Source organism: Scleropages formosus, chromosome 8, assembly GCF_900964775.1.
Source record: "Scleropages formosus chromosome 8, fSclFor1.1, whole genome shotgun sequence".
In the NCBI taxonomy this organism is placed as follows: Eukaryota; Metazoa; Chordata; class Actinopteri; order Osteoglossiformes; family Osteoglossidae; genus Scleropages; species Scleropages formosus.
The window spans coordinates 9,274,531-9,345,920 of NC_041813.1; the positions used below are offsets into that span (position 1 = coordinate 9,274,531).

At 42.3% G+C, this 71,390-nt stretch overlaps 3 protein-coding genes and 1 non-coding gene across 7 annotated transcripts; 2 read left to right on the forward strand and 2 right to left on the reverse strand.

The window, feature by feature from the left end:
- Positions 1-9,041: 9,041 nt before the first annotated feature.
- Positions 9,042-19,397, reverse strand: adam8a (ADAM metallopeptidase domain 8a). Of its 3 annotated transcripts, none has more exons than XM_018766004.2 (25): positions 19,259-19,397; positions 18,454-18,560; positions 17,569-17,642; positions 17,348-17,426; positions 16,703-16,779; positions 15,834-16,011; positions 15,565-15,636; positions 15,087-15,158; positions 14,822-14,991; positions 14,389-14,470; positions 14,047-14,189; positions 13,686-13,863; positions 13,128-13,217; positions 12,616-12,811; positions 12,215-12,317; positions 11,834-12,002; positions 11,660-11,737; positions 11,490-11,574; positions 10,955-11,069; positions 10,682-10,856; positions 10,294-10,335; positions 10,135-10,191; positions 9,886-9,936; positions 9,688-9,768; positions 9,042-9,517 (listed from the first exon to the last, which is right to left on the reverse strand). In XM_018766004.2, the coding sequence occupies exons 1-25, from the start codon at positions 19,308-19,310 to the stop codon at positions 9,467-9,469; spliced, it is 2,577 nt and encodes an 858-aa protein (XP_018621520.2). In that variant the 5' UTR covers positions 19,311-19,397; the 3' UTR covers positions 9,042-9,466. The 3 variants fall into 3 exon arrangements, with proteins under 3 accessions (XP_018621520.2, XP_018621519.2, XP_018621522.2); XM_018766003.2 differs by having other exon boundaries at positions 10,682-10,877; XM_018766006.2 differs by lacking the exon at positions 17,569-17,642 and having other exon boundaries at positions 10,682-10,877.
- Positions 19,398-23,095: 3,698 nt separating this feature from the next.
- On the forward strand, positions 23,096-26,455 carry znf511 (zinc finger protein 511). 2 transcript variants are annotated; one of them, XM_018766009.2, is made up of 7 exons: positions 23,096-23,463; positions 23,594-23,667; positions 23,776-23,977; positions 24,288-24,412; positions 24,582-24,764; positions 25,429-25,491; positions 25,638-26,455. In XM_018766009.2, the coding sequence occupies exons 1-7, from the start codon at positions 23,254-23,256 to the stop codon at positions 25,639-25,641; spliced, it is 861 nt and encodes a 286-aa protein (XP_018621525.1). In that variant the 5' UTR covers positions 23,096-23,253; the 3' UTR covers positions 25,642-26,455. The 2 variants fall into 2 exon arrangements, with proteins under 2 accessions (XP_018621525.1, XP_018621523.1); XM_018766007.2 differs by having other exon boundaries at positions 23,098-23,463; positions 24,579-24,764.
- A 160-nt stretch (positions 26,456-26,615) lies between these two features.
- Positions 26,616-29,136, reverse strand: msx3 (muscle segment homeobox 3). The gene is made up of 2 exons (XM_018766173.1): positions 28,666-29,136; positions 26,616-28,201 (listed from the first exon to the last, which is right to left on the reverse strand). The coding sequence occupies exons 1-2, from the start codon at positions 29,057-29,059 to the stop codon at positions 27,786-27,788; spliced, it is 810 nt and encodes a 269-aa protein (XP_018621689.1). The 5' UTR covers positions 29,060-29,136; the 3' UTR covers positions 26,616-27,785.
- A 25,228-nt stretch (positions 29,137-54,364) lies between these two features.
- trnas-aga (transfer RNA serine (anticodon AGA)) lies at positions 54,365-54,446 on the forward strand. Its single transcript has one exon. It is a non-coding gene; the product is annotated as a tRNA-Ser (tRNA).
- Positions 54,447-71,390: the final 16,944 nt, after the last annotated feature.

Genomic DNA, 71,390 nt, shown 5'->3' on the forward strand with positions numbered 1-71,390 from the left:
TGCAGATGTTTCCACTCAGATGGTATACATGTTGTAGAGAAACTGGCAAGAGATTTAAGATAATTTGCATGAACTGTTACTGGATTTCTTGTCATTCTAGAGATACTCATTGTCTGACAAACATGAAACACACTGTCATTCATTTACATTTATTCAGCAAACACTTTTCTCCAAAGTGACTTACAATGGATACTATGTAGTGTTACCAGCCCACACACCTTATTTACCAAGGTGACTTACACTGGGTCACTCATCCATACATCAGTGGAACACACACACACACTATGGGGGAACCCAAACAGCAGGTCTTTAGACTGTGGGAGGAAACCAGAGCACTCAGAAGAAACCCATACAAAGAGAACATGCAAACTCCACATAGACCGAGTGGAGATTGAACCCACTTCCTCTCACACCACCCAGACACTGTGAGATAGCAGTGCTACTTACTGTGCCACCCTAACCCATTCACTTAGCAGCCTGAGCAAAATCTTTATAATATTATCTAATGAAGGTGCCAATCAGATGTGCCAGAAAAGGATGAATGTATTCCAGCATCTGGCAAAACCTTTAGTGGAAGAGTGTACGTAACACAGTTGATTAAGATAGTTTATAATGGCGCAGCTCTGGTCAAAGCTTTTCCCTGATCAGTAACCTTAGCAGGGGTGCGGTGGCGCAGTGGGTTGGCCCACAGTTCTGCTCTCCGGTGGGTCTGGGGTTCGAGTCCTGCTTGGGGTGCCTTGCGACGGACTGGCGTCCCGTCCTGGGTGTGTCCCCTCCCCCTCCGGCCTTACGCCCTGTGTTGCCGGGTAGGCTCCGGTTCCCTGTGACCCCGTATGGGACAAGCGGTTCTGAAAATGTGTGTGTGTGTAACCTTAGCAGAAGTCATCAGTCCTAACTAGACTGAATGGAGGAGGACAACGTCCAAATGCCATTTTTAGAAGCCGCCACCACCAAGAGCAGTAATTCTGCAGCCTTGTTAGGGGTGGTGCATCACAGGCCTGTTCTGGTTGGGGTTGCAGAAGGTCACTGTGGGCTAGACTGTCTCCTCCAGCTCCAGTTTCATGTTCTTCCCTGTCATCTGGAAGAGGTTGAGCCCGTGCCAGTGGGAAAACAAAAGCAGGAGCAGCATCACTCAAGACTGATTTTGAAAATTGCTCTATAATGCGACCCTCTGTCACCCGTTTCCTGCAGACCTCAAGCTCAAGCTGAAACTTGTGAGAATGTTACTGTTTAACAGCTTGCGGTTCCTGACCTGAGGTGGGGGTCCTTGAGCGTGGGGTAACGCCCTCAGCTAGATAGGTTCGCCCACAAGGCTGCTGGGACCAGAGGCCCCGGAACCCAAAGGAATCCCAAGAGCTGAGGAGAAGTATGTCATTCTATTGCATAGCAAGCTGCCATTCACAGGAAACTTGTTCCTTATAAATTCAAAAGGTTCCCTAAAAATATATACTGATCAATTCCAGACGATCAAATACACTCAGAACAGACTACATGCATATCAGTTTTTGTCTGTTTTTAGCGGACAACAGTGTCTAACCCACATATTATCTGTCTGCAGATGTGTTAAAATCCAACTAATTTCATTTAATCTCTATACAACATTCTCTGTACAGTATATATATTTATTAATACACATGGTGATGCCAGAGAAAGTTCTCCAAAGCAAATTTGTAGTGTTAGGTTTGTGTACTAAACTACTTACAATGAATTATTTATAGACTCATTTATACAGCTGCATATTTTTTATGGGTTCAATTCTGGGTAACAACCTTGGACAATGGTACTACAGCCAGAGCGGGGTTTGAACCCGGGGTATGTTGTAAGTATGTTGCCTTGGACAATGACAAGGGCTATTCCTGTGAAAAACCAATGTAGTGTGACAGGTCAAAGGCAAAATGTGACGAAAATGTGACTAAAATGTGACTAAAATGCGACTAAAGTTTAGTTTAAGTCTCAGAAGGAACAGCTGCTGTTATAGCCCAGAGCAGGGTATTTACCCTGAACTGCTGCGGTAAACCATTTACTGTATGTCTCTTGCAATGCAACCAGTGCGCAATGTCCAATAAAATAATAAATAAAAATTTATTAGAAAATAAATAGAAATTAATAAAAATGCATAATACAGCCAGCATAAAACATCAGTGCTGGCTCTCCTGTGTCTCGTATTTTTCCGCATGCCTTGTTAAGTCTTCGATGAGCAGACCCTTGCGATGCTCACCTTCATCTGCAGACTCTGCAATGAGTAAGTGAGAAATATCATGTAGCAAAGCAAGCGTCACTGCCGAGAACAGAAACACCTTTGTCATTGATATATTTAATGCAATAAGTAAATTGCATGACATCATCATTGTGTGGAGAAACAGTTCACCTAAAAAAAGTCCCCAGTGACTCATTATCAGTGCTGATGTGTGAGGTTTGCTTACTATGCAAACTTAAAAAGCTTTGCAAAACTTAGTTCCAGAGAAGCGAATGATGTGCATCTTCTCTTTCTTGCGCAGATCTCGAAAAGGAAGTCCGTCTTTTGCCTGCCTTTTTCATAAGAGAACATCTGGACTACCTGCTTTAAATACACTTTTCACTCTAATTCAGGTGGTTTACGCTGGAACAACATCATGCTATATTAACACATTGCTTTTCGGTCATTTTTAACTCATTGATTCCACCTGAACAAGAACAGCAGCAATAGCATATCCAGTATAGTAACTGAGGGGGGCATGGTGGCACAGCGGGTTTGGCTAGGTCCTGCTCTCTGGTGGGTCTGGGGTTCGAGTCCTGCTTGGGATGCCTTGCAATGGACTGGCATCCCATCCTGGGTGTGTCCCCTCCCCCTCCAACTGTACGCCCTGTGTTGCTGGGTTAGGCTCTGGTTTGCTGCAACCCTGGTTGGGACAACCGGTTTCAGACAACATGTGTGACTACAATAACTGCTTAAATGAAAACCAAGTGAGAGTTTTAATACCCAATGTAGTTTGAAAATCTTCCTTACGTTTGAAACCTGATAAACATCAGAAGCGGAGAAGAATGGATTTAGCACAGGATGACATTGGATCTTCTAACTGACCTCTGCAGTTTCCTGTAGGGCCAGCAGAGCCTGGTCTTTCTCTTCCATCAGCACTTGGAGGGCTGGATCCATGACCAAGCTCTGCTCTGTCACAGGGCCAGGGGTGAGACAAGGGTTAAAAAAGACAAACATGCTGAGCTGACCCGTTCCCCCTAGGGCACAAGAACAACCAGACCTCTCATTCCAATTTATTGACTATTGCACAAAGTCATGGCTGAAGAATCCTTGCAAAGGGTTTCCAATTGTCACACTCCTGTGGGATCAACTCAGAGGAGAGTACAATATTTTGGGGTACCTCACTCTTTGAAAGGACATCTGATCCTCTTTCTTCAGCCCAAGGGTTGGTTTTTCACCAGTCATCGGCAGTATCTGGACATTCAACACATTCAACTGCACGTTCAACAATCCATCGCAACTTATTTGGCTGCACAATGCAGAAGCTGCATAACAGAACTAGATAAAAACGTAGGCAATGGAAAAGCGGAGCAAATGGAAACAGCTGAAGAAACAGAAACAAATAAAACATTGTGATTGAACTTCCACTGAAATTTGAACACTTCTGTAACAAGTTTCAGTTCACTCCCAGACACTGGTCTTCCCCTCTGAGATCTCGGTAGCTCTTTGGAATGGCATGGCCCCAAGTGGCTAATGTCATTGGTCTGTTCAGGCTCATTTAGCACAGTAAGGTCGAAAGAGTAAACCTCAAGAGATCGCAACTGATTATACTGTTGTGAAAAAAGATGAACAACTTCTGAACCGTATGAATGTGCTATGGAAAAACACTAGAAAGAGTGTTGGGTAAATTTGTCTTTTCCCTTTTTCTATTAACTCCTGACACGGTACTCTCTTGTTGTGCCTCTACTGATCGATTATGGGTAGATGTTAAAAAGAGAATAAAGAGAAGAGGCTTTGGGCTGGTCAAATGGAGACTGATAAGAACCTGATGGACAAACACAGAGAGATAAAGGTCATTTCTCTTGGGGAGAAAGTCGTGTGGGAGTGAGAGTTGGCCCAGACCCTGGTGATGAACTCGAGAGAGGAAATGGGATGGTCTCATTCTCGTGCACAGCTTAGCGTGAGACCCTTGAAAACACTCCCACTCCCACGGCAGATTAGTCAAAATGGAGCTCACCTAAACTACAAAGGAAGGATTACGTCAAGCCGCTCAAAAAATGTGACCGGTAGACATGCATCTCCCTCTCAGTGGTCTATTTAAATGATGTGATAAAAACTCATTTTTTTGGACACCAAATCATTGTTCAATACGATCGAAATACCCTTACAGAGCAGAGTACGCTGGAAGTGACTCTAAGAATACCATTATAATTGGGTAGCAGAAATAGTAGTGGTTGAGGACATGGATCTTTATATTTTACATCTATTTATTTGACATTTTCAGGATCTGTATCCTGAATTTTGGCATGTTGCAGACTCTGCCACCCTCTACTGCTGTACTACCCTTTAATCTGAATAGCTCCAGTAAATATTTACTAAAAGGCTATTCCATTGTCCCCTGGAGCACCCCTAACACACTCCCGTATTGTGGCTCACAGCATTAATTATGCACAGCGGTGGGCAGTCATACCCCCTGGGGGTCATCCGGGCTCCGACCTGACCTTCTGAATGAAAGTGAGAGGAACACCGTGGTTTGGGTTTAGAGAGGAAATTACTTGTGTTACTGGGTTCGGACGGTTACTTGACTCTAACGTTCGGCGTGGGCAGAAGCGGCGAGAACCGAGATGTAGTAGCTGAGAACGCGTCGATACGCCGTTAACCGGCAGCTAGCCGCTGAAGGAGTTCTGGTCTTCATTTTCATGACGTCTCTAAATACTGTCCATATACTGATCCTGAAAAGGCTGTATGTGATTTTTGTGTCTTTTTACAATGTAATCTGTTAGCAAATGCGTTATTGTGGTCTGCAGCTAGGGGATGCAGTGGCGCAGTGGGTTGGACCGGGTCGGACCGGGTCGGAGCGGGTCCTGCTCTCGGGTGGGTCCTGGGTTCAAGTCCCGCTTGGGCAGCCTTGCACCCTGTGTTGCCGGGTTAGGCTCCGGCTCCCCGTGACCCCTTATGGGACAAGCGGTTCAGACAGTGTGTGTGTGTGTGTGTGTGTCTGGTCTGCAGAGCTGGGTTACCCCCATGTATGCCACTCTATTGTGCAGTAAGCAGGTGAATAATCAAGGGGCAAAGTGACCACGTAAGCTGGAAAAGTTGGAGCGGAGAGAAACTGTCATGTTTCATGCGACTTTGAAGAATCTGTGTTATTTCAGGGGCTGTAATTGGTTATTGCTGAGAATAGATTTTTTTTTTTTTTTTTTTACCGTGTGCTGTTTTGCGGGAAACGTTTCATCAGCAAAGCGAAGTCATGAGAGAGACCTCTGACAGATTCTTTCAAGAGGAGCATGGAGCAAAAAAATAAAAGGCCCGAGACTCAAACATACCCGAGCGCTACAGTCAATATCAGCAGTTAATGTGCATCCCAGCATACAGCTGTTGAGTGGCCTCTTCTACAGGCCTGAGCTGCAGTTGTTTACAGTATAACTGGTGGTTTTTAGCTCTTTACAGGATTTCTAACATCGTAGCATTCAATTCTGAAATGTTTATCGACATTTTGTACGTTGTCAATAAATGTCCCAATACAGCGTCACCCCGATCTAGAGCCTATTTTGGATGTAGGGGGGTGCTGGTCTTGGCAGAGTCCCCGCCGGACAGAATACCAGTTCATCACAGGGTAGCCACACACACATTCACACACTATAGACAATTCGCAGTGTTCAGTGTTCAACTCAGAAGCTCAACCTGCCGCAGGAGCTACTGATCCAGTTCCACACAGCAGTCATTGAGTCTGTGCTCAGCTCCTCCATCATAGTCTGGGTTGGATCAGCAACCAAACGAGAAGAACAGGCTGCACCGTATAATCAGGCCTGCAGAAAAGGTCATTGGTTCCAGACTGCCCTGCCTTCAGGACCTGTACTCCTCCAGAATCAGGAGATGGGCAAGGAAAATCGTGACAGGGCTACAGCCTTTTTGAACTTCTCCCATCCAGCTGGCGCTAGAGATCACTGTGCGGCAAAACAACCAGAGACAAAAAATTTCTTTCCCCATGATGTTATGTCCATGAACAGCTGATTGTTGTTAGTCTGTGGAATACTTTCTCCCTCTTACTTATTCCCTCTCTCATTATTTATTCACACACACATTGCCTGAAACCGCTTGTCCCATGCGGGATCGCGGGGAGCCGGAGCCTAACCCGACAACATAGGGCGTAAGGCTGGAGGGGGAGGGGACACACCCAGGATGGGATGCCAGTCCATCAAAAGGCAGTCCAGGCAGGACTCGAACCCCAAACCCACCAAAGAGCAGGACCTGGACAAACCCACTGCGCCATCATGCCCCCCCCTCATTATTCATTCCTCCCCCCAAAATGAATCCCTATATGTATGTTGTGTTTTTTTTGTCTATTCTACACTATGAGCCATTGGGAACCAAAGCCAAATTCCTTATATGTGTGTGCATACTTGGCGAAATAAATTTGATTCTGATTCTGGTTCAATCCACCTGAAAAACATGGACTGTGGGAGGAAACTGGAGCACCCAGAGGAAACACATGCAAACTCCACCCACACTGACTGGGGATCAAACCCATGCCCAGTCTCACAGTCTGGTTGTTGCGAGGACACACCTATAAGCATGTCAGCTCATCACTTTCACTTAAATAACATAGAGATGTGTATGGTGTGGGGGACTCACATTTATAGTGCTTGTCAAACTTGTAGAACTTAGCTGATCTATGATTTAAAATAAGAAAAAAAACACTAAAAACTATTTTTGCATCAACAGCTAGATAATTCTCTGGTTCATGGAACCCTGCACTCTTGTTATTTTGTCCACACAATGTGAGTCCTTTAAAGAACCTCATCCTGTCTGTTCCTTGGACATATACCTCCCTAGTAGTATTTATATATTATATTAATATAATAGATTATACATTATATTATATATTATTTATAATGTATTATATATTTACATTAGCTCATGTGTGGTGTAAATGTTCATGCACTGTAACTTCATGAACATCCCCAGATAAGCCTTTACACAGCTTATCTTATAAATAAAAAAAAAAAATTGGTAGGAGGTTATCAGGATTCATCTATCCTATGTTTTATGCACCTACTCGAGCGATGGACATCGGTGCATCAAGCGGAAAATAACAAACTAGGTTTACTTAAGAGTCACATGTCTGCAGCAATATTATTGTCTCCTTCTCTTGTTTTCGATCCTCTCTTGGAGAACAGAGGACGGTCTCAATGAGAGCTGGGGTGCTGGATACAATTTTCCTTTTCGAGTCCTCCGGCACATGGAAATTAAGCCTGGAAAACACCTTCCTAAAGTACAATCAGGAGAATTTTTTTTAAAAGAAATATTTCCTTAACTCCATATATCTCTAGATATTAGTTTAGACACCACACCAATTTAGGGTTAATCAGTTTGATGCCAAATGTTAATTATGATCCTTCTCTAATTTGTGTAAACCTGTGGACAGGTAATTCTTAGATTTATGAAAATTGTTTCAGGCCCTTGTATTACACAGAAACACATTACAGCTGAAAACAATGGTAAACTACATGAGTTACCATATACAGTTTCTGTAAAGATATTGATTGCATAAATTGTGATCATCTAAATGAAGTACAGGCACAATGCATGTCATTAGTATAATATAGTGTATATATATCTGCATACCTGTTTAGCATGCTCCAATTGCTCAGTTTCTGGTGGGCTGTACTTATACAGATCCACCAACTTTGGGAAGTAATGCTTCACCACTTCAGCAGCCGTCATTGGACTGATGAGACTAGTGACAGTTGATTCAGCAGTCAACACATGCAGAGCATAGGCTTGGCATCATTTCCTCCTGTTAAAATAATGTTTCAGTATTTCACAGTTACCATTTCACTGCACTGCCAGTATATTTAGCAATGTATCTGAGATGCTCTATAATACACTACTGAATTTACTTTAATAGGCCAACAGGTAGCATTTTGTTTAAGGACATTCACTTGCAATCTGAAGCTTCTTGTTTCAAATTCCACTCCTGCTGCAGTAGCATTGATGAAGGTACTTATTCTGAACTGATAACAGTAAAAATACCCTGTTGTATAAATGAGTCATTTATACAGCAGGGTATTTTTACTGTATCAGCACTTTATTTCTTGGGTCATCTTGGACAAAGACATCAGCTAAAAAGCTGATCTAGTGCTAAGAATTTGTGCGGAATAGGAGAATTGATGTCACACTAGCAGTGTTTGGCCATGGCAGCAGCAGGTGAACACTGCAGTAGACGAGAGCCCGTCTGACAGGTTACCTCTGTTGCTGCAGTCTCTTGCTATATTCTTTTCTTGTTTGGAAAGTGGTATTTTATCAAGCCAAGCATAAAGATTCTGAAGTGTTTTTTGGTTCAGTTCATTAGCCATCATTTTAACTGTATCAGTACATGTTCTAACTAGCTACTGGCCTGCTTCATTTCTTGTAACTATTTAACTGTTGCTAGGCAACCGTAAACATTTGGTGGTCAAAAGCCCCTGAACAGCCCCTCATACTGCCAATTTTCAAGCAGCAATATTTTGCAGGCAGCAGCTTTCCCTTTTGTACAACCTCTTTTTTAAAGCACTGCAGTAGGGTTGCAGTCAGTTTTAGAAGGGAAAGTGAAAAATCTTTATTGGTTTATGATATTTCAGAAGTTAAAAAATGCATTCATTAGAAAATCAGTTTAAATTACAGAACTGTTAAGGCACTAAATGAATACAACACTAAACCTGATTTAACATTTTCTTCAGTCCAGCTGAAATAAGATTCATGTAACACTTCTACCCTATAACTGTACACAAGTAGACATTTTAGACACTTCCTGCACAACTTATGAATCCTCTCATGACAATCATATCTCTTAAAATACTGTCAGACAAACATTCGTACAGAATGAAGATTGGCAGGCTACCCATTTTCTGAAACAGTCAGTTGAATGTAACTGCCTTCATATTTTAAGTAAAATATCTGATAAAAACACCTTCAGGTTTCTTGCACTTCCAGCACATGAAAAAAAGGAGCAGCCAAGGAGGTATAACAAAATACTCCTGTGTTTGTGAAACAGGGGTACCATAGGTAAATGGAACATAAGACGCTGTATTTGTAAACACACATTTGTAAAAACTGCACTTTTAAATTAAAAAGGTCCTTCTCATTAAAGACCACTATAGTGCTTGCATTCCATAAAAGGTACATGAAAATGCATTGGACTGGCATAACATGCCTCATCTTTACAGTCAATTTCCTAGGCAGGAAAAAAACCTTCAGGCCAACAAGGCCTACAATGTTCCAAACAGTTGCTGCAGCACCAAAAATTCTTCAGCGTGGCTTCAAAGGGGGGGTGGGTGCAGCCAGCCTCCCTCCTTGAATCTGGAGTACATGGAGCAAGAGACACTTCAGTCAGCAGAGTTCATCTGGGAATGAGCCATTTAATCCCTACTGCCTCCTTCATTCCAGCCATATATTTTTTAAAAGGCAGAGGAAGGCATACAACTGTACTACAGTCTAAACCAGAGTTGGTGTTTTGCAGGGGGAACTACCTGGGTGTGCTGCTTCCATTGAGATTGTGTTAAAGAAGGCTTCATGGGGGGCACTGGTGGGCTTGTGCTTAGCATGCCAACCTATAAAATACAATACAGAACATGCCTGTGTTTAACTGATGCCACACTACTAGTTAAAAGTACAGCATTATTCAAGAGAATTACACCAGCTGTTTTTGTGGAGAAGTTGTGGCTTACTGGTTTTAAATTCAGTGGTGGTAGCGGTCTTGAAGGAGGTAATGGTTTGGCCTGTAGCAAAAAAAGGGGGGGGGGGGGGGGGGGGAGAAAGAAAAGAAAAAAAAAAAAAAAAAAAAAAAAAAAAAAAAAATTGTGAACACAAAAAATATAAAAGCTGGGGAACTTCCAGCATGGTAGCAACATTACCATGCAGGAAAATTTATAAAAAAACCATGGGAGATAAAAATACATACACAAACTTATGCTTACCTGAGAAAGAGCAGGTTTTTCTGGGATGGCAGGAGGTGGAATAGTGGGTTTAGCCATCTGTTAGAAAGGAAACAATAGACTATAAATGATAAACAGCAGCAACATTTCTGTGTGTCTGCCAATATAAATTACAGTTAATTTTACATTTCCATAAGTTACCTGTCCTAATTGTGAATTAGACTGTGCTGGTTTTTGTGGTGGCTGTAATGACACAAAGCAAAAGACTATTAGCCAAAGGGAGATATGGCTGACAAGCAGCTGTCTTCCTATATTGCTCCACTATGTCAATCAATATGTTTACATTTATTCATTTAGCTGACACTTTTTTCCAAAGCAACTTAGTGTTAAGGTCACAATTACATGCTTACAATCATTTGCCCATTTATACAGCTGGGTAATTTTACTGGAGCAACTTAGGGTAGGTACCTTGCTCAAGGGTACTACAGTCAGGCATGGGGATAAAACCTGCAACCTTTGGGTCCAAAGGCAGTAGCTCTAATCACTGCGCTACCAGCTGTCCCAGTATGTTGGAAGGGTGTGCTCTTACCTCTGGGGCAGGTCGGGTTGGCACCACTGTGATGTGCAATGGACTGCACTTCTGTTTAACTGAAGACTCGATGAAGGTTGGCCTGCTAATCTGAGGGGTCCCACACGACGGGCTGCCCCTAGCACTGCTGTCATGGAACAGCGGGTTACACAGACCTGAGCTGTGTGGGGCTTTTCTGTGGAGAAAGAGCACAGATCTACAGTGGGTCAACAGACAGTGAGCTGGACTTGGTCTGTTTTGAAATCAAAACGACAAAGCAAAGCAAGCACTTACGTTTTTCTGGGGTACAAGTTCCTCTTCCTTTTCATGGAATATACTATAATTCCAGCAACCAGGACCAGAAACACAGCCACTGCAGTGGTCACATAGACCACCAGAATGTCAAAATCTGCAGTGACAATACCCAAAGTTAACTCAAACACATTCCTGGATCTTGCCATGAGACGTTAATAAAAGCAGTTCTCTGATGTGTTAATACCCCCTACACTTCATTTAGCTGATGCTTTTCTCCAAAGTGACTTAGTGTTAAGATACTTAACATTACCTACCCATTTATAGAGCCAGGTAATTTTACTGGAGCAATTTAGGAAGAGTACCTTGCTCAAGGGTACTATAGCTGGAGGTGAGGCTTAACCCTGCAACCTTTACATACAAAAGGCAGCAGTTCTAACCACTATAAGTACTGTAACCACAGCAAGCAATTCTAATAACTACACTACGTTGTCCCACACTTCCCTAAATACATCCTGTCAGGGTTCTTTTCGGCAATATAACGGCCAGCAGTGCATTAATGTACAGAGGGGCACACCTGTAGAGAATTCAGAAAGTTTTACGTTGCAGTAAGGAGTTGCCCAACCAGGGTCACAGTGACACTGATTCTCGTGGTTGCAGACCTGCCACAAAGGAATTAACAAGTTCAGACAAGTGATAAGTCTTGAAAAGGGACACTCATGACAAGAGGGACAAAAAAAAACTCACCCCATGGTTGTTGCATTTTGCAGAACAGCCCTCGGTGCCATAGATTTCAATGCCCTGGCAGGTGTTGTCATAACAGACCTGCAAAGATGACAACACATCCTCAGCACAAACACTGTCCAAGCACACAGACAAATAGGGGGGAGAGGGAGAAGAAAACAAAACAAAACAAACAACCTTGCCAAGTCCACACTTGGTTCCCGTTGGAACCATCCCCAGATCGTCAGCTTCAGACAGGTCTACAGCACTGTTGCACCGTGTTCTCCCCAGGGAGAGGGTGGCCTTGTGCCGAGTGATGGGGTATTCATTCCCTCCAGTGCAGAATATTTTTCCACATTTCACATCCCTAAAAATGTGATATCACAAAAGAAATATCAATTAATTGGGACAATGACCATAAAACAAAAAAATACCCAATGTTAAATACTGCTTAAATTCACATTAACTAAAGAATGTTTAACCAACTCAAAACTGATTAAATATGGCAGTTCTGAAGTTAGATGGACAGAAATACAGTGGGCTCCCAGACAAGACAGTGAATGAAAATTCACCACATACTTGAATGCACAGCTCTGATAGTCATTGTTGATCTTCTTGCAATATGCTTCCTTGGTACCACGAACATTCTGCTGAAAACATGCATCCACAGCCACTTGTGCACCTGCATTAAAACGTGACAATACGGTTCAGTGGGAGTGTTCAGGTCCCCCTTCTCTCAAGATCACCCAGTGTTTACATGCTCAATGGCTAAGGGGATTATTCTATTTTTCTCAACATGTTAAGTCAACAATGCCTTCACGCACACACAACCTTATTTTTCTAAAGCTAGTAAATTGAAGTTATACACAATGACACTGTTCTCATGAAAACAGAGAACTTAATGAGCACGAGTCTGTAGAGAGGGAGTGTATGTGTGTGTGCCCTATGCATGACTCTAGATTGTGTCAGCAGGCATGTACCTGCTCCCCACAGCCTCCTGCAGTGCTGCGTCAATGTGGGACATTGTCCGTTGTAGCAGTAGCCTTGATTAAAGTTGCAGGGAATCCCATTCATTTTGAAGGCATCCTTGGGACAGCGTGCCACCTGCCCTGTGCAGTACTCCACCAGGTCGCAGTCACCGGCGCTATTTCGGCAAAGGCTCCCAGCTGGTTTGAACTGATTGACAAGCCAAAGAACCAAAGACAACATGAAATTGTTTGCTTTGCGGCTCAGGATAATTCTAAAAATTGTGTTGCACATTAATGCAAAATGCTCTGTGTTGAACCACAGACATTTCACTGATGTTACTGTGGTTTCCTGTTTTTGGAAAAAGGCTCCAAGTAATATCAAAGTATGGTACATTGCCACCTCAGCAACTTGGCTTCAGCTTCCTGAAATTAATGTACAGCTGTGTTTCCTGACACCGCTTCTACTTAGAAGACTGCGATGCATGCAGGATAAACGACAGGAAGAGGGTGTTGCCTGCTGTTACCTGGCACTGAGAGCAGCACTCTCCCTCTGCGCACTCAGCTCCTTCTGCCAGCCGACAGGTACTGGCATTACAGCAGGGGTTCCTGCACTCCTACAACAGGCAAATTGAACAGCTGAACCACAGTACATTTATTTAGCAGATTCCTTCCAATAAACTCATCAGCCCACACACCTTATTCACCAAGGTGACTTACACTGCTCGATACACTACTTACAATGGGTCACTCATCCATACATCAGTGGAACACACTGTCACTCACACACTATAGGGAACCGAACATCTTTGGACTGTGGGAGGAAACCCATGCAGTCACAGGGAGAACATGCACACTCCACACAAACTGAACAGGGCTCGAACTCATGCCCTCTTACGCAACCCAGGCACTGTGAGACTGCAGCACTACTTGCTCTACCACCATGCCACCTGCACAGTAACAGGCAGCTGAACCCTAAGCTGGCCCACATCTAATGCACTACAGACAAAAATTAGAGCTGAATTTTACATATTGATAGCAGCATTTCTCCATGGTATTTAATCAGGCAGGCTACAGGCATTTACCTCAACGGTACCACAGTCACATTCCTCTCCTGGTTCCACAAAGGCATTGCCACATACGGGACCTCCAAACAGCTGATCTGTTTCTGGTACATTCAATAGGCATGATGGATTGGTGGTCTCCAAGAATGACTTCAGTTCTGCCTGACTGCAGGTACTGAAGAACTCTGGGTAGTCCAGTCTGAAGAATAGACAAACTGCCTTCAGCATCTTGCATTTCCCCTCATGGTGAACACTGACTGCATGAGATTATGATTACATTTTTTTGGACAAAGAGAGCATTACTAAAGTTATCTGTATTGCATTTAGTCTCATTTGTCTCTGACAAACCTCCTTTAGAGAGGCAAGTAATCAAGCTCCTCACCCAACAGTCTCTGACATGACACATTTCTTGGAAGACAATGACGGTCCACAAAGACAGGAAGCGGTATCGTGAGACATCCCCAGGTTGTGGCCCATCTCGTGAGCAATGGTAGATGCTACACCAATGGGATTCTTATTGTGATCCTGCACAGAGGAAGAAAACCATCACCTCTGATTTTGTACAGAAATTCATTCTGACACTTAAAGGACTGTTAAGCCTCTCAGAGATGCACTACATTTGTTTCTCATTTACTATGTAAAATGCATTCATTCCTTCTACAGTAAAACTACAGCACTGACAAGATCAAGAAGTACAGCCACACAAGGGGCCAAGAGGCCCTACCTCATTCACTGCACCAGAGCTTTCAGTACACATTGCAAATTTAGTTGCCAAGCCAACAGTAGGACCATCAAACTCTACACCACTGAGAAAAAAAAAAAAAAAAAAAAAAAAAAAAAAAAAAAAGCAAGTCAGTATTTTCATAATACTTCCATTTACTGTTAACAGCAGTTGGTATAATGTACTTATTGTATTTTTCTGTTACATACATTGCTTTAGAGAAAAGCATATGCTGAATGAATAAATGTGTCAAAATTCAACAGCTGTTTAACATAAATGCATGAGAGAAACAACCTTATGGTCAGAAGACCAAATGCATTTAAACTTTAGTAAGTACATGTTGTACTAATTATCCATTGCATGTCATAGCTACTGAATTAAGGACTGGGGTCAAAGTGCAACTGTTTTACATGGTGCTATGACCAGGTAAACTCACGTGACAAACTGTGCATTATCATGTTTCTTCTTTTTGAGGAGGCTTTCCCTGCGCCACTTGAGAAATCTTGTCAAGGTTTCATCTGGATCCGGGCTGACATCGATCTGGTCCCTGTCGGTCCAGATCTCCAGGCCCACAAGCATGACACGGATGTTCAGGGGCCGATACAACTGAAGAATAAAAATTAATGAGCCTTACATTAAGAAGCTTCATTCAAATGAGATAAAAGCAGGCAGGTAAGACAAATAAGCAATGCATCTGTTACCTTATCAACATGATTTGCAATTTCTAGCATCCTGGATTCAGTTGTTTGCATACTTCTCCCAAAATTCTTAAACTGGAACAAGAATGGAAAAACTAAGCCACAGTTCTGAATTTAAGTTAACACATTTAACTTAATGCCTCTACAATGTAAACCATTCAGAAGACAACAGAAAGAAGCAGCTGCAAGTTTAGAGGACAATTATAACCATCTGGCCACTAATTGAACTAGAATTAAATTTGATCAAACCTTACTGAGTATTTGCAACAAGCAGAGGGATTTGTGTGTGTGTGCAGCTCCCTCAGGAGGAATGTTTGTGAGGAAATGCAGAATGATAATGTGCAGATACATTTACACAAAATATTGTTCATAAAAATGATATTTCATGGACTGTTACAGTTAACTACACTAACATTCAAACCACAGCCCAAAATAACATTTCTAGATTTTATCTGCAGTTTAGATCCAATCCAGTTCTAACCTCTGAGTGGTCAACCACCAAGAACATCTCCACAAATCTTGTAACCTGGGGTCCTAAAAGATGCCTGGGTTTCTGAAAACAGAATTAAAAACCAGATTAACACTCTTCTGCAAAGATCTAAGCCACAATTTCCAAAAAAATTAATGTGCATGAGGAAAGTACTTTCTATTGGATCTTTTATTCCGATTGACACAATGAGATACAGATGAAAAGCATCCACATTAAAATCCAATTGCCCTTCATACATGTGTTGCTGGATGGATCTTTACCTCTTTAAAGAGTGCAGAGATGCGAGGGCTGAGGTCATATACGGTGCCATTGGAATGGCCGCATGCTGCCCTCCTCCTCCTCCTGAGATGCTCCTGTCTATAGAGGGCATGCTCCCCTTCTGTTGACCCCTCCAGGGGCTCAATGAGGTAGACCTGATGCTGTGCTCTTACAAAGCCCCTACAGGAAGTTGAGAGTGATCATCAGTGGCTGTAAGGGTGAGCGTTTAGTCCCTCAGACTGAGGCCAGCTGTGATGAAGACTAGAAGCAGCAGGTATTATAAGTAGATTTCATGATTAAGCAATCATTTTCAGGGATGCTCCTTCTTGTAGACAGCCTTAAACTAGACAGACTCATTTCTCATTAGGAAAAGCCATATGAAAAGGTGTGGTTGTTTGCCTTTGAACTGATGTTAATATGAATGCATCTGATCATAATCATTTAGAAAAGAATCAAAGGTTGCCCAATACTCAACTAGATTTTAAACTCTGTACTGTGATGTTAGGCGGTATTCATTCTACCAAAAGAAAACCAGACTGTTCACATAGCACTGCAGAATAAATGCAAGCAATCATGTCAGACCCAATACAATTCACCCTTAGCTAATGAGAAAATTGAAGAGCAATTTATATTAAACAGTAAGATATTGAAGCTAGCTAGTAGAGTAGGGAATAAATTAATCTCAGCACAGTAAATGAGGTGAAGAAAGGCAATTGATTTTGAAAGATAAGTCTTACACTGAATAAGAATGGATGTGGTCCCCCCCCAATTTTAACATATGGGGAGGGACTGCACTCCAATGGCAATGAAAGATGAATGCCAGGTGGCAACTTCATAAGCAGAATCACTCAAAAACAATCCACTTACTTACCGTATTCCACTACAGAGGCTGACACTGATAGCAGAATCTTCAACATCTTGGATGTGTCCATGATAATAACAGTGGTCCTACACAAAACAGGGAATTCAGCCTGTGTCCAATCCATGTACCCTTCCTCTATAGTTCCAGATTTGAGCCACAAGTTTCATTGCCACCAGTCACTGTTAAATAATGCAGTGGCAGAGAGAAACAGCCTCAGATCCCACCTCTAGCTGTAGTACCCTTGAGCAAGACACTGACCCTAAATTGCTACAGTAAAAATTATACAAGCTGTATAAATCTCCAAATAATTGGAAGTAGCTTAACATTGTAAGTTGCTCTGGAGGAAAGCATCAGCTAAATGGAAAAAAGTAAAAGCATGAGCCCATGTAGCACTACTCCAGCACCTCCCAGTTATCCCCAACTTTTCTCCTGGTGTCTATTCAGACTAACCCTCCTGGATGTAAAGCCACCATTTTCCCTTTCCGCATTCTCTGCGCACCCTCCCCAACGTCCCTACTGCTGGTCAGTATTCTGCATCTTGTGATGGAAAGCATGCATAATGACAGGGCTATATAGTTTTCCCTCAAGCTCTTTAATAAACTGCAGAGTTTTCTGTAGGCATAAAAACAGGTAATGGTTGATCATTTTACTTACCCTATAAGCTGGAGACACAGTCACCTCTGACCCATTTTCCAAGTAGCTTGTCAGAGTGTAATTGCTTCCCAAAAGAAGCCTAAAGAAATAATTTAAAAAAGTACCTATTCATAAACATATTAGATGGCTAAAAGATTTACACTTGTCTATTATCACTTCAGTCTGAAAAAAACATCTATTAGATAGACCAAATAGTTTTTGGTATTAAATTAATGTCTCACTTATTCTTTTCAAGATAGACAGTGTAGTTCTTTCCTTCTATTGTCAAACTGTACTGCTGCTCATCTGGATATGTCTACAGGAGAAAGAGGAACAATTAAGAGATAAATCAGACATTTTAGAACACTGTGTAGCTATATGTGTAAATCTACAGATTCATACCAATGCAGACTTTTAGTTAGTGATAATACACACATAAAATAAGTCAGCAGGTAAGATGCAATATGAAAATCCAGGGTTTGAGTCCTGCTTCTGCTGTAGATTCCCTGAGGAAGGTACAAGACACCCTGAATTTGTAAAGAAAGACTACAGTGATTTACTCTTAAACAGCAGGGTGAAGTTGTTGATTGTATGTCAGCTACATAAGGAACCATAAAATGACTGGTCAAATCAGTAAAATGAATCCCTAAATTGGGTCTGAATATTTGCAAGCATGAAGCAATGCAGTAAATATCACAATTTTATGATTAAATAGATCATATTTCCCCCAAAAAACTAATAAAGCAAGCCTTACGCCAAACAAAATCAAATTCGTAATTAAATAGTACTCCACTATGAATTATGGGGAGTAACTAAGGTTTTTGACGTGTGGTTCACATAGTAATGGAACATATGCAGTAACGGCCAATCTGGACATCAGGCGAGCGCGCGCGCGACAACTGAACTCGAGCGCCTCGCGGTACGAGTTCCGGTGTCATGCGACATCCGCTCGCGCGTACGGCAAGCAGAGGAGCCACGCTACGTGGGAAATCTGCGTAGGCAGAAGTCGTACTGGAGGAAGTAAGTTAGACAACTTGGGAAAACGGCTAAAATAGATTTCTGAAAATGTGATACTGACAAAGAGACCAAATAAGACTTAAATCACTTAACTCAAGTAGTAAACGCACCTGTGTTGCGGAGGAGCTCCGCTTAGTGTGAGAGCCCAGTTTCTGAGGTGTGACAACATCGTACTCCTTCACGTGAGGTAGTGAGAGGGAACTTCTGACACACAGTCCTGAAAAAGTTCTAAGTTACTTCAGTTCCCCTCATGATTAAAAAAAGGAAAAAAAAAATCTTGCTAAATAGTCGGGGGGGACAAGGCTTTAATTTTACACTTCCCCGAAACTGTAAATATAATTTGCGTTTGGCAGAGAGTTGAAAAACACACTATAGTAACTGATAACTTAGACTCCAAAGCTGCCGCCTTTGGACCCGAAGGTTGCAGGTTCGAGTCCCACCTCTGGCTAGTACCCAAGGCACTTGTCTAAATCACGCCCTTAAAAATTACCCAGCTGTATGAATGGGTAAATAATTACCTACTTTACACATTGTAAGTTGCGTTGAGGGAAAAAAAAAAAAAAAAAGTCAGTTAAATAAATCGTAAATAAAAATACCAAGTCGGAGAAAAACGTCAGCTGAATGAATAAGTACATCTCCAGGTAGTACAATATAACATATTAGGTTCAATTTAACCGAATTTGTGTCTGTAGTTTTAGGCAAGTAGGTAGCACAAAAGAAAAAAAAAAGCAGAGCTAACTGAGTGCGTCGCCTGGCAGAAATGCGTCGTGCTAAATTAAACGGGAAATTGTACTTTTGCTGAGATACGTCGCTTTGCGTCTGCTAAATCAATAAATGTAAATGAACGTTGCCAGTCCAAGCCGTGCATGATTATTTCCAAATAATAACGGCTTCCTTCAAAGCTCTGAAGCTTACCCCAGGAAGAAATGCTTAGGAAGAGCAACCAAAAAGGTGAGTTGTGCCGCATGATGTAGGAAGGCACCTCCTGAAAATCTTAAATAAAAGCTCCGCAAAGCTGCACAAACTTATTTAAAAGTTTACCCTAAGCCCCGCCCCTTCGCCATATCCTGTCAACCAACTGACCAATGAGCTGCCAGTGTGTTAAACAAAGTCATTCAGTGATTCATAGTTGGATCACAGCGTTTGTTCCAGGAACATCTGTATTACACATGAGCTGAGAGTGTCCGAGAAAGCTTGAATTCACCTTTATGTCTTATATTTTTAATATCTGTAATACGATTCGCGTATCAGCATCGTTGTTGTGAGCGAATTGGACCGCAAAGAGAGAAATGAGATTTTCTAATGTGTTTTATATACAAATCTCAGTGAGTTAAAAGGGAAATAATGTCTCAGGAAGGTGTGACAAAACTCCCAATATCATGTAGCATACTGTAGTGTATACCGAACACTAATGATTTTTTTTTGTGTTTAAGAAAGTTACTAAGATCTTAGTTAAATCAAAAAAAGTTGCAGCACTTTAACTACTAAAAGCTGCAACGCTCAATATATTCAGCAAAAGAAAAAAAGTACCTTCTTGGGACTGTCCGTCAATAAATCTGTAAATCTCCAGTGTACTGGCGACATTTAGAGGGTAGCATTATCTTATGAGTATACAAACAAGTTTACTGTCATGAGCTTCAATTTCATAGCCTACTATAAATGTCTGCAGTCCTACAGTTAAAGTATTTTTACATTTACATTTATTCATTTAGCAGATGCTTTTCTCCAAAGTGGCGCACGTGTCAGAGAGAAATACAAGCACATTACATCAACAGAAGAAGATACTTGGATGCAGAAACGTAATCCTAGCGTACAGTCAATTTGTCACCATATGAACCAGTATACATCATACGAGTAGCTGTATAAAGGGTTATCCATTATTCAACAATTTCTAATAAAAATTTATTAAACATAAACACATGTTTATCATGCACCGAAGAGATCAGAGGAGAAGTGAGTCTGAAAAAGGTGAGCTTTGAGACCCTTCTTAAATGTCAAGAGAGCAATTCCGAGTGAGAGGGGAAGGTCGTTTCTCCAAAATGGAGTCAGATTCGAAAAACTTTTGTGATTTGATTTTGGACTTTTTGTGTGTGAGACCACCAAGCGGGCAGAGGTGGAGGAGCATGGCAGTCTGGTTGGGGTGTAGTGAGTGATCAGGTCTTGAAAATATTGGGAGAAGATCCATTGATGGTTTTATAGGCCTTAGCCAGAGTCTTGAATTTGATCTGGCCAGCTATAGGAAGCCAATGCAGAGAGACAAGGATTTGTGACACATGGGAACGCTTTGGCAGGTCAAACATGACTTTTGCAGCAGCATTCTGTATTAGCTGGAGAGTTTTGATGGCAGAGGCCAGAAGGCCAAACAGGAGAGAGTTGCAGTAATCCTGGCAGGCTAACACCATGGCTGGAGCAGGAGTTGCATAGAGTTTGTTGCGAGATGTGGGCGGATCCTGCTTACGTTATGCAGGATGTATCTGCAGGACCGGGTTGTGGTTTCAATATGTTAAGAGAAAGGCAGACTTGAATCAGTCATTACTCCCAGGCTCTTAGGCGATGAGGCAGAGAAAATGAGCGAGTTGTCCGGTTAGTATTTATGTTAATCTATTTACGCATTTCAGAAATTTGATTCTGTTTGATTCTGCTCGTGGCCACCCTAACAAAATTAATGTTAAAGAGCAGATGTATTTTCTGTGTTTGCAAGAACATATGAATGAGGCCTACGTATAGTCTTTAAGGATGGGAAATGAATAATTTATGTTGGAGACTCCGCACTGCTTTGATCAGATTATGCAAGGCTGTCTGCATCATGTGTCAGTATCATAACTGCAAGCCTCACATCATCCTGCCTCAGGGGAAATGCTACCATGTGTAACATGAAACAAACAGCCTCTTTGTTCAGTCAGAGCCAGGAGTGAACTTTAATGACATGGCCAGCATACAGTCAGTGTTGTCTTGCTATTCTTACCGCTGATTGCCACAACAGTAAAACATGCAATTCATAACCCTTTTAAACCGTGTTTTAAAATGAGGAGTTGTACTCAGCCCTGCAAAAAAATCAGGAAACAAATTCTGGGCAATTTTCGCATTTGTGAAGATGTGGGTACCGCGGGGTGCGGTGGCGCAGTGGGTTGGACCACGGTCCTGCTGTCCGGTGGGTCTGGGGTTCGAGTCCCGCTTGGGGTGCCTTGCGACGGACTGGCGTCCCGTCCTGGGTGTGTCCCCTCCCCCTCCGGCCTTACGCCCTCAGTTGCCGGGTTAGGCTCCGGTTCCCCGTGACCCCGTATGGGACAAGCGGTTCTGAAAATGTGTGTGTGTGTGTGTGAAGATGTGGGTCTCGCTATAGTAGCTTTTGGGCGCCACCATGTGGAAGATTAAAAAAGTCCATCGTGGAGCACAATATATGAAGCGTAAACTGAGCGTCAATTGAGAGCGTTTAAAGTAATATTCGATGCTATAATAACAACTTACTCCGTAATAGTTTACACGTAACCTTTGAGTCATATTAAGATGGTCAGCCTTGAGAAATGTCTTCATTTAAATTCCAGTAAACTCTACCCTGGAAGGATGATATCACACTTGTTCACTCCCTGCAACTGGTCTAATACACATCATCGATCTCTATTACTATTTGCGGAGTAACATTCTAAATATGAAGAGAAAATCGACTAAAATACTTTGGTGTGATGTGTGGCATTTTCAGGTACGATCGAAAACGAGCGAGATATTAGTAAAGAAAGGTGCGAAAAGGTTTAAACGTGGATAATGGTGTTAAAAGCCTTCCTGGATGTAACAATAGGAACTATTGTTATATGCTGTTGCTGCAGGTGGTAGTTTTAGAGTGTGCACCGGAAAAAAACTAGCCCAGACAATGTGAGTGTGTAAGTGTAGTGTGTTAAGTATTAAACAGACATAGAACTGGGATTGTCTGTCTTTGAGAAGATTCAAGAGACAGAATAAAACACTGGAGGAGTGACTGCACAAACACAGTGTGCTAGTCGACGGGCTGTCGATCAGTATATTATAGAAGGAGCCTGTGTGCTTAGAAATTTAAGAGAAATGTGGCCTGGAGCACTGTGTGTTCATGCAAGAAGATACACTTTGGGTGCATGCAAAGAAGTGTTTTATATGGACTCTGAAATACTTGAAATAGTAGCTGTGTGAGCCAGCGAACATGTCAAATACTTGAGATTTTCTTTTAAAAGTAAACACAGAACTAGAGGTGAAACGATCTGAGAATTAAAATGTTCATATGCTGGTGTCATACAGTTTTCTTTCCAGTTAGCACACACCCGTTTATTATGTCGTACTGGAAACTAATTACGGAAATGTCGTTAGAAACAAATATTGACAATATTATTGTTTATCTTTGCATTATATGCAGCACAATTTTAACAGTAACAATACATTTTCCGCCAAGGAAATCAAAACAGAGCCTTCAGTCATCGGCGGGAACACGAGGTTATTTATATTTAAGTTTTTGTTCCGCCCTGCAATTGGTTAATAATATCATTCCAATATTTTGCTACACTGCAGTGATTCGATGATGCGTTTAGGCGTCTCAGTATTTTGCCTGATTGAACAGCAACTTTTCGTATTAATACACTCTGAAGTGTTTGCGGCAAAATTAAAACATTGTTTTTATAGCGTTAGTAAAATTCGCCTGAGCACATGCTCAGTTTATTAACGCTTTACTGTGAATTCCTTTTTACTCAGTTTTGGTAATTATCATGATTAAATTTGAGTGTATCGCTGGACGGGCTTTAGGACCTTGCGGAAATGTAGCTCGTATACAGTAGTTACGCCAATGGATACAGAAGCGGAAGGAAGTGAGGAAAACAAACTGTAAGGCGCTGAAACGCTGGCAGAGCACTGGTAATTTCAGATGTTCTGAAGAACTCTTGTGGGTTAGTATGTGGCATTCGGAGTTGGGACAATTTTTAACAAGCAGTAATTCGGAAGAAACGCGTCTTGAGGCAATTCCAGTGTTGAACGTGCAGCCCAAGGAGTTTAGTTCACAAAGGCGGCGGAGTGACACTGAGAGACGTGAAGAAGATCCCGAATCGCCGTTCAGTTTCGCTCCGCAGAGAATGAGAATAAATACTGACCACGACTTCTTTGAAGTAGGTTTCTGTGAACTGGCAGCTGCATGACACGTGGACCTTTTGTTTTCAAATTAATAGGTAAATTTATGTTCGCATTTTTGTTTGTGTTTCTTAGCGCTGACTGGATTCTCTTCATTTATTCCGATAGGACGGGGACATCCACAGACATTTATATTTACAGGATGTTGCCACCAGTGTGGCGGTCGCTTCTCAGGTTCCCACGTAAGTATGAGCGCAGCGCCGCGCGTGTGTCTCGCGTGCGCGTACGATGCCGTACAGTGTGGATTTAAACGCAACTGTGTCTGCGTGTTTGTGTGTGTTTGCTTACAGGGTGTCCGAGTTCAGGTGCCACATCTCCGGCTGTCACCAGCTCTTCAACACACTCGAAAGCTACGAGCAACACTACAGCTCCGTTCACAGGCACGTGTGTTCCAGCTGCAGACGTCACTTCCCGTCGAACCACCTGCTGGACATCCACATTCTGGAGTGGCACGACTCCTTGTTCCAGATCATGGCAGAGAAGCAAAACATGGTAACACGAGCAGACCCTGCAAGTGCTGAAGTGCTATGATTTGAGGATGCAGTGTAATTGATAGGCTGTTGAGTGTGTTTTTAATACATCATGCACACATCAAAGAGAATATTTTCTTAATAAATTGTCCTTCCTTTTAAAAAAGTCATGTTAATGTCAGATTTCTGTTAGAGATGTTCTCCAGCTGTGCCGTGTCTTGATACTGTTGAGGATATGCTGCTGTTGTGTGGTAACTTCTGGTACAGACTTTCCTCCATTGAGAGAAAGGATTGAGATGCTTGATTAAGACTTCTTTACTTTTCTTCCCTAGTATCAGTGCTTGGTTGAAGGGTGCAGTTCAAAATTTAAGACAAACAAGGAAAGGAAAGATCACCTTATTAAAGCGCACCGCTATCCTCCAGACTTCAGATTTGACAGATCAAAGAAGACAAAAAGGTAAAAAAAAAAAAACAAACTTAATGCCATTATTCTGTAGAATAACAGTTGAATTACACAAAACTATGTGTGGAGTGTTCTGTGATGCTCTGCAGCCCTGGGGTTGAGAATCACTCTGTGTGTTTTTGTTACCAAACGTGTCTGGCAGTGATTCTTTGTCCTACAGCAGGCTTCCACGGAAGGTAGAGCAGCAGCAGCAGAGCGATGTGAGCATGGATGTGGGCTGTGATGCTGGCATGGACTGCAGGGAGCCTGTTGCTCGGGAGTCAATGGAGCCCAGCCAGTCCCAAAACCCAAATAATTTGGAGGTCGTCATGTTGGAACACAAGCCAAAATCGAACTACTCCTCCAAGTCAGTATTCCCATGATTCATAATTTTTCAGTCATTTTTTGCCATTAGTTTTTTTTTCTATTTAAACTTATTTGGCAAACAGAATGTTCCCTTGGATTTGTTAACTGTGTAATGTGTTACAGTAAGTTCACCAGGAACAGGATGTAACCATACAGTGCCTGTGTATATACTGTACACAAAATATGTAGTAAAATGTGGTAACTCGCTCTAATGTTTTTCCCATAAAAACTGAAACATTAATTGTTAACCTTTATTTCTATTTGCTGATGTCCCAGTCAGGGCAATATTTTAAAAGTCTGGTTTCTTTGGAATCAATGAAGTGTTGACATGATCGGTAGACTCTCTTACATAGCTAACATGCTATGTAAGTCATTGGTGAAAGACACCATTCTTTGCCAGTCTAGATTTGTAGTTTACCGCAAATCAGTTTTAAGGCACATTTTAAAATTGTTGATCAATTAGAGGTGAAAATCAAACACACTTCATACAAACCAAGAAATAATTTTGACTTGTTTCATTAATACTTGTACTAAGTAATAACCATAAAAGGAGTGTCACAAAGGTTGAGTCAATTCCAAATGTATATAGACTTGAATGTCCTGTTTTCTGTTCATTTAACAAGCCTGAAATGTGAGATGGTACCTTTTCTTTGTTGCCTCTCCAGGGTACCCACGACAGTCTGCTTTGGGGCAGGCTCGGTCCGTGGATTCCGAGGAAGGAGAAAAAAGTAGGCAAATAATTCTTAGCAGAACAGTCAGTGGCAGTGCTACTTGTCTTGAGACTGTAAAGTTATGTTGAAAACACCAGTTTAAAATAAACTGAAATGCATAAATTATTGAAATGAAATTTTTTTTTTTTCTTTTTTTTTTGCAGGTGAGATATGAAATGCAAATCTCAGAGGTCTGTGTTTGTAGTGAGTTGAAATAATGTTGTAACATATAACATTTCCAACAATGGAAAAAAAAACATATAAAAACATTTCAGTGGGAAAATGAAGACATCCAAATTTCCCAGTTTCCCCCTAAAGTAGCAATATAATGATTCGGAAGTCATTTTTTTATTTAATTAAAATTAAAGTTAACCTGAAGTAGGTTTGTGTTCATTTTATGTTGGTGAAATGTTTTCCTGAATCAATTCGAGGTTTATGCCTGTAGTTAGTAATGTGCCCAGATGGTGGCGCACATGCATTCTGTACATGACTTTGGCCAGGCCCATACTCAGATACTGGACATTTTATGCCGTAATTATTTAGATAGTTGAATATTCTTTCCTGTGAACCGTGTAATGGCTGAGCTCCATCTGTAATTTAAATCTTAGATGACACCTCGAGTTTCTTTCCTGCTTCTCCTCCAGGAGGATGCTTTCAGCGAAACACTTCAGTAGGCCAAAGCACTTGGGACTAGTGCAACATACTGTTATAACTTTGTGAAGCACTATCTCATCTAAACAGAAATAATTGACTCATTTGAAAGTGGAGGTGACCGTGCTAAAGTAACCATTATTAAATTGAGACTATTGATTTTAATGCCTAGTTTAATTATTCCTTTAAGGCACTGCCCTTTTTCCATTGTCAGCAGTAGTAATTTAATTAAAGTCCCTTGCTGTACAAAATTGTAAAAACACAAGTATTTACAAACCACAATATTAAAAAAAAATGTATACATGCATGCAAATATTATGCAGAAACAAATATATCGGGACAACCCAAAGACGTCTGAAAAAGTACAGTAAATGAAGACTTTATTGAATACTTTGTACAAAATGTATCTAACTTATATGTACATGAAATATACATAGATGTACACACTATAAATGTCATCGCATTATATAAATATCAGTAATTCTTGCGCATTTAGCTCTACAAAACTTTTCTCAGTATTTTATTTACAGTCGTACATGATCATGCAGGTCTTATTACACAAAAAAACAGCAACTATTTACCATTAATTGTTCATATGGGCGAATCGTTTAATAATGTGTAATAGTGCTATTTAAATAAGAGCTCGATTTGAAATAGAAAACAGGCCTCCCTTGTGTTCAGTCCCACTGGGAGTAACAGGCAGCAAAACGCACAGTCTTCGCTTCAAATTGACGCAAAAGTCGAGGGGGAGAAAACGCGCTCGAACACAAGCTTCGGAATATATATATATAAAGGTGGCCCATGTGATTCAGAAAAACAGCCCAACATGTTTGAATCTTAATTGAAAAGGCTTCCGTTTTATAAATCAGTGACGCAGAAAATACTTTTTATATAAAAAAAAAAAAAATCAGGCACTCGGGGTTGTTATATTGCAGCAATAAAAATGGATTTGTAAGATCACTTTGTCTTTGTTCTAAGCTGATGAATATTTGGTATCTATAAGTACACATTCGTGAAATCAGTTGTTTGTCCAACCGCCCTGCTTTAAATTTGTGTTTTATTTAGTACCGTTTAGAGTCTTTATTGTAGCTGGCAGTGGAGTTTGACATGTCCTGTAATCGACCAGCAATAACATAAATCAGACGTTTCAAGACGCACATTAAGAGCAACTGGTATTTAAACGAGCACTCAAATTTAATTGAGACGTTTTATGCGTTTTCGAGTACGCATAAAGCCATCTTGGTCTTGGAATAAAAAGAAAGTGCAAACTGTCAGTCTCCAGTATTGTAACGCTCCGCGGTAAAATAAGTCTTTTTTTTTTTTTTTGTTAAACGCGACTTTGCGCTTTTGTTGTTCGGTAGAGAATTTAAGGCGCGTCTAAAACATTTGAAACAGCACGATGTAAGAATGACAAACTCGTCCCCGTTGGTTGAACATCTTGCGACGCACGGAAAAGAGAATGGATCAACAGTAAATTAAATGTAATTGAAACTATAGACAGTACGACTTAGAAACAATAATTAAAGGTGTTACTCAGTATGAAATACTTGTGAAGGGACAGAGGTGCCTTCTTCCGCGGGTGGGTCTCCTTTGGGTGAAGAAGTCCTCCACGTGAGCGTGGCCGTCCAGTCACCAGCGGGGACGCGACGATCACGGGACACTCAGGACAGGTAGTACATCCCGTAGGTGACGGGTCCAGCGAACAGTCCGGGCACCGGTAAGGTGGGCCTGGGGAACGCCTGCGAGGGTCCGTAGAGGGAGGGCGAGCCCACGGCCGTGCCCAGGGGGAACGGGAACGCGAAGGCGGGCACGAGCGGTTTACTGGCCAGTTTCAGTTTCTCCATCTCGGCCTCCTGCAGTCTCTTCGCTTTGGCCCTCCGGTTCTGGAACCAGATTTTGACCTGAGTCTCGGTGAGGTTCAGGGAGTTGGAGAACTCGGCTCTCTCGGCGATGGACAGGTACTGCTTCTGGCGGAACTTCCTCTCGAGCGCCAGCAGCTGGGATGTGGTAAAGGGCGTGCGCGGCTTTCTGTTGTTCTTGTGCTTCCGCAGCGTGCAGGGCGGCGGGCTGGACGGTCCTGCTCACGGGTCCGAACACAAACAACATGAGCGTGACGGCTAAATCAAATGAGCAACTCATTGGATTTAAAAGGCCTGCATTCTCCCGAAGCATGTGCGCAAATCTGCACTTTTTTTTTTTTTTCTTCATTAAATTCTCTCACGTCACAACTGACTCGGGTGTTTTCATTTGAAGCAGACTTTTATGAAAGTACGTGAGTACATGTTCAATATAAAACAGTACCTCTAACAAAAATGACTGACAGCTCAGCTGAAGGAAAGACTTTGCGAAGTGAACAAACTAGTAGTGTATAAATCATCATGGCGCTCAAAACTTAGGATAAACTTGGATCTAAGTTGACAATTCTTTGAACCAACACAACAAAAAAAAAATCCGGCATTATTAGTACTTAATATAATAATGGTGAAAAATAAGACATAATGGGCACAATGATTGTAATAGTTAAAGACGGCGATGACTTACGTGAAGAAGAGGAATAGGATGAAGTCTGAAACCAGGTCCTCTGGTCGCTGTCACGAAGATCTTCACTCTCCTTCTTCTTGCAGTCTGTTAAATGCGTGACCTTCTCCAGGGAAATGCCTTTCTCTGTGTACACTGTCCTGGCGGAAGGCTGTGTGAGCTGATCCGCAGTCAGAGTCGGGTCCGAGGTAGCGCACTGAGTCCGACATGCCGACCTGTCTGAAATGAGCGCCTCGACGCTGAAGGGAAGGCTGATCGTCTTCTCTTTACACCCCTTAGAGGTTGCCATGTCATTTGATTTTAAGTCTTCTCCTTCGGAATCCTCCCTTTCGTGCGGTTCTTTCTCGCGGGAATTACACCCTTGGACAGAATTCATAATAAGAGAATATGGGGCCATACACGTTAGAATGTCCCGCGCTGACAATTCCGAAGAGGATCCCGAACCGCTGCAACACAGCGGCACCGCGCTACTTCGAGTGTCAGAGCGCTCCGCTGCAACGTATAAAAGTTGCTCAAGTTCTCCGTCATGTCACCGCCGCCCAATCGGATTCTTCATTTGGCCCCGTGACGTGGATGAGAGTCCTTGGATTGGTCAGATGGTTTGCGAAGGGCCTCAAGAACGAGGTAGAAACAAATGAGTTTATTTAAAAGAGGAGCGTAGCTGATGGGCTAAGGGTTACATATACTGGAGACCAAAGCCAACAGATAAGCTTAACTAGAGTTATCCGAGAGACCCCGATAACATCTTACCTGAGCTGTACTGAGACTACACAGCAAATGAAGTATCTTCCACTTAAACAATGTAAACAAATTAATTGCACGCGGCTTAAACGCAAGACGTGTCTTAACGCAATCAAGCATTACTGTTAAGAAATAATGGCAAGAAGTTGAAAAGTGGGGGAAAAGTGTGTGTAGGAGTGAGTTTTAACCCATCCCCACCATTAAAAAAGATTTTTACGCACCCGAACAGCAGAAAACGTCTCCAACCTATACAACATACAAAGTTTTAAAAAGTGCAGTAGCGCGAACAAAAGATGTAGAATATAAAGTTCACGCTGTACCATTGAGATCTCGTCATATTGTTAAACATATTTTTTAAAACACAACAAAAAATGTTAAAACGTCTTTGGTTATAACTTTTGAAGATGAAATTTACTTTGTAAAAACTGTATTATGTTTTAAAGGCCGGTTTCTAATTATGCAATATTGGAGCAAATGACAGAGTGCTTTAGTGCGCTCAGGTGGCGGCTCACACTCGGCCCTTACGGTGACCCGCAGACCAGTCGGCCGCAGACGGACTGTGTTCCGCCAGGCGCCAGGCTCGCTGCGATCAAACAGGGCGCCCCCTCGGGCAGCGCGTAACACTTTTAACTCCACTAAGTGACTGTCCTTAAAAGACTTGAAAGAGCAGCGCGTAGGTGGGGGAGGGGCGGCCGCCTGCGAGCTGGTCACCGGGCGCGTCCCCGTGTTCTCGGGCCCCCGCGAGGTTTGCCACGACGGTGAACGTACCTGTGGAGATGCTGGAGTTTATAACGGATTTCTAAAGAAGATGCAAAACAGGCCGCGATGCTTTCAGCGGATGCTGACACTGGCCACTGAGCGTTTGGAAAAATAAATCCTTTTTATTTCCACGACCGACACGAAAACACGACTATTTTGTGAATAATATTCCAGTTTTACCAGACACAGTTGACCGAGCGTGTGGCAGTAGGTTTGCGTTCAATTCTGGTTGCAGTGACACTCAGTAGAGTCATAAAAAATATGAAATAACACCGAAGCGCTCATCTGACAAACTCGAGACAAACTCGTTTTACTGCGTATTTAATGTTTGTGATTCAAAACATACTCTGAAAAAGTGACAATTCTTCACCTAGTTTCTTCCATCAGGTAGCGCGCGTCTCAAGCGGGAGAGACGCGGGTCACGAGGACACGTGTCGCGAGGGAAGAGCGCGGAGAAGAAAGAGCGGCGGCTCGTCGCGCGCTGGCTGGACGGGGCCGCGAGGTGAGTGTCCGCTACAAGCGAGACACATGATATTAGACAGAAAAGTGCAGCATTCCGCTGCGATGAGACTCAGACCTTGACGAGGATATTTTCGACATATATCTCACTGTACGTCACTGCACGTTTTTCTCGTCTTTTCGCTTGACAGCAGTATCTGTTGTATGGAACACATGTAATTTATTTACACATTAACTGCTGCCGGATTTTTACGCACATACATGTCATTCCTTCAGCATTAAACAATTTTTAATCTCCTGTTAGTCTCAATACTAGTTGTTCTTCTCCGTTCCCGCCTGCCCCCCCAAAAGCCGCCCAGTAGTTTAATTTAACCGTGTATCTTTGAAGTAACTAATTTACATGATTAAATTTGCGTTCTCTGACTAATGGTGCAAAACTTTAACACAGGTAATGCATAAAGCATCGAATGCGAACACCACAATTTCTAATAAAACGTTTGTTTCTCACGGCCTCCACGTACTGATCTTAAATTCTGTGTGTGTGCTGCTGTCTCGTGCCATTTATTTCTTTACAATATAGTAAAGTTTAGGTCTATCTGTCTGTCTGTTTCCATTTCTCTCTGTCCATCTGTCTCTACCTTTAGAAATTTAATGCCCACAAAAGTAGCGACTGTTAGGAAAATACTGATGAATTACTCTTATATTTAATAGTTTATAAAATTAGAGAAATAATATATTCTCACCGCAGTTACTATAAAATTCCGCATCGGGTGCTGGAGCCTCTGGAGGTAACAGAGGAATTTAAACATGAAATTTAAACAGGAACACGTTTTGACCACTGGAACTTGTAATATATATGTGATAAAGACGTAATAGATTAATACACGTAGATGTGAATAATTTTAATTAATTTTCCAATTGTGTTTTTAATGGAAACTGAGGAGAAAAATGTAGAACAGAGAGAAAATAAAGTATGCAGGAAATTGCAATCTGTTGAATCAGTTAACAGCTTTATTTGCAGCAGTAATAACTGTGGAGGTGTAATAATCTGTGTTTGTGCTCACAATGTGCTCACGATGTACTCATGATGTGCTCACAGTCTCCAAGTCAGAGTCATCAGTTAAATGTGTGCTTTTAGTCCGGAGCCGAAACACAAAAGAGTTCTCAGTTCATCCAGAAAAATCCTTGTGTTTACCCTGCTGTCCCATGATAACCTTGAGCTCTCCTGTGGTCCCATTATGATGACCCCCCAGGAGGTCAAAGGAAGTACAGTAAATCCTGTCTGCCAGAGGGATGGACAAACCCCTGTTCCTTTGACTGGAACTTTTCTTTCCCAACTTTTAGTAAATTTCTCAAGTAGGATACATTAAATATTCTGTCCTTAAAAGAACTGAAGAATGATCAGTCGTCGTACACTTATCTAAATACATGTGAGGTGATTGGGATAAGCATAAATTCCTTTGATTGCTCAAATTGTTCAGAAAATTCATTAAACTTAGGAATTTTAAGAGGCAGAGAGAGAAACGAGTTTACACTTATTCTTAAGTGTGTTAAAGATGCTCTTCAAGAAATATTGTGATGGCACTGGATAGCTGGTAGCTGGATGCCGCCAAGTTACACACATGAGTACAATATGGTGTGTCCTTTAGTTTCACCTAAGAGAACGTTGAACTGCTGTATGACACTGAACATTTTATATGTCCTGAGGGATATACAGCAGTAGTCACCAAATGTTATCACCATGTATAAATACACTGAAATTTCACTTATTTTCGGGGACAAGTTAAATTGCAAATTCGTTCAATGAAAAATAACTTTTTCAAACAATGGAAACACACCATTTTAATCTAATTATGCACTCCTTGGACCCTAGTGACAGATGTAACTTGTAGTCAGTCTGCAGAAACCAGTGTAATGCTTAGGGATGAAAAGCCTTTGGTGGCATTTACATTTACCTGTGCATTTATTCATTTAGCAGACCCTTTTATTCAAAGTGATGTACATCTCATAGAAAATACAGTTTGTGCATTACATTAGCAGAAAGAGAGACTCAGATGCAGACGTGTGATTCTTAAGTGCAGTCAGTTTGTTTCTTTCCACCGTATGCACCAGTGTTCATCACACGAGTATCTGCATAAAACTTTCAGAATATCGACAATTTCTGATCACCTTCTTATTAATTTTTTTTTTCTTTTTGAGACACAAACATAAACATTTACGTACATTACAGGAGTAGCTGCGTAAAGGCTTATCCGGGCTTGATCTTAAAGTTATGGTGCATGAACATGTACACCTCACATGAACTTAAGGGATCATGGACGAAGTGAGTCTGGAAGAGGTGATTTTAGACTCTTTTTAATGTGGACAGAGTTGCAGCAGTTCTGAGTGAGAGGGGGAGGTTGTTCCACCACAATGGAGCCAGATCTGAGAACCTCTGTGCCTTACCTTTCGTGTGTGGGACCACCAAACGGGCAGATGTGGAAGAGCGTAGCGGTCCGGTTGGGGTGTAGCGAATGATGAAATCTTGTAGATAGCTAGGAGCAGTTCTATCGATGCATTTGTAGGCTATAACTAGGGTCTTAAATTTGATCCGGGCAGCAGGAGGGGAGATACATGCGAACGCTTCGGCAAGTCAAACACACCTCAGGCAGCAGCGTTCTGTATCAGCTGTAGAGGTTTGATGGCAGTAGCAGGAAGGCCACACGAGAGAGTTGCACTAATCCAGACGGGATGTCACCATGGCCTGGACAAGTAGTTGGGCAGAGTCCGTTGTGAGGTAAGTGGATGTGTACGTATGTATGTACGGACATGTACGGTATTGTAAAGAATATGTGCCTTTTATGATGGTGTTATTAATTTGTCAGTGAGTATGGCTACACCCACAGTTGGAGCTCTCCCTCCATGCGTCCAGTGTGTCCCACACATAATCGCGGAGCTGTGGGACAGCATCTGCAGTGTTCAGGGTTTTCACAAACCATCATCCCATTTGGCGTAACGCAATCCAGAAATGGAATCCAGCAATGATCTTATTGTATTTTTGTTTTACCAGATTCTCTGATCCGATAGACTGACTGCCGGGATTGACCTGAAACTTCACAGTGATGGTATCTGCTTTCTTTACAGCCATTAACTAATTTCCTTTCTCTCTTTGTGGGGCCTTCGTTATCCCTGTGGGAATTCAGTACCATTTTAAAATGCAAGCTTTGTTCCTCAGTCCACGGAATCCTTAACCTCTTTATTGAATAATTTATTTTTCCCCATGTTTCTTTCAGGTCATTGTAATTGCTTGAGAAGTTAACATGGAATATTTTTCCCCAGGATCCCAAGTCAAAATTGACTATAGTTGTGCCAGTTGAGCGATTGTTTGGCAGCAGCCCAGGCCTGTTTTGCTTAGCTGCTCCCTCTTTGAGTTCAAAGTTTTAAGAAGAGCTGATTTCATATGGAATGTTTGTCTTCCTCCTGGGGGGTTACACAGATTTCTCATGCAACCCCTCGCCCTGTCACTGTAAAATTAAAAAAAACACAAACATTTTCTGTCCACGGAGTTTGATTGTTTAAGGAGGTAGCTGTGGTTTGAAAAGAGGCCTGTGTGAAGTTGCCTGTGTTTCTACAAGCCTTTTAAATTTGGTTTTATTTTCAGTTTTGCTGCTTTCCTAAAGAACTGGAGAAGTCATTGTTATAATTAAGTGAACTTTTCTGTTCAGGAGTAAGAAACTTTACACCATGTTCAGTAAACAGTTTAAAGTTCAAAATAATATCCGGTATGTCATTTGAATATTAAAATACACAACAGTTACCATTACAGATAATGGTATTTTTTTACAGCCCTTGCAGTCATAAATAAATAAATGTAAAATATCCTAGGATGTTCCATTACAGTCTTCCCCAGCTTCAAAAGGTAATGTGTCTCTGAAAAACCCTTTAAGGGTGAGTTCTTGTAAGTCGAAGATGTAATTACTATTTGTTTAAAAGGGAATAAAAAGTTTCTGAACCCCAACAGTGACACCCATTTATAAAATATCACCAAATGACACTGAAATGGGCACAAATACTTCAACAGTTAACATAACAAGGCAGTTTCACTATACTATACACAAACACACATCATCTGAAACCGCTTGTCCTAAACAGGGTTGCGGGGAGCCGGAGCCTAACCCGACAACACAGGGCGTAAGGCTGGAGGCGGAAGGGACACGCCCAGGACGGGACGCCAGTTCATTGCAAGGCACCTCAAGCGGGACTTGAACCCCAGACCCACTGGAGAGTAGGACCCAGTTCAACCCACTGCACCACCGTGCCCCGTCAGTACCAGACATCTTCATAAAAATATACTGTAACCATTTATAAAAAGAAACTGTAAAACATCAATATACAGAAAATAAAAACACAGTAATACCTACCTCTTGTAGTGATTTGGATGCATTCTTGAGAAATGAGGTGCTAAAGGAAACAGTACTATAAGAGGCCATTAATACAGTATATGTATATTGCACAAATGGAAATATGTGCATTGCAAGTTATTTTAACCTGAAATATGCATACAATATATTCATGCACCACAGGTTTCCTTCAGGAGACAAGCTAAAGAAGAGACGCTCAAGGTGGAGTGAGAAATGTTCTTTTGTTTTTTATTATTTTATTTGCAAGGTGCAGGGTGAGAATGAGGGGGTGAGGGGTTGTGCAGTGTGCAACTTGTGGTTGTGCTTGATGTCTTTGGTTTGGGCTCCATGTCCAGCAGGGTTCTGTACTTGCTTGTGCTCTGGAGCTTGAAAACTGAGCATATGCAGCAGAATATAAAATACGGTATTATGTGGATTAGTTATACCTTTAATAGTAGCAAATAAACTGAGAAAATGGCCTATTTTATACATAACAAAAAAAATTAAAAAAAGATTAAATATTTTTAAAAAAATTTAAAATATGGCAAATTGCTGTTATGATTTACTCAAAGGCTAAAATAAAAGAGCTCTTTTATACAACAGTGCAATAGGCAGTACTGCTAATGGGGGTATTAGTATATGTATAAATGCCCACCCCTTCACAAATAAATCCCACCTCCGTGTTTGCATGGGTTTGCCCTCACAGTCCAAAGGTATGTGTTTTAGATAAATTAGTGACTCAAAATTATGTTTATGTGTGTGTCACATTGCTTTTCCATATACACGCGTGAGTGGCTGTAGGGAGTTCAGTGTCGTGTATCTAACACTATAAGTCATATAAATAAGTCAATAAAAGTGTCTACTAAATGAGTAAATGTAAATGTCTTTTGCCAGTCAGCACTCTGAGGTGTGTGAAATCCAAATTCAGACCTTTTTTAAAAATTCAATGAAATGCCTCAAAAGTTGAAGTAGGGATATTAAATGAAACGCCTTGTGGAGTCGATTCTCGTAACTGGAATGGCTGTGTCTCGGGGGGTGATTGTAATTTTTTACATAAAAATATTAGGATTACGGATGGTTGGTAGAAAACATGTTTTTCATGTATGTGCATGTTGAAGCAAAGAGCAACAACGGTTGGTGTTGTAATAAATAATTGATTTCTTTATTGAGGAGGTGCGTCTATCCACTGCAACGTATACTGACCGTGTCCTGATCTGTGGGACTGCCAGTAAGACTCCGCGTTTCTCTGCGTTGCTTGACATCCTTTTGCCTCACACTCCAAAGATTGTCTGTGACATTTTGCTTATTCATGTCTGTAGTCCTTCATTACTGCTGGTCGCAAAGCGGACAAACACTCCAATGTCTGCACTCAAGCTGGGGTTACAGCAGGGCTCAGAATCAGGCAAGAAAAATATCGTGTATGGGGGTTGCCTGTTTCTCAGGACTAGATTCCCTAAATTACTTATGTATTCATCCTGTGAAAAGTTTTATTCTCATCTTGTATTGATCTTATCACATGTTCAGCGTTTTACACCCTCATGGGTTTCATAGCTGAAAGGTGAAACACTTTTTATGTGCATTTGTAAATAGATTACTGATGTTATGTGAGGACATCTCAACTGCATATTAAACTAAATAATGGAATATTTAATGCACTGTGGTTAAGGACGAGCATGAAAATGAAAATTATTTTGTCCTAATGAGGAGATGAAAATTATATGCATGATTAATGCAATTTCATGCACAGTAGCTGCTTCCAGTTTGGTGCTGAATCAAAAGGCGTTTGGAAGAACCAAGGAGACTTTTGGCTGAACTGGGATCTGTGATGTAGTTACTGCCAGTGAAAACCACCACAGTGCCATGTAGAGCAAAATCTTTCCTGCTTGTCCTCTTCTTTAAAGGCAGAAAAACTGAGTCAAAACTCGAAATTTTTGTTAAACCAAGGTTGTCTCGAGTTGAGACTCTGCATTTAAATGAGCCTTTCTTATGTGATGAACATCAGAGCTGCTGACTTTTATATTAGCTGCTGTCAGATCCTTCCAGGAAACTGAGATTTAAAAAGTTTCATTGAGGGCTATGACTATTTGCTCATCTTACATATACATTTTCTGCAATTATTGTCTGTATAAGCTTCAGACTGCATGTTTGTAACTTTGTGTTTAGCCAAGTGTCAAGGAAGACTGATTTATTCATTTATTTCAACGTCGCATATTTAAAGCAACAAATATTTATAATTATATAACAGTGCCGTTATCAGTTTTTTTAACACGTAGTTTTATTTCTCATAAGGACATTTAATGTTGTTGGATCTAGCCAGATTTTTTTTCTGGGCTCCAGCTCAGACTGACATATTACCTTGTCAACTTCAATGATTTCTGTATATTACCAAAGGAAAGAAACGCGTATTTTCCTTTGCATTCCAAGATTTCCCTCTGTGCTTGCAGGTTGCAATCACTCCACATTCCCAGCTTGAATTTGCCGTGCTTGTTCTATTGTCTGCAAAGGAGTCCTCCAGCAAAACCTTTCATCTTTTGTTTCTTTATTTTGCCTTCGTTTCACAGTTTGATCCAGCTACTGTGGTTTGTAGTGATGTAGGGCTGCATGTGTCATGATTCTAGGCCTAAACCCCACACTATGGCACTAGACTCTAGACGGCTGCCTCGCCGTAGCTCTTCTCCACATCTGCTATGTTTGGATACTGTCTGATAAGGCCAGTGCTTAGCTGAACTTTGCAACTGCAATGCACAACTTTGATTTGTTGTGGTTATGGAAGATATGTTCAGTGAGAGTCATTTATACCTAGTTATGCACATGGCAGAAGCTAAATCAGCAAATTTTATTCACATTATTTATTTCAAGTGAACCCCATTATTGAAATTCCTTGGATGAGGCAACCCATTGGTGTTTTTCTGAGACATCCAGCAGGCTGTTCTGTTTCTAATATTCCTGCACCGACTCTAAAAGCCATTTCTGTAGCAGCATGTGAGTGAGCAAACCATGTCAGGAGTCATTAGGGGGTCTGAAAGCAGATATGCACCTTGGGGTCATGCTTTTCATAGTGCTGGCAGGGTGCTTCTCACAGGCCCCCTCCCAAAATTTAGAAAACATTTAGAAAACCTCTTTGCCAACGGTATGAATGAGGAGCCAGGTTTGCAGAAACGATGAAACAAAAGCTGTGCCGAAGCCAGATGATGTGGGCATAAGTAAGCGGTTATTTATCAGAGCTGGCGTAATAAAATGAGATTATTTAGTTAGCCGGATAATTTTTGTATACAATTTGGGATTGTCCAGTAGGAAAAAGGTTTTGATTATTTCTGCTGGATGGTCCGGTCTTCTGTCAACATATTTACTAGAGTGAGGGCTAATGCGAAGGGCTGTTTTTGTGTTTGTGTGTCAGAAAATGAAATTCGATCTCCGAGAAAAAGTGGCCCAATTTTCTCTCACAAGTTGTTTGCTGGGACTGACTTATTAGGAAGAGAAATGCGCATTACGAAGCCCAGCTAGTAAAATCACAGCCATTTCAAAAACGTAGTGTTTCCGACCTCAGCGAATATAAATGGAGACGGAACACAGGCCGTGTCAAGAGAAATTCATAAACATCGTAAACACAAGTAGAACAACTGAAGCCTGAGAGCTTGGAAAAGAATGCAGGAATGTAACAATAGGTGGAACAATGGGTTATTGTCTCTTTAAAGTTCCTCGCGTGTAGTCTGAAATACTGCTGAAATAAGACATAAAGCAAAGGAAGATGTGTGTGATTTTTCACCTTCTTCTTCACCAGGCCTTCGCTAATAGCGGCTCTAGCGGTTAAGGGGAAGGTGTCTGGCCCAGTGCACGGCCCTAGACCCCCCATCGTGAGTTAATGAGGCCATAGACGCCACATGGGGTGTAATAAAGATTAAGAAATCATTTTATTTACACTGCACCCACAGGACCATGCAGTCGCTAACAGGATTACAAGACTCTATTATTGGAGACTGAGGGACTGGCGGAGTCCTGAGCCCACAACAAGCTTGACGAGAGTACAAAAGGGCACAGGTACAGCTCTCAGCCCGCCACTGAAAGACCGGAGAACCAGTCATGCTATGGAGCACATCCAACCAGGCAACATGCAGCTATCAGTTCCGCTTTCTCAACTGAGTCAGCTGGCCAGGCTGTTAATGAGAGGATCACCCAGGAAAAAAGGCGTGAACAGCGCGGAGGATTGTGGTGCTCGAGCCCCTTTCCTCCTGCGTCAATGCTGCCGACCAGTGACTAATTCGGAGTAATTTTTAGCCCGTGATGTGCGATTTTGAACACAGACCCTGTGTTTGTTGGAAACCGAATTGCTACACTTCTTTCTGTTGCTATTTTTTCGCCCTTTTAAGCCCAGAATTTCTCCACGGTCACATCTTCCGAAGTTCAGGCTGCACTTTCGCTTAACTCTCGCATAAAGGAAGGCAGCGGTTTAACCTGAATTCCAGGTTTGGGCCTGTTTACTTAATATGAAGAAAGGGTTAATAATGGCTTTTCCTCATGGGGGAACGTGGTACTCAGGCCTTCAGGTGACAAGACGAAAAGATCTTGACCTTTTGTCTGACCTAACAAGTGGTTGACCTGACCTAATTAGCTTAAGAAAACTTCAGGTACACAGTTTTAAACCCACTTGACTTCTTTGGTTAATACCTTTGACACCAATTGCTTTCCATGTTTTCTGAAAGGTAATTTTTGCCTGCATTATATACAGAACTTGTAGGCCTTGCAATATACACTCAGCCCTCATATGATGGGGTCTCATGAAGACCATATGAACATGTATACCCTTATTGGGCCCATAATTCGGTGGCTTTCTGCTTCCGTGGTGCACTTTTGACAGGGACACAGCTGACCGTACACCATCCTTCCCTCCCTCCCTCCCAAACACACACACACACACTCTCTCTACAAATAAGTGAATCATGTCAACACATCTCCAGCCCTTGGGTTATCAGTTCAAAGCAGTAATACAACACAACAGAAATAAGGTAAACATGGAATAAACACTCATGAGAACATTTACCATATTGCAGAACATGATACATACATTTATCTATGCATAAAAACCTGGCAACATGGGAGAACGACTTCTAATTTCCTATCAGACTGGCGATCTTATCCAATCACAACCATCGATTAATGGAAATCTAATATCACAACAGAAATGGCTGATTCTGTGCTTTTTATCGTTATTCATTAATGATGCTTTTCTTCAAAGTAACGCAAAGTGTTAATTCACTAACAATTTATTAGCTATTTGTACAGCATAATATTTTTTAGTGGAGCCATTCAAGGTACGTACAGCGGGAGCGGTGCTCAAATCTGGTTTGTCTGAGTACGTACAGAAATAAACTATAAACATGTAACTATTAAATCAGTTATTTAAGCCGCATGAGCGACTTTAGTAAAATGTATACCATTGCACTAGTGTAAATAAAGCTTTGGTCTCAGATCAACATCATATAGTGTTACACATTCGATAGTTATGCTATACAACACCTATAATGACACAGTGTGTGTGTTTTGCTGAGTGAAAGACAAAGGCAGTATCTTATTGCACACAATTTTTTACATCATAAACATCCAAATTATCAAAATGTTTCTGTTCGGAGTATACCTTGTTTCACACCTGTGCTTGAGGGGTACATCGCCAGAACCTAGCATTAGGTAAAGGTATGTATGAATGAATGAATGAATGAATGAATGAAAATGTAACACCGAAAGACAAAATGGAAAAAAAATTTTTTTTAAATTGTATTAATTTACTGAAAATATTGGAAAATATTTTGGTGCTAATATTGTCACCGTTCAACTACCTGGTATTTTAACAAATTTTAGGTAACATCTTTTTTTCTCTGGAAACGGACTCTTGTTTTCCCGTAGGAAACACTGGTAATTCAACCTCACAATGGGCATTTGGCAAATGGGGCGATTTCGCTAAATTAATTAATTCCGTGATATGAGCAATGGATGGACTAATATTTTATCTCATCGGTGTTCTATTAAGTCCAGTTGTCTAAAGTCACAAAGTGCTGTTAACAAAGTATTCATGGGTTTATTTGCTGAATTGATTTGTTTTAGAATTCTGAATACCTAAGCTGAAACTGATTCACACAGAATATGTAAATATGGAAATACATTAAGTTCAGGAACGCCTTCCATGCTGACACATCTTTTTGCGTTAAAAACTCTGTCTCTTAACACTGAATTTGTGGACTGCCTTTGAACTCTACTGACAGACATACAGTCTTATGTAGAAATGTGCAGCTTTCACCTGAACCCCTGTGGAACTGATATGGGTTGTGGGCACATCCCCTTAGCCTCACCCCATTGAGATCACCAAAAAAGAAACGGCACTTAAGGTGTACCACAAAGACGATGATGGACAGTCCAGGGCACAATTTCATGCGGAACCTTCAAGTGGACCTAGGCCAGCATTCCTGAGGACGGGCCCAGAACAATGAGGATGGTCACGCGGGTTTGAATATAGGGACGAGAAGCTAATTGTGGGTGCTGTGCGGCCCCACAAGCGACCAAGGAATGCAGCCACACTTTCACAGGCGCTCGGTCTCTCTCCAGTGGCCAGGCTTACAATAAATTAGTTTTCACAAAAGCTGCTGCTACAGTTGCAATTATCCTTTCAGTGTTCGATCAAACTCAGAGCAAGGTCAGACCACAAGCGATTCCGTAGAGCACTGCAGTTGGCTCAACATACAGTGCATGTTCCTTTTAGTTCGTCGAAGCCCAGCATCCAAGATTCAGCCCAGTTTCCTTTAAACGGAATCAGTCATTTGGCTCTTTCCTACACCCTTGCCCTGGTCTTTTTGTAATGTGTTGTGTATGAAGCAGGGAGCCCAGAATTAGCGCAAGATGTGTCATGAAAGTGCATCAGTAGTATTTTTTTAGATGTAGATGTTTATATTGCGATAGCAGACGTCCAATGAATTACACAATAACATTATTACTTTATCATTGACCCCCAAGTGGGGTCACGGAGAGCCAGAGCCTAACCCGGAAACACAGGGCGCAAGGCTGGAGGGGGGGGGACACACACCCAGGATGGGACACCAGTTCGTCCCAAGGTACCCCAGGCGGGACTCGAACCCCAGACCCACCAGAGAGCAGGCACAGGCCAAACCTGCTGCACCACCACACTCCCCATTATTTTATCAATTTAATACAAATATAAATTACATAGATTTTAGATATAAATTAACAAATGCAATTAAAACAGTGTGTTCACTTTAAAATATAGACAGGGACTTGGTCTTTCTTAGTTAAATGATCTATACAACCAAATGGAAGGTCTCATCTTCTTTTAAACATATGATGTTTTTATTAAATGAGACAAATATTCTTTGTAGGCGCACTGGATGGTGGAGGACAGAGAATTTTTTTTTTGAAAATGATGAAAGGAGGTCTATCTTCGCTTACCTCCTTTCCAGTGGTGGACATTAGCCCTTGTCAAAAACTAGTGCTTGCAGGTAATGGACCAGTTCATCATTCCTCATTCGTTTTTTTGTTCTTTGAAAGAAGGACCATCTCCATGCCTCTGAATTGAAACATACATTAAGTGAAATGAAAGTTATTAAAGAGCTCATTTTGAGAAGAGAGTACAGTTGCCCTATGACCCCCTTTCCTGTATCCCATCCACAAGAAAAAAATCAGCGCAACAGACTGTCGAAGCAGTCCTTCCTTGCCGTTCGCCATTCAATCTGAAGAAGTGTTGCTTGTGTCGGTACTCGCACTGTGCTAAGGCACCTCCGTCAGCCTCTCCTAGGTGCCCGGCTGCTGTTGGCTGTCTGTCTCCTGCGCTCTGTGGCTCCATACCTCTGGTTTGCTGCCTTAGTCAAAGTCTAGCTACTCCAGCTGCCCCAGAGAGCCACGCCCTCTCTGAACCCCACAGGACAGCACCGCGGGGTACCAGGTGGTTGTTAAGAAACCGGACTTCTGATCAGGGCCGCAGGTTCATATCTCAGCAGGGAATGTTTCCACCTTGGCCGAGGTACAGAACTGTAATTGGTCCAGTAAAAACACGTAGCGGCGTAGATAGCGAAAGTTTAAAAAATGGTAAGGTTCATAAAAACATCTTCTTACAAAGTTATTAAACAGTATTTATTATGAAAAGTCGACTCTGTGGGATTAACCAGAAAACCTGCAGCCTTGTGTGCCCTGAAGTAAAACCACAGGACCAGCAGAGGTCCTTTCGCGCTGCGGTGCAGTGTTTAACCATAGCACGTTATGTGTGCGTGTTTATTTTTCTGGTCTCGAACCCACACTCACTCCTGTCGCTCTATAAAGATAGTCTGGGCAGGGCTTCTGCATCGGAGGAGCTGCTATAGCGATGGACTTTTGTGGGGGTTCTACCTTCTGCGGAACAAAAAAAAGGCCTTAACGTTGCTTGCGGAACAATTGTGTCACCCGTCGCCGGTTCCACGCACCATTCACTCTCAGAGTTCTCCAAAGTTATCGAAATGTGCGCGACAACAGTTTTTAATCGCTTGCAAATAGACACTAGATTCATTGAAACACTGAGGCCTAGGTGCTGGCTGTGACTATCGTACCTGCCCTACCTCCGGACGAACAGTACACGATCGAGTTATATCCACTGCTCTAGAGATGGTGTGTGTGTGTGTATCATTTCCCTGGCTGCCAGGCTCAAAGCAGCGTTCCAGAACATTCACAGAAAGAGTTCTTCCCTCTCTGCCGTACTGGCTCCCTGACAGATGCGTAACTGCATGATTATGGGCTTAGTGTGATCGCCACAGCGAAAGGCCTGAGCAAATACATGTGCTTAATTGTCCCGAGATGACGATTTCCTAGGCCTGCCACGAAAGAGTGGACGGTGGGAGGGAGGTCAGTTAAAGCATCCACTAAATAAACAGACCCGTCCTCCGCTTCCTGGTGGCTCCCCTTCCAGCAGACTGATGCGGCTCCTCGTAAGTGAAGGTATCGGTAATGCATCTCTTATGGAGCGAGTACGTGTAGTCGAGCTGAGTAATATTTATCTAATAGTTAGCTGGAGCTTATTTTTCTCTCCCTCTTTTCAATGGAGACAGGGGGCTGGGCTTGACGGGGGGGGGGGGTCGTGGGGCGGGAGGGAGCATGAAAGCTTTGTGGTGCTGGCAGTTAATGAGCTGGAAAATACAATTGCACTTTTCTGACTGTGAAAATTGCTTTGAGGGCATCATAAATTAGCTGCTGGGAGATTGTCGAATCGATGAGGCTTTGTGTCGGCCTTGCCTCGTCTGCGTGTTGGACCCACCCTCTTCTGCATCCTGACCGGCCCTGGAGCACCACGTCCCCCGCGAACCAGCCGGGGCGTGGAAAAGCGTGCACAGAGACACGGCGCCTTATCCGCAGCGTAAACTTGCTTCAACAAGTGGCAAAGGTAAATACTGGTCTCTACTTACAGATCAACTCAAGCGGAAGCTGAAGATGAAAGTCTTGCGCCGTATCGCTCTTTGAATAAAAAAAACTGACTGTCGATTTTAGTCTAATAGCATCTAATTTGGATAAAGCCAGCGAGTTTTTTTCTCCCTATAAATAGTTTCATGGAGCTCAGCTGATGGAATCAGATTTTCCCTACAGATCTGAAAAGGCTAAAAAAGGCAAAGGAAACTCCCTGAAAGTCGTCCACTTGGCGCCTGCAACCCCACAGCCTGTTTGCAGGGCCCCCACTCCTGCCGCAGCCTGGGGCATCTGGTGCCCTGGCCTGCATATCTCTGCATTCTAATGTGCACTTCCTGCTGGGTTTTTAACTTTTGCTCTGTGTAATTGATGGCTTCCACACTTCAGCTGAGTTCTGTGCCCTTTCCCTGGTGATTGTTGGTGTGCTCCTCCGCCATGAATTCTCCGGGGCCCGCCGTTGTCCCGCGCAGCAGTGTCCCAATGGCCCGAGAGAAAAGTCTCCCCTGATATTTAGTCAGCTCAGAAGGGCACTTTTCATTCTGGTTTTGCAAGCTTGGCACATGCCTTCTGTTACTAAGTGGCGTGGCATTGAAAGGCTCCACATCTCCTATTCTTCGGCCCACTAGGTGCCCAGACTTACAGCCTTGACAGCTGTTGAGCCTTTTAAAAAGCCTTAGACTCCTCTCTGCAGGTGAGCTCTCCTGCCAAAGCAATTTCCAATCAAAGGCCCTTTCAGGGCTTCAATAGGAATGTGACTTGGTATGTGCCGCTGCACAGAGGGCCCTCACAATGGCTCCCTTCTGTAAATATTCAGCTCATACGGTGCTGGGACATTTGTGACCCCCCCCCCCCCCCCCCCTTTTTTTTTTTTCTTTTGCTTGGCGATCTGAGTGAATGGCTGCTGCAAGTCCCTCCTTGGTCCTGGGGCGGGCTTCTCTCCCTACAATTATCGTAAGAACTGTTACACATGACTCATAAGGTGTGGCGGGTCCCTTAAAGGCATCCTCTGTTTTCCCAAGACTGCTGGCAAGCTGGGGTATCTATTCATTTGGTTACTTATGTGTAATTGCCTTCTTTGAAGCCCCAGAGAGGCAAATAATTTTTCCTGCCCTTAGGCAGTCCTGGCCAGCGGCCCCTCCCCCTCCCCGTGTCCAACCCTGGCCATCCATGGCCCCAGCACTTCTATTTGAGACGGTCCCAAACAGGGAAAAGATAATGCAGCCTGGCTTCTCAGTCCTCCCCGCCCTTTTAATCCCATTCTTCAAGTAGTGTATTAGCTACCATGTCTTGGAGCTGTGTTAGGGGTTGGGTGGAGGTCTGTCTTGCAACAGCGCTTCCTACACAGCCATGGGTTATGGAGACATGGGGTCATGATAGGATAATACCCTTGGCTGTGCTCACAGCCTCACAGGTCATGCCTTCAACTAAAGCTGTTCTTTCTGTTCTCACAGATACCTCTTGAAACATCATCACTCATCTTTACTCGTGTTTCAGTGCTGCATGTTGTCACGTCCATGCCCACAGCACAAGCAACAACGCCTGACTCCGCACTAACTCATGAGTAATCACTGACCTTATAAAGACCCTCTTCAGCTCCCGTACCGCTGCGGAATCTCGTTTGGGACAACCACCCTTTCTCGTGTTACTACACGCACTCTTGCTCAGTCCACGATCTCCGGTTTTTTGACTCCTTGCTTCGTTCTCCGACTACGTCCACGGATCCTCGTTCCTGTCCTGTTCGCCGATCGACCAACCCTTCGCCTGTCCCTGGTTTTGAGAACTCGCCTCTTCCCTCAACTTCTGACAAACAATGCTGCACTTGGGTTCAGCCATCCCGGCTCCCTGTGTTCCACGTGACACATGTATGTTGTATGTTGTGTACTGCTGCGACCAAGCACTAGTCCCCCGTGGGGATTAATAAAGTGTCATTCCTTCATTCATTCTTTATTCATTCATTCAACTCTCAGAAGCAGTTTCACGATGAGGTCAGCTGGTAGGTATAGATGCAGGTACCATGGGGTACGAGGTGGGTGTAGTTATGAATAGCTGGATTATCAGGGAATGTAGTGCACACACTTCCTCTGAGTTGAGGAAATGCTGTCTGAGGCTGAATGAGCATGTGGTCGTGTAAGGCCTTGCAAGCACGTACAGTCCTGTCTGCACTAATAAAGTCTCCTTTGCTGTCTGATGTGACTTTTGAATCTTTGAGTCAAGTTTCACTGTCTTCTTACTGCCCTGTGGCTGTTCTCCTTTGAGTGAAAGAGTAGTGGCTCACAGCAAATTGTGTGTTAAGTGTTTGTTGTTGCTGTCAGCGGGGTAGAACGAAAAACCTCATGACAGGTCTGACAGCGTCGTGCTGAAGTAACGCGCCTTCTGCCTGAAAGAGTCATGATATGGAAGCTGTCTATGACCCCAGCATCTCTATAAGCTGTAGGTTTACAGTGAAGTGTTGTGTGGCACTGGGTATCTACTGAAAAAGGTAAAACAGTTACAGTAAAAAAAGGATTAATTACTTCATGCGGCATGAGATTCACCCAAGCCATTGGGGTTCAGCGCTCAGTATGAAGGACTTGTCATGAGTTCTCCGAGACTGAAGTTTCCAGTTGCGACGGAGGCACCAAAACATTGAGGTCTGCCCCAAGTGATGAGACTGGAGAAGTTCCTTGGCTCTAATGCTTCCGGTCTCCCGTGTTCCCTTCTCCAAATGGGATTCACTGTTAAATGCAGTCAGGCCTTTCATGGATTCCCCCTCCTTAGCAGGCAGAATAAATGAAACTGCCTAATCGCTGCTTAAAAATGCACCTTAATTTTATGTGTGATCTGCAGGTTTGAAAGGGTCTGAACTGCCCCAGGATGTTGCAGGGGTCAGCGATTACTTTCACAATAAAGAGGATGCAGTCACGCGGTGCTAGATGCAGGTCCGATAACATCATATGATGATCAGGGCGTTTGAACTCAAACGTCATTCGACAATATATATGGTAATGGACAAAGACATGAATGTGTGGATAGGCGGCGGTAAAACAAACCATGGTTATGAGTACTGGATGTTACTGGCATTATTTTCTTTGAGGTTTTAGGAGAGCAAAGCATTTCCTTGTAGCCACGCCAGCTGGTAACAATTTAGAGACATATTAAAAGCAAGTTTCTGCCAAAGAACATCCCTTTGGGATATTTTCCTGAGACTATATAAACCAATAATGTAATTATGATCCAGCGTAGCAGAAATCACTCAATTCTGCATTATTTATATAAGGCACAGTTTACAAAGGGGCAGGAATTTCTGTTGACTTTTAGTAGCTTGTTTAACTTTTGTGCTGTTTTCGGATAACTTGCATGCTTTTCCACTCCGAAGCCTTGCCGAGTTAGAACCCATCCTTCAGATAAGTCCTGCGGCACAATGCTCTTTAATCAGTGCCCAGTATGCGACACAGTGCCCCCGCAGCACCGAAGTGCGGCTAACCCTTTCGGAACCACATCACGTCTGGCGTCAAGAATGGTGCCGTGCGTGCTGCTGACAGTCTAGAGGAGCCCTCCTGATCCTCTCCAGGTTGGCTGCGACCTGCCATCGATTCAGAGAGGGCCTCTGAGAGGTGACCCCCGCTTTGACATGCCTCCATGGGACGCTGCCTGTCAGTGGCCCCAAGTGGGGGCTGCTGCATCCAGGCAAACGCTACAGTGCTGTCCCTCTGTCAAGTATCAGGTTGACACCAGCCTTAGACGAGATCTACGTGCATTTCGGTAGTTAGTTTGGTAGTTATGCGCTATGGCTCATAAAAGAGCCATGGAGTGAAGCTATAAGGAAAAGTGACCACAACAACGGGAGAGAATAACACGCCTGCACTCAGATTTTTCACTGAGGGTTTCTCAGCAGCCTAGATTTTTGGGCTCAGTGCAAGATCTGCAACTCTCCACACCCGGGGTAGGGAGGGATGATAGCAGGATCCTTTGCACTCCTCCAACAGCCTCTTCTCAGATGAAAGAAGTAATGATATAAACCAAAATTTTGTCTTCATGTCCTCTGCGAAGATAAAATGTAGGCTTACCAAAGGCCTCCAGTTTTTTTTTTTTTTGCTAATTAAAACACACAGAAATGTCATGGTAATTTGCTGGCATAAATGGCAATTAAACAGCCTTGGGTCTTTTTAAGAGGGCTCCCACAGCAGTGTGCAGGAAACAAGACACACATGTCTGGCCATTTGCGGAGCCATGCCACAAAACCAACATTTGTCAAGTGGACATTAAAGTGTGTAACACGCGTCAGCTTCAGTTCTGCTGGAATAAACGTCCCATTCAGTGGCCTTGCCTTTGGACCCAGCTTCGGAATGGGCTGGACAGGTCTTGTTTTCATCAGAGAAAACCTGACCTTTTGGCGCTATGAAATCACGATACCAGAGAGTGAGATTCAAAGTTTAAACATTTTAAAGGCTTTCAGCATCAAGTAAATAGGGAACAAATCTTGTGGCATTTTAATGAAAGCCCCATTCTCAAAAAAGCAGCGCTTTATTGGGCTTTATTTACAATAATGCGCAATTGATGCATGGGGACTGTGGAGTCCTAAAGTTTGTCATCACTAAGTGAACAAAGCACTCTCCCTCCTGAGGTACAGTAGTCTACCCCCTCTTAATGAGCTCCATCTTTGACCCCTCTGTAAGTTTTTAAAAATGCCATGTCTTGTGACTCCCTGGAAAGGCCCTGGACCTTGCATGACAGCAATAAAAACATTTAGCAGGGGCTTAGTGCCAAAGCCTGAATGCCAATCATCAGAATAAACTAGAAGCCATCTGTAAATGCGCTGTTTTTGCGTGTTTTTAATGTATCCATGCAATGACACGACGTAATCCTCAAGATGGAAATCATTCCAACCAGTCAGATATTGCGCGTAGTACGGTATATGCGTATACATAGCAAATCTTTTTTAGACATTAAACTGGAGTCCTTCATTGATTTGCCTGTCATGACAAATGAATGTTTAGACTTTGCTGCCACCCAGTTATGTACCACTGCTCATCCACCATTAAGTTAAGGTCCCTAAGGTATTAGTGTGATGTCTTGGTTTTTCAGTCGTTTTACATCTGAAACATAAATCAGTGTTGTGTCTGTTTCTACACAACAGACATTTTTGGAAACTGCATATGAGAAGATATCATTGTCATACCTTTTAATAGACAGGCAACATCTGTTTAATCCCAATGCAATCTATTTTCTCACATATTGAACCAAAAGAAAGTCATGATAATATTACGTCGACAACAATTTTCGAACAGAAGCTTGAGATTGACGAGAAATGTGACATAAGTTCAAGAAAAAAATGTGTTAAATTTATAAAATTCATATACGTCCGTTAAATTCCAAGGAATTCCAAATTCTTCAGTTTAGCCCAGGTTTTAAACCGCAAGAAAAATGTCTGACAAAAAATTTACTTCTTGTTGTAAATATGAGTATGGCTTCTTTCCATTCAATAAGACTTGCTTTCTGTTAAGTCCTTAAGCCTGTCTTGAAAACAATGAAGAGGAGAGTGTACGGAGAGGCTTTCTTGATAAGCAGGCTGACTGCTATGGTATTGTATGTGGTTTTTGTAGATGTGTAATCAGGTTTTTGAGGTTTGGAGCCAGATTGTCCCAAGGACAATGCTTCTGAACAATCGAGCCCAGCGAGACTGCGTCTTCCGCGTTGTCCCTCAATACACCCCATACTGTCCAGGAAGACAGATGAAATAAATTGCATACAATCAGAGACCAGGTACTTTGTGTTTGCCACTTGTTTTGACCGACAGGTTTTTGAACCTGGCTAGAGAGAAGCATTTCACATAAAAAAATAGCTAAACACATGGAAGCAGACTCATTGGTCTGAAAGGCTTGGAGGACCATGTTATGCTTTTCCAGAGACGCGAATGCAAGTGACTGCAGAAATGTGCAAGGCAAGAGTGAGCATAGTCTTGCCAAACTGGCTGTTTGAACTGCGTACCGTTTGAGTTTCACTAATTCAGCCTCAAAAGTCACTTTTCAGAGTGGTGAGGGTAACCTCAAGAAGCCCTTGTAATATGTTTATTTCTAGTAGCGTTATTGAAAACTATTAAGGTGCTATAACCAATGATGAGGAAATCCTATCCAAAACATTTTGCTACATTAATACAAGTCGGTGAAAATAAACATTATTCTTGAACTGTGCCATTGCAGGCTGTCATATGCCATTAAAGAAGTCTCATATTTCAAAGATTGCCTTTGATGTGGTTCTGCTGGATTCAGTTCTCCAGAATGAGTTGATTTTTTTTTCTTTTTAATTCTAATGAATGTTTTATAAAATTGGAATATATCTTCAAACTATCCAAAGAAATGACGACCATTAACAGAAAAATCTGTGACTGTTAGTTTGAACGATACATTTGGCAAATTCTGCAGGGACTGTTTCAGTTTTTTGCAGGTTTCAGAGCAAACTGCTTTTGGAGTAAATTCACTGTCAGCTAAACGTCAGCTGATGTCAGGGTAGATGGTCTAAACATTTGGTTATTCTGTAATTTTGTACAACATTCGATCTTCATTGGGTTTTCTTAGGTGGAAGGAATGTGTTTTTCTCATTTGTAAGGTGCCAGCAAGGCAGAACTTAATTTTCGAGGACTTTGTAAACCTAAATATCTTCATAATTCTATTAAAGGCGAATATTTTAGAGACACCTTTTGCTCGTAAATAACCCTGCTTTGCATTAGCCTATGGCAATAAAAATGTCATCGTTTGAACGCTGGCCCTGTTTCCTTAAATCAATTCGTTTTGTCATGTTCTTTGGGGGCTCGAGTTTTGGTGGTGCAGACTGCTTCAATTAGCATGATGGGATACATGTGGCCTCTATCAGCGTCGGCATCTCCTCCCGATGGCCTCCGAATTGACTGGCTCCTCTCTATAATTGGGCTCCAAAGGAAGACCCCTCCACAGAGATGAGTTGTGTACTTTAATCTCAGGTGATGACTCTGTATGAGACCACAATTTGTCAAAAATACTATACCAAATAAGAGAAGTAATAATAATGATATTAATAATAAAGGTAACACTTTATATTCGTTTTATGGGCTTCACAGTGAGGGCTCCATGATGTCCCCTTGCCTCCAGCGTATTGTAGAGCCAGGCTGACTGGCTGCAGTCAGGTTGACACGGGCATCCAACGGGGTTGATGAAAGTTGCGCAGATCCCACCTCCAGGGACACAAGACCAGGCCTGTTTGGACAGCAGAGCTGATTTCCATGATGGTGATTTCCCAGAGCTGCTAGTACCGGATGACCCATGTTTTGGATTGAAAATTAAGGCTGTGGTCTGTGGCACCAGCCTAATTAGAGTGTGAAATCTGGGTAAGGCTCCCTTCAACGTGGTGTTGACCTGACGCCTTGCCCAATTACATCAAAAGCACACCCTTTCTTTGTCCAGTGTGACACATACCACTACACTTCCCTTTAGCTCTTTCAGGGCAGTTTTACTGTGAACATGGACTATTTCCCCTTTATTATCATTAAAAAATGTATGTTGATGCAACACTACTTTTACCAACAGAATATTTGTGTTTGTGTCTGTTTCTCTGTGTTTGTTTGCTAGTGTGCTAGGGTGACCAAATGGTTGGAAACTTGGGATTTTCACACTGAAGATCTTTCAGGCTTGTTTTTGATGTCACTAATAATTTTTGGGTTTTTTGTTCAGGCCAGTGATTTCCCGTCTCGTCATCCCTTTTGTGTTTTTGACATTTTAATGATACGATACTTACTTTTTCCTTTGTGCCTGAAGTGCCAGTAGCACAGTCTTTATGCCTGTTAACTGTGTCTTAAATTTTGTCCTGTTAAATGTGATGTTTGGTGGAAAAAAACAAACTGCACTTAAGTATCATGCGTCTGCATCTAAGTTTCTCGTCCTGCTAACGTAATGCACACTTTTTATTTTCTATGAAACGTACGTCGCTTTGGAGAAAAGCTTCTGCTAAATGAATGAATGTAAATGGAAATGTCTATATATTTCTCATCATGTCTCATAACACCCATCAGATGCATTTTATTTTTCATTATTAACCTGTAACAGCATCACATCAAACAATGCAATGAAAAGTAATTCCTGTCTGTGATTCCATGATTTCAAATTAGTCACGTATGGCATTTTTTGGCCAGTCAAGTAAACCACAAGTATGTGCACAATAGGCAGAGTACAGAAAGGGACTATTTCTCTAGAATAGTTCTTGGGTTGGACCAGAAGATTGTTTTTGTTGTGAAAACAGCAAAAATGCTCAGTTTGTCCCCCAATGCTGCTGCAAGCCCAGAAAACAGCCTATTATGAAGCTTATTTTATGCTGAATTGCACTCGTGAACTATGTAATTTTTTTTGTTGTTTTAGAATTTTCATGCATAAGAAAATGTCCTGAACTTATATAATTTTGCAAAACGCATTAGGTCCCAGAATACCCGAAACACACACTTGGGAAACATTTTAACACAAAAGTCATCCTTGTTTCATCTCCTGCAGTGAGCATACGATAATTGCTCTGTTTACACATCTGACTGAAAACATGACCCCACTGGAACCTTTCAAGAATGCATTTTGTGTTAACTTCTGAAATAGTCCACACATTTCTTTCATAAGGATGAAAGAGCAAAATTCATGAAATCTGATATTGCTTTAGTAGGCCCCATTTCAAACATGAACAGCATGATCTCCAGCATAATACAGAGTCATTGAAATGGATGTAACTTTGACACGCAAACAAAAGGTTTTTTTGAAATCATGAATATTTCTGCTCAGAGAATCTCTGGCAACTGTGAAATTTTATTGTCAAAGTCATCTGGTTGCCTGGTAAACTTACAGGTACAAAACTGACAGAAGTATCAATTGATCAATTCAGGGCTCAGTTGAGTATTGCAACTTACAGTAATGAAATCAATATTGATATGGTAAATGTTTAAGTTTTACACTGTATTACACATCACATGTATATAGTGTGAACACCATATATGATATTACATATCACATAAATATTCTTCATCATTGCTTCAAATGTATTTTAGGTATTCTGAAAGGTCAGTAGCAAAACATAATGCTGTTCTATTGTACTTTCTATTAAAATGTTAGATTTTGTCTTAATTTAGATTTTTTGAGTGTGTGTCATAAATTGATTTACAAACTCAGCAGAGTTGTATGTGAAATAATGCAGTTTAGATCGAGGGATGGCTGGTAGTGTAGTAATTAGTGCTACTACCTTTGGATCCAAAGGGTCCACGTTCACTCCCCACCTCTGGCTCTACTAATCTTGAGCAATGTACTTACACTAAATTACTCCACTAAAATTACCCTGTTGTATAGATGGGTAAATAATTGCAAGTTGCTTTGGAGAATAGCATTGGCTAAATTAAAAAATGTAATATAAGCCTCCAGAGTAATATGATGATCTCCCACCTGAGAAATCACATCACACACTTATAATTTCCAGTTTGGAGGAAACAACAAAAAGGTCCAGCCACCTGCAGTAATGTGCATGTCAGAAAGGTTAGTGTTTTATCTTTGGACTCTTCTTGGACACACATTAATCCCTATCTGGCCAGTGCCAGATATGCTGGTACATAGGGCCTGGTCACAGCTGCTAATAGATAGCTTTTTCAGTCATAAAATAATTTCCTCAGTGATACTAATATATTTTCTGACGCCTTTGTCTGAGGGTCTTGTATTGCAAGGTGAGAAGTGCATCCACTATGCTATCTAAATGAACAAACAAGCAAAACTTTGTTGATCCCAGAAGGAAATTCTGTTTGGCTGCAGCAGCATACAATGTACAACATATGTACACACAAATATACAAGCACACACTGAAGACCCTGGGATAAAAAAGTACATAAGTTACATAAATGAGTGCTTCTCATATATAATATTTTATGTTAGCAAAAGGATTTTGGATTGTTTTTATTTAGAGGTTTGCAAGTAGTCGTGGCCGAGTGGTTAAGGCGATGGACTAGAAATCCATTGGGGTTTCCCCGCGCAGGTTCGAGTCCTGCCGACTACGCTTGGTAGTATTGGTGCACTGTTCCTGGATGTACTGCGGCAAAATCAATCTTGTGCTTCCTTTCATCCATTTATTTACCTATGAACCCCGGTGCAGCAAGTGGTAGGTAACGAACTAGGTTTGCTTGAGACTTTCATGTCTGCAGCTATGTCTCCTTTTCTTAATGCAATTCATAAAATGTACTTTTGCTGAGATGTACGTTACAACTTACATTGTTAAGATACTTGCATACACTCACCCATTTATACAGCTGGATAATTGTTACCAGAGCAATGTTAGTTGCATAAGTAAGTATCTTGCTCAAGGGTACAACAGGTGGAGGCAGGAATCAAACCTTCAACCTTCAGGTCTAAAGGCACCAACTCCAACCACTCTGCTCTCAGCTAACTATTATCAAGTGCTAAAATGTTATACTAATTATCGTTGAGTAATTAGTATTTATTTATTAGTGACTGTCAGCTATTTAACAAAAATATCATATATGCTCTTTATCAGCACCAGCTCTGCAGTTAATGCACGTGCACATGTTATATTTGATATTTTGTTGTAAGAGGAGGTCAGATAATACTCTTAAGGTAAGTTAACTTACTGGGAGATGTTTCAAGTGCTGTAATAACTTTTTTGTGCGCAAAATAATTGACAGCAAAACTAATCCCGTGCACCAATGATCAAGTTACTTCGCAGGGATCATGTTTGGACCGGGAAAGTAGGAGAGTCTGATGGATACTGTTAATTCTGGGTACTTGAAATTGCCTGTCCTTTCGGCAAAACGTGATGATGGAGGCTAACCCAGTCCTGGAGTTTGTCTTTGCCTTTGTTTTTCTGTGCTCTGACAAATGCCTTAGAGCAGCAGTCTGGATTCCTTGAATCTTTTTTCTCCCCCGTCCACAGAAAGGAGCATTACCCCCAGAAAAAGCTACTGTAATACTCAGTGGGGTTATCTGACAGCCTTCCCCATGAGAGGCTGGACTCCGCAGCCCAACTGTCTTCAGTCCAGCTGATAACACTTAGCCCCGCCGTAAAGAATCGGCCTCTTTAAGTGATCCATTAACATCCTATCCCCGGGAGCTGGCCTGGGCTGCTGAGACAAACCAGGAAGCCTTGAAGGAAAACAGGATGGCAGACAAGCTCCGAGATCAAAGACCCCCTTGGATCCCCCCTCAGCCAGACGTCCCGCTCCTCCCCCTGTTTTCAATTAGCCCCTCAGAAGACTATGAGTTGTAACCTTATCAATTAGTCAGCAATTCCTGCATTTTATTTTTATGGCTCTTAACTTACTGCAGAGATTTATGGGCTGAGAAGGAGTTGTCGGTCGTCTCTTGTATGAAATAGAGGGTTTTCATGTAGCTCTTAATTCATTGCAGTCTGCTCTGCGTGACTTTGCCTTCCGTTGCTGTAGTTTAGGTAGATCTTCACCGTTTCTGGTAAGGAGAAGGTTGCCATCAGTACATCTGCTGGGCTACGGCTGTGTTTGCGCTGCACTTTTCCCTGCTCCCCAGCCTTCGGGATCCTCTCCCTTGCTATGCTGACAGCTCATGCGCTCATATGTTACGCTTAAGCGTCGAATCTAAGCGAAAAGCGCGACAGCGGCTGCTCCGCAGCCTCTCTATGACTTCGCATGAAGGGCCACCATCCTCAGAGCCTTAATAGCAGCAGTGGCACTTTTAGTCACTAGGGAGCGATACTGCGCACTGTGGTCATTGGGAGTTTGAGACCTTTGGTCCTCTGTCTGCTGCGTTGGTGAGACTGTCGGCAGGCAAAGGGTTAAAGTCAGAACCGTGTACGATGCCAGGCACTGCTGGTCCACTAGTGAAGGCAATGAGCGCTTCTATAAAACACAGTAATACGCAGCTTGTTCTGGCAGGTGAGGAGTGTCTCACGCAGGCGGTCTCATAAGCTACGATGCTGCCGGTTTCAGCCTCCTTTGGGTTGCTTGCCTTGAGCGGTTGAGGCGAATAGAGCGCTACTGTACCCCAGCAAGACTAACGGTGCGTTTTCAACAAACTCCTCGCCTTTCTGGCATTTTTCTGAATTTGATCATAGAAAGTGTGTCAGTTACTGGCTTTATAGCGTAAAAGGTTAAGACGTTTAAAGAGTTGCCGTGTTGGTAAGCCACTTGAAAGGCCGCATTTGTAAACAAACAAAGGAGCCGCATTTCTTTCAGTAACTTGCAGGGAAGTATGATTAGCATCAGGGGGTCCCGATTGGGCCTTGTTTGCATTTATGGCGCTGGCTCCTTGACAGCATCCAGTGGAAAGGCTGTATGGGAGGGTCAAAGGGCGCTACAGCTGGCAGGCAGGGCCACAGCGGGGCTCCGGACCTGCTCATTCAAAGGCCCCGAGAAATAATTTAGATGTGAAGTCTTGGAGGGCACTGCTGATACCCCTCCCCGCAGCATGCATCATGGACCGCTGGCCATGTGTTTCCCCTGTCCCGCAGTCAACCCCCCAGCCCCGGTTACCATCTCCCCGGTGTAGATGCAGGCAGACGGACAGGGGGACAAGAACGGAGACCCGCTCTCCTTACAAGCAACCTAATGGGAGATTACACTGCCGATTTGCCCAGAAACTGGACAGATGTGCGTTCGTGCACTCCGCCAAGGACGTGCTCTTCTCCCAAATGGCTTTGCTGCAGGGCCTTGCTGCGTGGAATGATAATGACTCTGCATACTTGTTCTGGGGCTTGGACACTGATTCCGAGAGCTGTGTGTAGACATGTGTCTATAAATCACCCCAGGAGAGAGAGTGCAAAACAGGGTCTGTCGTTTGAGGTGCTGATAAAGGAGAAAATATGATCTGTTACATCTCTAAGATGTGATCAAAAGAAACTAATACTATAGTTAAACACATACATATGGACAAAAAGGCAGAAGACTTCAGAATAGATATTTTTTAATATGCTTTTGTTTCTTGTTTATGTTAGATTGGTTTTTTTTTGTAAAAGCGTGCTATTACGTGCATATCAAGTGTGTGCAATAGTGCGGAGAGGAAGAGTTGCATTACTTATCGGAGGTCGTGAGGACCTTTATAGAGCGATGTGGAAGAAATTGTTGATATGGCATCTGTCCTGGTTTTATTACCAGGAAAAAGGTGATGTGAAATTTTGAAAATGGTCCTGTTTCCCGCATTAAGTACTGAGAATTCAGAAGCAAAAATTTTAACAAGAAAATGGGAATAAGTGCCTGATACTATAAAGCTTTAATTGTGCTGGACTTCTGGGAACCACAAGTCCACTGTTAACAAAAGTTCAGCTCATCCGGGGCTTCCAGTAACGAAACTGCCCATATGTTGTGTTCATACACATAAACCGCAAAGCACTATCTGGATTCCAGCATAGAAGTGCAATGATATCCCATAATGACCAGCAGCTTCCATCTGAAATGCTGGAACTTAAGGACCGGTAATTGTGGGATGCATGTTCAATCCTGTCACCCTGAACCTTAAATTGCAGGTCACAGACAATCCTCAAACACATATGAGCGCATGCGCGTTTCCAGAAATTCAGCAAAGTACCTTCTTAGTACCATATCGTTTCTTATTATCAACTTTTTCTGCAAGAAATCGGTTGCTGAAGTATACGTTCACTTTTTTCAGGCACTGTACGATGTATTAATTATGTATAAATGCCCAAACTTGTATTTCAAGTTAGACGAAGTTTCAAGATAAGACGAAGCTTCTGAGAGTCATAATGCAAATTAGAACAACCCTATTAGGAATGGATTTGTTTTTTTTACAACAGCCGGAATTGCTTCACCCATCTCGCAGGCAGTACAATCCATTTATCAGAATGATGGCTGCTGCCAGATTCATTAAGCATGTGTCAGAGCTCTGAATGGAGCAATTATTTTACAGCACAGAAGAAAGAACAGTCGCTCTGCTGTTTGACAGCCAAGTGAAGAGTCAATCTCTGACTAGCCATTTACCATCCACATGCCAAGCAGCATGGTAATGTGACTAGAGTATGGCTCCAGTCTGACCTCAAGAGTGCCTGGATGCAGCCATGCCCAAACAATACACAACCAAATCCAAGCCGAGCTTATTTTTCTCCAAGCAACTCTCAAACAGCAGTTTTCTTACAAAAGCACATATGGTCATCTATCTCATTAAGTATGCATAGTGGAAGTTTTTTTATAATTTGATTTAAAAGGTTAACCAGCACAGGATTTGACTTGCTTAACATTAATAGAATACAGAAATTAGGCATTAAACTCAAGGAAATGACTGACATAAGCATATGAAATAGCATTGTTAAAAACTGAAATGCATACAGCTTTAGTTTAAAAGCAATTGATATTTTATGTGACAGAATGACCAGGAGGTACCAGGCTGTATCTTCTCACAGCTCTTCATGTCAAAAGAAAAAATTACATCATTATCTTAAAATGCATTTTAAGAAGGCGGGGCACAGTGGTGCAGCGGGTTTGGCCGGGTCCTGCTTTCTGGTGGGTCTGGGGTTCGAGTCCTGCTTGGGGTGCCTTGCGGTGGACTGGCGTCCCGTCCTGGGTGTGTCCCCCAGCCACATGCCCCATGTTGCCAGGTTAGGCTCTGGTTCACCGTGACCCTGTTTGGGACAAGCAGTTTCAGACAGTGTGTGAGTGCATTTTAAGATGTTCAGATTTCCCTGCGTTGCCCAATGTGCAGTAAAATGATTAATCTTTTCTAGAAATATTTCCTTTTCCAGTAACTGCCGCTTAGTGCAGTTGCTGACATTTTGTTCCGATGAAAACAAAAATTAATTTTGACATTACTGGCTGGAGGATGACAGAGTGGGCACACTTTTCAAGTTATAATGCACGCAAAGTGTACTTTCATGCTTTTCCATTGCTCCAGTGGTATTGCAATCGATCGGTTTGCCTCTGTCCCGTAACTAACTGGGTAACAGACAAGACGGCTGAGCTGCCCGTTGATAGCCGTGCATTTGTATATTCTTGCTGAGCATCATGTGACATGGTCTGAATATAACTTCTGTGTAATACACTCATGAGATTGCAACTGCCAGGCAGTTTTTTTATAATTAAGATCTGTGGCTGTATACATGCGCAAGCACAACATTCCATTGACGTCTGTTTAGTAAGAGACAAATTAAAACTAAACTAACAAACACTCTCTTTATTTAGTCGCATCTGTGGCTGCGTAATTAATTTTACAGTCTCAAGAGTAAGGGGAGCAACACGATGCGACACGCTGCAACTAATCAAGTAGGTTTCGCACTCAGAAGACATCATTTGAAGAATCAGCGATCATATACAGTAATCACAGAGTCCTTTAAAGGTTTTGAAAAGGCTTATGGCAGCGCTTGGATATGAAGCTTAAACTGAGCTTACGTGGGAAGACTAGAACATTGGATGAAAATTATAAAATGCCTCCAAATCAAGTCCATTTCATTTCACTTTTTGATTCTTTCAGGTATTGTTTTGGATTTAATGTAACTTGTAACGCTCAAGGGGTGCTTCTTAGCTGAAGCTTAATCCTACAGAGACTTTTAATGTTATGATCCAAACCTATACTGATCTGGATGCCTGTGCTAAGGTCTCATCATTACATTGCATTAATGATTTTCTCAAAACTTACACTATATCCAACACACTTGGATATTTCCTGGTGGCATCCTGAATACTTGGTGTGCTAAATTACATACTGGTAAGAGCTGATCTGGAAAATTTACCTTGTTTTTCCTAATCAGGAGCTAACCTCCTTATTCCGATTGGTGAAGGGAACTGCCTACTTTGTGGATGACTGCCACGCAATTTCCAGAAGAAGGAAAGTTGGGGTATTTAGGGGGGAAACTTAACTGATGGCTTTGGATCATTTTCTGGTTGTAAGACGTGGTTCTTAACTTTCTCATTTAGTGACCAAAGTGGCATTCCTTCACAAACACATTATCGAAGGATCACGACGGCTCATCGTAAGAAATGCATCCCCCAATGACCATTTTGTTCTCGTGATGTAATGCGGTTTTGAAGACTATAGATTGTACACAGATTTTCTACTACCTAGCTAACTAATTTCTGGCTAGGGAAGTTACATTTACCTGATGCTTTTCTCCAAAGCAACTTACAGTGCCACTTACAATTATGAACCCATTTATACAACTGGGTAATTTTACTGGAGCAATTAGAGTAAATACCTTGCTCAAGGGTACTGCAGCTTAAGGTAGGGTTTGAATATATTACCTTTGGGTCCAAAGGGAGCAGCTCTAACCACTACGCTAAAAGCTGTCCCTTGACGATATTATTTAGCTAGTTACATGGTAAAATCAGCAATGTTAGATCATATTTTAATATAACGAGAAAGACTTGGAAATTTGTTTTGCATAAAGGTAATCTTTATAATGCAACAGCGTTTTGATAAATATTTTCTACAGTGTTATTGTGCTCACGAAATTGTGTGTTAACTTAAAATTGCAAAATCAATTACAAATCAATATACTTGCTTTGGTATGGAGATTATATTTGGTGTTTGAACTAACATATCAAAAATAATTCATTTTATTTTAGGCTGAGCTCAGGAATGTTCAGTTTTTGTGTAGTGAGTATACAAGTGAGTGGTGACATACACCAAAAAAAAAAAGTAAAAAATGTCTCCATCAGGGCTTGAAGAACATTAGCTTCAAATAATAGTAATACAAATTCCTACAAATGTATTTACAGCTGAAACCATAAAATAGTTTTCTTTTGTCCCAGTAGACATAACTTTAAAACCTTAACTAAAATTTATTTTTAAAAAAATAGTTCCATATTGGGGGGTGTGGTGGCACAGTGGGTTGGACCACGGTCCTGCTCTCCGGTGGGCCTGGGGTTCGAGTCCCGCTTGGGGTGCCTTGTGATGGACTGGCGTCCTGCCCTGGGTGTGTCCCCTCCTTCTCCGGCCTTACGCCCTGTGTTGCCGGGTTAGGCTCCGGTTCCCCGCGACCCCGTATGGGACAAGCGGTTCTGAAAATGTGTGTGTGTGTGTGTGTGTGGTTCCATATTTTAAGTCAGATTATTTTGTAGGTTACTGTAATGTATCTGAATTAACAATGCCAAGTAAGGTAACATTTTAAATACATAATTATATGATTTAAATTATTTAAGTTAAAATAAAAAAAGATAAAGCAGAGTTTATTTTAATATTTTCACTTAAAAATACATAGGCCTAACAATGACCACAGGAAAAAAGGTCTCAAATATTGAAATAACTAAATAATGAGTAGAAAGGCAGCTACACTGCTGAGTCCAGAGCTTGTTTCCAAAAACAAAGGGCATATGACATTTTACATTCTTGATGGGATGCAAGTCCAACGCGGGGTAGCGATGCATACACTCATACCCTCCCACATTCATGTATCATGGGTAATGTAGAGTCATCAATTCACTTGAAACGCATGTCTGTGGACTGTGGGAAGAAACAAGAGCACAACTGCACGTAGAACTTTAAAACTCTGCTCAGAATGAGCTGGATTTAAGCCCATATCTGAGGCTTCACTCCAGCAGTTGTGAAGCACTTCAAGTTGTTGCTCCACCATGCGTGCCCAAAACTTTTCCAAACAAGGAAAAATGTTTGAAGCTCACTGACAGGGATTAGTGGTGACCTAACAGGACAGAAACTAAACGCCACTAAACAAAAACATGTCCATCTGTGACCTCTGCTGCTGGATCAAAGAACTGAAAACATATAAACACCATTGAATTTAGTATGCCAGTGATATAAATTATTTATCAAGATGACATTTAGTGTCCTTCATTGATAAAAATGCTGCCTAAAGTGTCTTATCGTGATCAAGCATCTGATGTGGATGCTCCCTGTTAATGCGTTGTATTCGTTCGATTTTTTTTTTAGTTCCTCCTAAAATTAACATTATTAAAGAAACATCCCTGTGCTTCATCATCTGTTCACATTCTGAAATACGATGTTATACTTGTCTTCAAACCATTAGAGCATGAACGCATCATAATGTAAAGCACAGAAAAAAAGCTTTGCAGTTTGTCAAGGCTTTTATTTACAAGATGTTTCACATGTATGACATGTCCTGCAACAACTATTCAGTTGCTCACTTACTAATATTAACCCACTTTAAGCAGCCTTTTTTCTTTTAGATAGACAAGAGAAACTTTACATTATACAAAAACTCCATAAAAACCACAACTAATCATTTCTCACGTTTATTATCACATTACTTATCATTTAAACGTTTCTATAAATATGACATGCTTTTGCAAAAAATATGGGTTTTCCTAGTCCACTACCGCTGCTGAACAATTTTTAAGCAAAAGTCACCCATAACAACTAGCTAGGCTATTGAATTGTTTAAAAAAAACATATTTAACAGCGTGTTTGTATGTACATATACATTAGCACATTAACACATTAGTGAGTGTATGTGTATATACATAAACACCCATGTGTACCTACATTGCAAAGGGTATTAGATACAATCAGTATAAAGTGGGATGAGGATTTTTTAAGATCACTTCTGCAAAAAAACACAGGAATAGTGGTATTTATTAATTTATAATTTATTTCTTACACCAACCAACCAGCCAATGTCTACAACCACTTGTCCTGAGCAGGGTCATGGCCAGCTGGAGCTTATTCAGTAACACAGGGCACAATGCCAAAGGGGAAACACCCTGGACGGGACACCAGTCCAAAGCAAGGCTCAAACCCCAGACCCACCACACAGCAAGCACTGGCCAAAGCCACCGCACCACCACGCCCCCCCCTTCTTTCTTACACATTATTTTTAATTTATAGTAATTTATTAATTTATTAATGGAGCTTTGCTCTGCCACAGCCTATGAAGATGTATATTCCTTTCACCACTTAGTAATATGGCTCAGATTTAAAATAGGCCAGTGGCTAGCACACATCATATTACTCTACCATTTAAAGGAATACGGATAAAGATATCTAATACAGTACAGATGTTATGAACATTTTAAAACTTTTAAAACTTTTCAACATGCATGTTGTCATTTTTATGGTTTGCAACAATGCAAAATTCACCAAGACAAGCAGTTAATATTGCATTTTCCCTTATTGCTTTAACTACCTCAGTCATTTCAATATGGCTTTATTAAAATAATTTTGTAAAATGAATCAGAGAAATTACTTAATTTAGATAATAAGTCTAATCACATGAATGTGGCCTCTCCAAATTCACCTTGATTCATATATCTGAATGGTTGCATTTTCAAAATTTAGGTAAAATTCAATGCAATGAAAAAAATCTAAATTTAGAAAAATAATGTGTAATATATACATTTATTTATTTAGCAGATGCTTTTCTCCAAAGCAACTTCAAATGGATATTATGTAGTGTTTCAGCTCACACACCTTATTCACCAAGGTGATTTACACTGCTAGATACACTACTTACAATGGGTCACTTATCGATACATCAGTGGAACACACTCTCTGTGTCACTCACACACTACGGGTGAACTTGACCACCATGTCTTTGGACTGTGGGAGGAAATCCACGCAGACATGAGAACATGCCAACTCCACACAGACTGAACAGGGATCAAACCTATGTTCTCTCACATCACCCAGGTGCTATCAGAGAGCAGCACTACTTGCTGTGACACTGTGCCACCCTGCCTGTGACTAATACATCCAAGTCAAACAAAATTTTCCTTTATCAGGTAAATTATAACAGTATATGGAAGGGAATTCTGTTAACCGGTGGCATAAATAGGATCACCTTTCCATAAACATTTATATTTATATTAATTCATTTAGCAGATGTTTTTCTCCAAAGCAGCGTACATCTCATAGATTATACAATGTGTGCATTACTTTAGCAGAAAGAGAGACATAGATGCAGACGTGTGATTCTTAGGTGCAATTAGTTTGTTTATTTCCACCTTATGAACCAATGTTCATCACACGAGTAGCTGCATAAAACTTTATTTGAATATCCACAATTCCTGATCACCTTCTTAGCAATTTTTTTTTTTTTTTTTGGTGAGACGTGTAAACATTTTTATTACATTACGGGAATAGCTGTGTAAAGGTTTATCTGGGCATAATCTTAAAGTCATAGTGCCTGAACATTTCCACCTTACACAAACTTAAGAGATCATAGATGAAGTGAGTCTGGAAAGGGTGAGTTTTCAGACCCTTTTTAAATGTGGACGGAGAATCAGCAGTTCTGAGTGAGAAGGGAGGTCATTCCACCACAACGGAGCCAGAACTGAGAACCTTCGTACTTTACCTTTTGTGCGTGAGAGCACCAAGCGGGCAAATGTGGAAGAGTGTAGCAGTGTCTTTGGGGTGTAGCGGATGATCAAATCTTGTAGATAGCAAGGAGCAGTTCTATCGGTGCATTTGCAGGCTATAACTAGGATCTTAAATTTGATGCAGGTAGCTATAGCAAGCCAGTGCAGAGAGACGAGGGATGGAGATACATAGGAGTGCTTTGGCAGCATTCTGTATCAGCTGTAGAGGGTTGATGGCAGTAGCAGGAATACCAGAGAGGAGACAGTTGCAGTAGTCCAGACGGGATGTCACCATGGCCTGAACAACTAGTTGGGCAGAGTCTGTTGTGAGGTATGAACGGATCCTGCGGATGTTATGCAGGATGTAGCTACAGGTCCGGGTTGTGGCTTTGAAGTGCTGAAAGAAAGACAGACTTGAGTCAATCATCACTCCCAGACTTTTAGCCGAGGAGGTAGGCAAAATGAATGAGTTGTACAGTTTGTCTAAGAGATCGTGACAGGAATACAGGCTAGCTGGGAGGTGTAGGAGAGGATGAGCTGGAGGTGGTGATCAGACATCTATGCAGAGATGTCCGAAAGGCAGGCAGTGATGCGGGTAGAAATGTCTGATGTTCCAGCTAGAAAAGAGAGGAAGAGCTGTGTATCATCAGCGTAGCAGTGGTAGTTGAATCTAAGGGAGGCGATGACAGGGCAGAGGGAGGAGGTATAAACTGAGAAAAGCAGAGGGCCCAGTACCAAGCCCTGCAGGACACCAGTTGAGAGAGGTAGCAGAGAAGAACAGGAGCCCAGCCAGACCACTTGATAGGATCTGTCTGATAGGTAGGACTCAAACCATAAAGGACTCAAAGCATAAAGCAATTTATCTCACTTCAATATTAAGGTTAGAAGTAAAAACATAATCTTTTAAAGTAAGCTGTACGCTGGTAAAGTGGTTATACACACACACTTTCAGAACCGCTTGTCCCATACAGGGTCACGGGGAACCGGAGCCTACCCGGTAACACAGGGCGTAAGGCCAGAAGGGGAGGAGACACACCCAGGACGGGACGCCAGTCCGTCGCAAGGCACCCCAAGCGGGACTCGAACCCCAGACCCACCGGAGAGCAGGACTGTGGTCCAACCCACTGCGCCACTGCACCCCCTAAAGTGGTTATATTTTATCTAAAACAACTGACAGATGTTATGCCCAGCACCTCGCCCCAGGCACCTGATCTGGATTGGCTAGACCAGGTATAAATGGAGCCAGTCTACCACCGTTTCTCTGCTGAGTATCATTTGAGACATCCGACCCCTTTGTGCCTGCACTCACCGCGGACGGTCCGCGACCACCTCCAGCGTAGTGTTCAACGGTACAAGCACCAGGATGTCCTAACCAGGGCAGAGAGTATGGCTCTCAGCTCGGGACATCCGCCTTTAACTTCCCTCCAGGAAGCTAATTCCTTTCTACATCTGCTTCTACAAGATTCTCCGCCGCATTTCCCCTGTCTCTTACAGGTTACAGCTCCCCCCGAATCTACGTATCAATTCAATGTTTCAGTAGTGATGCAGGCACCACCTCTGCTGGAAGTGAGCAGAGCACTGGCCTATGCCTTCCGCTCACTGGTGGATTTCCAATGCTGGTGCCAGGCATGTATTACCTGGTAGACTGGGAAGAGTGCAGATGGATTCCGGTGTGCAACATCCTAGACCCTTCTCTCATTTCAGATGTCCACGGGGACCACCCAGACCAGCCTGCACCTTGGCCCTGAGGACATCCGCCCTTCAAAGGTTGCAGGGCGGTGTGAGCCGCCCATGAGGGAGGAGGTATTGTCACACTCAGCACTACACCCCAAACACCTGATCTGGATTGGCTGGACCAGATATAAAGGGAGCCGGTCCACCACTGTTTCTCTGCAGAGTCTCATTTGAGACAACCATCCCCTTTGTGCCTGCATTCATCGTGTTCTATGTCCAGCTCCCCTTCACTCTCGCAACCTTTACCTCATCTCCTGGCTCTTGACTCCTTCCCTTGCTGTCCGACTACATCTTCGGATCATCACTCGCACTCTGATTGCCGATCCCTTGACCTTTTGTCCGTCCCAGACTATCAACTCCAGCTTTGCCCTTAAGCGTCAAATAAAACTCATTCGCACTTGGGTCCAATCTCCTTCGTGTCTTCGCTTCAGTCTGACAACAGGTATTTGCTAGATGGAATTTTCTTGGTAATTTTTATTTTGTTGGTAAATTATATATAGGAAAAGCAGGGGATATTAAATCCTAACTCATAATTAGGGGCAGCAGGAATTTTAATGATTAGAACGATCGCCTTTCTGTATGAAAGTTGATACTTTGAATCTCACTGCTGCAGTTGTCCCTTTACATTTTTTCATTTAGCTTGTGTTTTTCCGCAAAACAACTAGCAATTAGTTCAGGAAATATAACCTGTTGGATAAACGAGTAAATCACTCTAATTACATAAGTATACAATCCAAACACCATAAGCCATAGAAAACACACACACACACACATTTTCTGAACTGGAGGGGGAGGGGACACACCCGGGAGGGGACACACCCAGGACAGGACGCCAGTCCGCCACAAGGCACCCCAAGCGGGACTCGAGCCCCATATCCACCAGGGAGCAGGACCCAGTCCAACCCACTGCGCCACCACACCCCCCCATAGAAAAGTCTCAGTTAAATAAATAAAAGTGAAAAACACAGCTAACATATTTTTTTTAGAAGTTTTGCTTGTTAAAACTCACTTAGTTCTGTCAATGAGCCTGTTATACAGTCAGTTACAATAGTGCAGTCAGAGATCTGCTTCGGAGTTCAAAAAGATAGTCAGCAACATTTACATTACTTACATTTATTAATATAATAGATGCTTTTCTGTAAAGTGGGCTACAACTCAGAGTAAACAAAAATGCATTTCAAAACAGACAAAGAGTGTTATACACACACATTCTCTGAACCGCTTGTCCCATACAGGGTCGTGGGGAACCGGAGCCTAACCCAGCAACACAGGGCGTAAGGGGATGCACCCAGGAGAGGACTCCAACGCCTCATAAGGCACCCCAAGCAGGATTTGAACCCCAGACCCACTGGAGAGCAGGACCCAGTCCAACCCACCACACCACCATGCCACCGCACCCTCCAAGAGTGTTATATGCAGATGTTAAATGGTAAACTCCACTTAAACGGTCCCAAGCCCAGCTGAGAAAGGAGGAACGTTGGGCATGGGGCTGGCTACCCTACACCATAAAAACTTTGCCAGCTACAGAAATACCAATAAGGAAACTTAATGACACCTCAGCTCTTTGGGATGCCTGGAGAACCCTTTTTGGTAGCCTATGCCCCAGGAGGGGTGGAAAGCAAAGGAGATATAATGGTAGAAGTACTGTTAGTTTGTCCAATATCAACAATTTTGCTGACATATATTACAGCTGTCTATGGTAATGACTGGAAATTCAAAGGTGAATGTGACAGATGATATAATGTAAGTCTACAAAGCAATAAAGACATCATTTGTGCATGGGACCACCAAGCGGCCAGGTGAAGGAGAATACAGACTGTCTGGCATATAGGGCATTATCAGGCCCCATAAATATCAAGGTGCAGATCCTTTGCCCATTTTGTAGTCTGCAACCAGCATTCTGAACTTGACATAGGCAGCCTCAGGAAACCAATGGACAGAGACAAGGAGGAGAGATACATGGGAACACTTTGGTAGGTCAAACAAAGCTTGTGCCATGGTATTCTGATTCAGAAAGATGGAAAAGCCACAAGAAGACTTGAAGTAGTCAATTCCACAAAGGCCTGAATCGAGTGCTTTGTAGAGTATGTGGTGAAGTGAAGGTATCTGCAGGACTGACAAATGGCTTTAATGTTCTGGGAGAAACAGACATGTGAATCAATTGTTACGCACAGGCTCTTGACTCAAGCTTATAATGCAGAAGAAGCAAGTGAATTTCCCAGTTTGCTGAAGTTCTCAGGAGGTGGGCAGAACTGTTGCAAAATTAAGGATCCCGGTCTTGAAGAGCCTGATTTGAAGTACATTTTTCAAGCAGAGTTTTAGAGGCAAACTGCAATTTGAGGGGATATGTTTGTAATGGGAGGGGTGCGGTGGTGCAGTGGGTTGGACCACATCCTGCTCTCCGGTGGGTCTGGGGTTTGAGTCCCGGTTGGGGTGCCTTGCGACAGACTGGCGTCCCATCCTGGCTGTGTCCTCTCCCCCTCTGGCCTTACGCCCTGTGTTGCCGGGTAGGCTTCAGTTCCCCGCGACTCTGTATGGGGCAAGCGGTTCAGAAAATGTGTGTGTGTTTGTAATGGCTGTGCAGATTATTGACCGCACACTGTTGTTTGTTAAGGAAGAAAGAAGTTTTTGCAGAGGGAAAGGATGCAAGGAGCTCCTTGTAAGCTGCTTAGTCTGTAAGACTTCATTGAAAGGATTTCCACTTTTTTTGTTCATCTGTGCAAATTTTGATTGTATTTACACATATTGTATCCAATAGCTATGGGCTGGAGGTGGGAGGCAGTGGTCTGTAAGTCAGAGAACAGAGGAAGTCAAGAAAGAAAAATAGGGCTGAAAGATGGAGAAGGTGATCATCTGGACTTTCTGAGAATTTTGCTGTGGTTAAGAGGGAGGTTAGTATGGTAGAGAAGAGGGAAGAGGGTGGGAGGGATTGTAAGTTGTGGCAAAATGTGACAGGAAGCGTAGAGGTGGAAGGTGAGGTTTGGTTATTACTGGAAGGATGGAAGGAGATGTAGAAATTATCAGAGAAATCAAGTAGAGTAACGGGAGAAATAGAAAACCACAATTCCTAGAGAAGACAATGTCAAGATAGCTTAGCAGAGCACTGAAACATAGAAGGATTAAAGGATGAGACAAGTGACAAAAAGCTATTTGCAAGAGTGTCCTGAAAATGCAAGTTCACACAGGAGGATCTGGCCTCCTTTTGTCTTTTGAGAAAGAGCTCAAGAAGACATTGAGGTTATCCAAGAGGCAGCCGGAAGGGCCAGAGGACAACCATCAAAGTTGCCAGAGCAGTAGAGAATTCAACTGAGGACAGACAAGGGTGGTGAACAGAAAAAAATGAATATTCCAAAGGGGAAGAAGTAACCAAGCTTGTCCCTCCACCCCTGTCAGAGGGGCAAGAGGTGTGCGAGAAGGAATAGCTGGTGATGAGGGTCACAGGCATGTCTGTATTTTCATGGGTGATCCATGTGTTGGTGTAAGCCAGGAAGTAAAGCGAGAGGTGGCAAGTATAGCCAGGATGAAGTCAGCCTTCTTCACAGCATACTGGCAGTTCCAGAGGCCCATGGCAAAATTAAAGCAAGATGGTGGACTTGAAATAAGCAGAATACACCAGATGACTGTTAGAGGCGGAAATATTTGAGTCTGTGAAGACGGTGATGACATTTCGACCGGTCGCCACAAACAACTTCAATACCAAACAGTTTTGGGACATGTTACAGCATAGAAAAGGATGTGAACAGTGATAGCAGCAGCCTCTAAAGACTGAATCCCTTGTCTTCGCACCCTGTGTTTTTGTGCCATGATGCTACCACTTACCTGACTGTGGTATAACTGCAGCTACAGCTTTTCAGTGCGATGTAATAAACTCTCAGCTACTCTAGTTACCAAGCAGAACCAGATGCCAAAACCAACATAAGCTTTTGCTTATGTTCTTGCATTATGAATAAAACCCAATACTCGAAATGCATTCAAAGTGGGACAGCCTGGCCAAGTGCTCTTGAGGATGATGGCTACGTCAACAGCTCTAAGGATGATGCCGCACCCCAGGTGCTGCTGGTGTGGTGTAACAGGAAAATTCTTACATGTAGAAACTTTAAGAGGGAGCAAGTATTGTAGCAGTGTAGCAGTAAAGAACAGTGACATGAAAGTTGTGGCTTCAAGCGCTGCTTCTTATAGCTGCAATATTACCCCTGAGAAATTTATTTACCCAGAAGTGCTTCTGTATAAAACCTCAGTTGCACAAATAGGTAGATAGATGGACAGATAACTTTATTGATCCAAAGGAAAATTACAGAAGGCAAGAACAATATACATGAAACAACAAAGGGAGAGACGCTGGAATAACAGTGGAATAAATAAATCGAACTTAAACAAGTATGAAAGTGCAAATAGACAGCGTGCAAACAAATAAAAAGTAAATGAGCTAATATGGTAGGTTAACAAATTATAACACAAGCCAGTATCACTCATATAAATCGGAAGCCCAACAGATGAGAGAATTCCACAAAAATGTCCTACATGGAGAGTGATGACAAAGTATTATACAAACTGGAATTTATTTTTGAGAAACCATCAATTTCCCTTTGATAAAGATTAAAGACAGACCTGATCCTAGTCATGGCATGTTAAAGCTTTGTATATTATCTGTTAAAAAAGAACTCCTTATTAATTTTCTGTACAGCTTCTGTAATATGAGCTATATTTGTATCTCTTTGTTTGTTGGTGCAATGCACTTATGCTTCCTCTGTGTTGTATTGTATTGTGTTGCTTTGTAGAAAAGCATCTCCAACACACACACACACACACACACACACACACACACAGTCTGAAACAGCTTGTCCCAAGTGGGGTAGCTGCGAACTGGAGCCTAACCCGGCAACACAGGGCGCAAGGCTGGAGTAGGAGGGGACACACCCAGGGTGGGACGTCAGTCCATTGCAAGGTACCCCAAGCAGGACTTGAACCGCAGACCCACCAGAGAGCAGGACCCAGCCAAGCACCCCCCT

What these genes read in the sequence shown, in the direction of transcription:
- adam8a (XM_018766003.2), bottom strand. Translation starts at nt 19,310, where the DNA reads ATGCGGCACAACTCACCTTTTTGGTTGCTCTTCCTAAGCATTTCTTCC. An exon ending in CAACCCGACCTGCCCCAGAG is followed by an intron (nt 10,336 to 10,681) that starts GTAAGAGCACAC and finishes GTGTCATTACAG; the next exon opens with CCACCACAAAAACCAGCACA. An exon ending in CTAATTCACAATTAGGACAG is followed by an intron (nt 10,192 to 10,293) that starts GTAACTTATGGA and finishes CCTTTCTAACAG; the next exon opens with ATGGCTAAACCCACTATTCC.
- znf511 (XM_018766007.2), top strand. Translation starts at nt 23,254, where the DNA reads ATGTGGCATTCGGAGTTGGGACAATTTTTAACAAGCAGTAATTCGGAA. An exon ending in CTGACCACGACTTCTTTGAA is followed by an intron (nt 23,464 to 23,593) that starts GTAGGTTTCTGT and finishes TTATTCCGATAG; the next exon opens with GACGGGGACATCCACAGACA. An exon ending in GTCGCTTCTCAGGTTCCCAC is followed by an intron (nt 23,668 to 23,775) that starts GTAAGTATGAGC and finishes GTTTGCTTACAG; the next exon opens with GGTGTCCGAGTTCAGGTGCC.
- msx3 (XM_018766173.1), bottom strand. Translation starts at nt 29,059, where the DNA reads ATGGCCCCATATTCTCTTATTATGAATTCTGTCCAAGGGTGTAATTCC. An exon ending in ATCCTATTCCTCTTCTTCAC is followed by an intron (nt 28,202 to 28,665) that starts GTAAGTCATCGC and finishes ACCCGTGAGCAG; the next exon opens with GACCGTCCAGCCCGCCGCCC.